This window comes from Salmo trutta, chromosome 3 (assembly GCF_901001165.1).
Source record: "Salmo trutta chromosome 3, fSalTru1.1, whole genome shotgun sequence".
NCBI classification, from domain to species: Eukaryota; Metazoa; Chordata; class Actinopteri; order Salmoniformes; family Salmonidae; genus Salmo; species Salmo trutta.
In genome coordinates this window covers 56525489-56588035 of record NC_042959.1, presented here as the reverse complement: position 1 = coordinate 56588035, position 62547 = coordinate 56525489, and the positions used below count along the sequence as shown (strand labels likewise).

Sequence of the window (62547 nt, the reverse complement as noted above, 5' to 3'; positions counted from 1 at the left end):
TTTACCTCGGCTCCCATGCTGGCTCATCCGGATCCCCCTTTGGCGTTCATCGGTGGATTTCCTCACGGATCTTCCTCCCTCAAAGGGTAACACCACGATCCTGGTCTCGTTACCTGTATAAAAGACACCTGGGAGCCAGAAATCTCTCTGATTGAGAGGGGTCAAATACTTATTTCCCTCATTAAAATGCAAATCAATTTATAACATTTTTGACATGCGTTTTTCTGGATTGTTTTGTTGTTATTCTGTCTCTCACTGTTCATATAAACCTACCATTAAAATTATAGACTGATCATTTCTTTGTAAGTGGGCAAACGTACAAAATCAGCAGGGGATCAAATACTTTTTTCCCCCACTGTAGCTTATTCAAGACCATTTAAAAATACAACACATCCCTTTAAGACATAAAAAAGCTCTTTACCTGACTAGCTTTTCAAAGATGGCTACTGCAGCTCTGATTGGTTAAGGCGCACCGGTCTGAGTAGAGTACAGGCCTGAGTTGTGCCTGTCAATGCAATAGAAACCTTCTCCAATGCGCTCTGCCTACAAGAAAATCACACCCCATACCTCCTCCTCTTTCTTCTTCTTCTTCTTCTGTGGGTTTTATGGTAGACTACAACCCAAAAAGGTGTATTGGACGAATTGAAAAACGTGATATGGAAAACTAACTTAATCACCCCAAATAAAAATAGTACATTGAAAAATCCAAACAAAACTCCCACTCCTTCCTTCCTTCCTTCCTTCCTTCCTTCCTTCCTTCCTTCCTTCCTTCCTTCCTTCCTTCCTTCCTTCCTTCAAATCTCCATATCTCCCTTCTCAGGCTCTAGGCCCCGAGAGGGTGGTATGGCTTGTGACAATAATCTATGCAACTCCTTCACTGAGAAATCTTTCAGTCCCAAGAACCGTTCCGCTGCATCCACAATGAAATACATTTTCCTGTACCTCCTCTCCATCTTGGCAGTGCCATTAATCACCATAGCTACACTACATGACCAAAAGTATGTGGGCAGCTGCTCATCGAACATCTCATTCCAAAATCATGGGCATTAATATGGAGTTGGTCCCCCCTTTACTGCTACAACAACCTTGAAACTTTGTTGTCTGGTTTCTACAACCACAGTTTGGGAATGCTTTCACAGTTTGGGAAGGCTTTCCACTAGATGTTGAAACATTGCTGTGGGGCCTTGCTTCTATTCAGCCACAAGGGCATTAGTAAGGTTGAGCACTGATGTTGGGTGATTAGGCCTGACTCGCAGTTGGTGTTCCATTTCATCCCAAAGGTGTTCGATGGGCTTGAGGTCAGGGCTTTGTGCAGGCCAGTCAAGTTCTTCCTCACCAATCTTGACAAACCATTTCTGTATGGACTTCGCTTTGTGCACGGGGGCATTGTCATGCTGAAACAGGAAAGGGCCTTCCCCAAACTGTTGCTACAAAGTTAGAAGCACAGAATTGTCTAGAATATCATTGTATGCTGTAGCTTTAAGATTTCCCTACACTGGAACTAAGGGGCCTGGCCCGAACCATGAAAAACAGACCCAGACCTTTTTTCCTCCTCCACCAAACTTTTACAGTTGGCACTATGCATTGGGACAGGAAGTATTCTCTTGGCATCCGTCAAACCCAGATTCTTCCGTCAGACTGTCAGATGGTGAAGCATGATTCATCACTCCAGAGAACACATTTCCACTGCTCCAGAGTCCAATGGCGACAAGCTTTACACCACTCCAGCCAACACTTGGCATTACAAATGGTGATCTTAGGTTTGTGTATGGCTGCTCAGCCATGGAAACCCATTTCATTAAGCTCTCAATGACAGTTCTTGTGCTTTTGCTTCGAGATTCAGTTTGGAACTTGGTAGTAAGTGTTGCAAATTATTTTCTTCGCACTACACACTTCAGCACTTGGTGGTCCCATTCTGAGAGCTTGTGTGGCCTACCACTTCGCGGCTGACGCGTTGTTGCTCCTAGATGTTTCCACTTCACAATAACAGCGTTTACAGTTGACCGGGGCAGCTCTAGCAGGGCAGAAATTTGACAAACTGACTTGTTGGAAAGGTGGCCTCCTATGACAGTGCCACGTTGAAAGTCACTGAGCTCTACAGTAAGGCCATTCTACTGCCAATGTTTGTCTATGGAGATTGTTTATGATAGCTCTCCCCAGGTTCTGAAAAATGTCTAAGACATCCTGTAACTCATATAGCCTCCCCAGTCCTCCTTGCGTGACTTTCCCTGGCAACAACATTTTAATCAATCTAACCTCCCCCTGACAGCAGCAACCACCTAGTCAGCAAATAAAAGTTCAGAAGTGGGTTTGACCGAAACTTGACCTTTCATCACAAGTTTTGGGTCATAACAAGGTGAACGAGTCTAAGCATCTTCTGACAGGTGGCTGTTTTCAACAGGCCTGAGGCAGCCTTGTGTTCTCAGAAAACCAGTCGTATTCTCAGAACCTCAGATAGCCAGGTGGGGCCCAGACAGGAGGAGTATGAACTATAAGGGCACAAGGCGAGACCCAGATGCAGATGGTTTGAGTCTTTGATATTTATTATAACCAAAAGGGGTAGGCAAGAGAATGGTCGAGGACAGGCAAAAAGTCAAAACAGGTTCAGTGTCCAGGAGGTAGTGTGGCAGGCAGGCTCGAGGTCAGGGCAGGCAGAATGGTCAGGCAGGTGGGTAAAGTCCAGAAAACAGGCAAGGGTCAAAACCAGGAGGACTAGTAAAAGAGAATAGAAAAGGCAGGCGCACGGGAAAAACACGCTGGTTGACTTGGAACATACAAGACATACTAGCACAGAGAGACAGGAAACACAGGGATATATATATACACCAGGGATAACAAGCAACACCTGGAGCGGGTGGAGACAATAACAAGGACAGGTAGAACTGATCAGGGTGTGACAATGAACGTAGGCGGTTTCCACCTTCTGATAGTGTCTGAAGGGCACAGCACTCAAAACAGGTGTTAACACACACAGAGGTCTCCTGAAGAGGACACCTTACAGTTTATCATAAAACAATTTATTAACCCTTTAAAAGGTATGAGGCCTTGGTTTAACCCCTTCACATTCCAAAGACGTGGCTTCATGATTCCCACCACAATTGCAACATGTCACATTTTTATTACTTTTAAAACACATGATCTTTTCCACAACTTGGACATATTGGCTTCTCCCTTCTACAAACACTTGAAACATGTCCAAAAGCTTTACAGTGATCATTGGTCTTGGGATAAATGCTCTGACTCTAGTTTAAATACCCCAACTGCTCTTGAGTAGCGAGAGACTCCATATCAAAAACAAAAGCACAGATAGGCTCTTCACTTTTTCATAAATCACCACACAATTTATCCGACGTGCATCAATCACTCCAGGAATATTTTTAATCTGTTCAACATCGACTTCCCTCGTGATGGCAGATATTACCCCCTTGAGGGATGCCCTTTTCCGAAGAGACACACACTGCCAAACTTCTCAAATCGGGTGAAACGCAACACACGTTCCTTCTGATCCTCAGAAGTACAAAAAATCTAAACAAGCCTGCCTCTCTCACAGCCTTAACTTTACCCAGTACTCTCTCCACCAGTTTGGATATCTCAAATGGATTCTTCAAGATTGGTAATTCGATCAGCTGCTCCTCATTAACTTCAAGCACAATATGCAACATGAAAATATTGGGCATATCATGACAAACAACAGCCTCTTGTGGTGTAATATAGTTCTAAGGCCTGTGACTGAAGCAGCACCAGTCATCTGTGTAATTTAAGAAGGTGTCACATACATAGATCAGTGGTAAACTCCTTTTTCATATCCTAAAAAGGTCCATATAGCATGCACAATTGATTTTGTATTTCCACTCGTTCAATTTGCACGGAATCTGTGAAAATCTAACCCTAAACGTTGTTTCAACCAGTCAAATCACGTTCGTATGTATTCCTCAGAGATCCTAGAAGGTAACCAGACTTCACTATATCATTAGGTGTGTAGTATATCCTATAGGACACCAAATTTGGTCAGAAAGCGGCGCCTTCATGGCACGCCGATGACGCGCGTGGGCGGTCATCACTTGATCGACTCTAATTTTGTCAAATAAGTACCAATCGGGGTCAAACAAAGCTAGCTAGATAGCCAATGAGCTGGGCTTTACGGGAGTATCCGGAAACCCTGTATCTGTTGCAAAATGTAGCTGCTAACCTTGTGTGACAGCATACCTTTTGGACAAAAAGTATAAGAATATTCAGAGTTATGAAGTTATGAAAACTGGTTGTTTTGCAAATGTTGAACTTATAATATGGCTATTAATACTGGAAAAGCTGAATCAAAGTCCAAGTATACAGATTTGACGATATTCTTGTAGAAAAGTGTAATATGAATGCAAATGTCTCCTTCACGATTTGCCCAAACTAAATGTCATGTAGTTCCCTCATACTTCAAGTTACCTGTCTGAAACGTTGCACATACACTGCTGCCATCTTGTGGACACCATCGGAATTACAACCAGAGTGATGGCTGGAACTGGGACCTTTCTGTTGCATTTCAAAGATGGTGGTAGAAGAAAACTGGTTGTTTTTTTCTTTCTATTTTTTTCTAACAGATCTATTGTGTTATATTCTCCTACATTCAATTCTCATTTCCACAAAATGCAAAGTGTTTCCTTTCAAATGATACCAAGAGTATTCATATCCTTTCTTCAGGGCCTGAGCTACAGGCAGTTAGATTTGGGTATGTCATTTTAAGCAAAAATTGAAAAAAAGGGAGCTATCCCTAAGATTTATTAATGTAGCTCAGTTATGAGGAGTGTGTGAGTGTGTGTACATGCTTACATGCCTGTGTGCGCGCATGCCTCCATGCATGTGTGTCAAGATTCTGGTGATGTAAAGTTGTTTTAAAAAAATTGCTGCAAACACTGGAGTATAACTTTTTATTTGCACGTTGAATGACTGTTAATGAAACCAACACACAAGTTAGCATCTGCGTAATATACTCAGCATATAGGAAAATGAACGTTTTAGACACTGTTTGCATTACTGGCAAGTATTTCTTTACATACTGTAGTTTAACTCCATGTTTATGGACAGAGGATACCTTGAAATAATAATTTGTACCAATCCACGATCAGTCATTATTACAGTTTGTTTTCATTACGTTTCATATTTTATTCCAAATTAGTTAACAAGGATATTTCAACAAAGGAAATAGCTACACTGAAGGTCAAAGTTGGGGAGACGAGGTGAAGTAAGCCCCATTTATACCTTGTTCTAACTTGCGTCCTTTGTCCTGATCTTGTCCACATTCTGATTGTGCCCACATTTTTAGACAAGTGTTTACAATCAAAAAACACATTGTGATCTGATTGTGATCTTATTGTGTCTGGACATCTTACAAGTGCAGACAGATCTGGACAGAGAAACCATTTAAATCATCATTATTCTGGCCTCTAAACCAGTGACAGGTGGCTGATTACATCAATATGTGTCTTACAGTAAATACATATATAAATATTATAGCTGTGAAATGATTTGCATAAAGGAAGGGACCAGGAACTCTGGTCAAATTGCAGACACAGTGGACAGATAACAGACTCATTTTAATACCATGTGTAGACACACTTCTGGAATTGTGGGCACAATCAGAATGTAGACAAGATCAGGACAAAGGACCCACGTTAGCACCAGGTATAAATGGGGATATAGACAGTCAAAATGGTGGGGGTTCTGATTGCAGGAGTTTGCTGTCAAAAACAAAACAAGGTAGCTCATATGTATTGCAACACAAATTTCTGCCTTCCCCTTGCCTTGTCGACACAAACCTGCAGTCTTAAGTATTTTCACCTTGGCTTCACTGATTTCCCACATTCAATTTTACAGACTGCACTGCAGTAAATGTTACACGGTGTGATGTAAAGCCATTGCTGCTAGGCTTACAGCTCCCCATGTCTCCACTGAGTAGGCCTACAGCACAGGTGTCAAACTCATTCCACGGAGGGCTGAGTGTCTGCGGGTTTTCGCTCCTCCCTTGTACTTGATTGAATTATGACCATGAATTATGGTCACTAATTAGTAAGGAACTCCCCACAACTTGTTGTCTAGGGCTTCATTGAAAGGGAAAAACAAAAACCTGCAGACACTAGGCCCTCCATGGAATGAGTTTGGCACCCCTTGCCTACAGGGTACAATGATGACAGAGCATAACAATCATACAGCCAAATCCTCACAGGGTGTGATAGGTGTTATGATGGGTTCACTAATCTGTCAAATACTGTGACTTCTCTCATTATGAGGAATGAAGCATTAAAAAGAATTGGAGATATTAGTGATCCAAATAAAATGACAAGGAAAGAAGGTGCGAGGAAAGAGTTAGAGAGAGGAGACAGGGGAGAACGAAGGAGATTGAGGGAATAAGGGACTGTAAAGAGAGAGCTAGAAAGAAAGAGTGCGAAGGAGGGTGAAAGAGAGTGAGAGAGCGAGAGAAAAAGAGAAGGAAGAGAGGATGGAGCGGTTAGTGATAGTGGAGGAGTGGGGGTTTGCCCACCTGTGTCTCGTCCTTCTGGTCAAAAGCCTAGCCAAGCCAGAAGCTAGCAGTTGCCACCCCACTGCCATGTCCTGCTCTGAACCCCATCACCACTTACATTGTTCTAAACAGTGCACCTGGGCTCTGCAGTCTCCACACACACACACAGAGTATCACCAACAACATACAGGAGCTTCAACCTGTGAGGCTATTCACTATAGAAAATTGTTGCCTTCAAGATATAAAGTACTGTTCTTTTATACAATATATTCTTGAAATTAGCCAAATGAAAGAGAACAAAAATACACGAATGGCTCGATTCAATCCGTATCGCTCAAGATCATCGCTATTGAAATGTAAAGGCAATGTTCCAAGTTCGCAAAGACTGAATTCACGGTAAACGCTGCATATGTCAGCTGCATATGTCAGCTCAATAGAAAATGACGTTTATATTTCAAGTGTGCTATAGTGCAGAACTGGTGATTCGGATTGAATCGAGCCTTAAAAGATGATCATGTCAGCATAGGCCAAAATAGTGGAACATACTGTATAAACCTTTTGGAAACCACACAGCAAAACATGACCCTTTACAACTCTTCATGTCAAAACCATTTTTCACAATAATATCAGTGACTTTCAAAGAACATCTTCTGGCACTACAAGCTGCTAACTAGCATGTGTTATTACCTGGTTATTACAGTACTAAGACTAACCTGCTGCAGTGATATTTCAGTAATTCGCTTATACTGTGGTGAATGCTTTTTTAATGCCACAGTATGAGAAGTTGTCATATTTCTTGTGATCACATGTATCCATGTAATAATGTTGTGGTTGTTATTACATTCATATTTTCAGCCCGAATTAGTTCTAAAAATGGACTCAAAATACATATTTTTGCAGTGAAATCACATTTGTCTTTACAACACAGCATTAATTGGTTTGAAACCTTGATGGTTTAAATTTTAGATACAGAGCTTGTCATCAAATATGGTAATGCCACTAAACGACAATAGCTAGGCCCCAAAACATTCTAGAATTTTTTCAATATTTAATGGGAAGAAAATTCTAGCTGTCCTACTTGGTGGTCCTACCATTAGAGAAACTGCAACAGAGAGTTGGTTGCATGAGGTCTTCTCATTTTAAGAGAGAGAGGAAATAAATCTCACTATCAATACAAGCAATACTTCTGTTTCCTTAGTACATTTGATTTGATGATATTTCTGTTTAATTCAGACATGCGATGAATTGAAGTACAATAATGGCAAGGGGAGGATTTTGAAGCCTGACAATTCGTTTTTTTTAGCATTTGCATGTATCCTCCCGTCGCCTAAACTTCATACAACATGGCCAGACAATAATTCATAACAGCCTTGAATGTGTGATCATGGTCATATTCTGGTTAATTAACAAACAACTTTTTTATTTTCATTACTCTTAACCTAATGCTGAGACTGAGTGTCTCTATAATTCTGCAGTGGTGTGGGTTATATATGTGTATGTTTATCTGTATGCATGTTTGTTACTTTGATTCGATTCTGTAATTGAACCTTAACCACTGTAAAGTCCACTGTACAAGTCCCACCAGGAATGTTGTTCATTTTTTGTTGGTATTATTCACAAGAGAAAGTATGGCATGAGGAAAAGCCACTCTCTCGGCAAGAAGTCTCTCTCTTCCCCTCCTCCACCTTCCCCTATACACACAAGTAGAACTATATGCATTAGGCGGTGGGGGGAGCTAATATTCACTGAGGTTGTGCCACTTTGAGATCTGCCGACGGGGGTTTTCACAGACCTCCCGCCAGTGGGCGGCGCCAGAGGGACAGGGGCTGTGCAGGCCGAGGGGCAGACACCCCACCACCTCGTTCTTAGTGGTACGGTCAAAGTCGACCACCACAAACTCCACAGAGATCTCAGGGAGCAGCTCGGGGGGCACGTCGTAGATGAAGGACTCGTTGAAGACGGGGTTGAGCGTGCACTTCTTCACGTGCGTCTTTTTCTTGGCGATGCGCTTGCGTCCGTAGAACACATTGACCTTCACATATGGGTCTAAGGGAGAGAAGGAGATTTTGGAATGTTGTCATATGTAAAGGGAACATCTACACAAGCTCCGCCTTTTTTAATTGTCCACAGGCACACACAGGCAAACACAGTGGTTGAACTCACTTCCAGACAGGCCAGAGATGTCCATCTTGGGCAGGTGTTTGGCCTTCAGCACCACCACACTGAGGCGGTGGGAGACAGGCTGGTAGGACAGAGACACCAACAGCTCCCCACGGCTCTCGCACTGCAGGAAGAGACAGACACATAGAGGATTTAACTATTGACTCATTCAAAAGGAACAATTATCAAACACACCTACTCAGCCTTTAAGATACAATGCAACAATCAAACAGCCATAATAGTATAGTCATAGATTAAAACAGTAATGGGGCACCAATTGCCAAGACAAAAAAACTCAGCAGTCTTTGGAATTATTTATTTGTCAACCTTGTTCTACATGCACAATTATAAACTGGGTGGTTCAAGCCCTGAATGCTGATTGGCTGTATGACAAAACCTTTATTTTTACTGCTCTAATTACATTGTTAACCAGTTTATAATAGCAATAAGGCACCTCTGGGGTTTGTGGTATATGGCCAATATACCACAGCTAAGGGCTGTATCGAGGCACTCCACATTGCGTCTTGCTAAGAACAGCCCTTAGCTGTGGTATATTGGCCATATACCACACCCACTCTGGCCTTATTGCTTAAATATACCATACATATCTGTGTGTGGAAACAGACTAGTGTGATTATTTTAGTGTTTCTGTTAGAAACATCACAATGTATACAGTATAGCGGTTTGTATAATCTAGGTGTTCTGCATAGAAAGAGCAAGGATCAGATAAACTGTGGAAAAAATCTGTCATGTCTGGCCTTTACACTGTATATCCATATAAATGTAAATCAGATATTGGTACTCTATACATTAATACAGATGACAGTAGGTAGACATGATGTATGATGCTACAGACCAACACACACATGCACTTTCTCATATTCACTGACTTGCAATTGATTTCATATTATTACAATCCATCACTAAAAGGGCATTTTCTAATCTAATGATTATAAAATGAGGATTTGCTGAGAAAAATCCATAGGTGAGTGTCCTGGTGATGTGTATGCTTATAATGGATTATTTGGATTATTGTTTTGAAGACATTGACATTGCTTTGATGAAGGTTGTTTGACCGAAAGGTTAGCCACACAAATGTGCCCTGACGCCACTTCAGTGAGCCAAAGTTCTCTTCTCATTCTAGTGTAGTTTTAATACACCTGCAACTTAGCATCCTAGTCAGGTATGAGGTTGATTCCCATGCATGGTGTATCGACTTCCCGCATGATACTGCAATAGGTTGCCCTCCACAATGAGTACTGAGGAACACTACCCGTTTTTACGATCAGACATTTTATTCAATGAGGAAGTAATAACCCCTGCAATGCATCCATACGAAACATATCCAGCCCTTCTTATATTGAACAGCAGATGGGTTATACATAATGGCCACACAGTGAGGACTAGTGCCACAGGTACATGTGGGAACAAAAAACAAAACAAGTCCTTGGTGAGTCAGAGTTGGGTACACATGTGTGGCTGTGATGTGTGGCTGTGATGATGAAGGGAGCCTGATGGATGGCTGGCTGCATTGAGAGATTACATGGAGGCGTTGTTTCTGTCTCCTCAGTCTGGCTGCAGTTAAGACTTGAATGGGGACCGAATCAAGAGACACATTGACCTTCCTGTCAGACAATCCCCTCTGTGTACTGCACTGCGCTCAATTCCATGTGTGTGTGTGTGTGTGTGTGTGTGTGTGTGTGTGTGTGTGTGTGTGTGTGTGTGTGTGTGTGTGTGTGTGTGTGTGTGTGTGTGTGTGTGTGTGTGTGTGTGTGTGTGTGTGTGTGTGTATGTGTATGTGTGAGCCAGCCCCTACCTCCAAGAATGATTGTAATGTCGGAAATGTCTGTTCATGCTTTGAAACGTGTGTAGGTCGCTCCCCCCCTCCTCACCTGCATGTTCCTCTTGCTGATTTGCTGGGTGATGTGCACCCGCCCCGTGCTGGGTTCCAACTCTGTCAGTGGGACCACCACCTCCCCTATGACATCATCGCGGGCAAAGCGGTCGAAGCTGAGCACCAGGAAGTGCAGCGTGAGCTCGGGCAGCGAGCTGTAGGCCACGCCGTAGAACGTGAACGTCTCGTCAAACACCGGCTCCAGCGTCTTCCTTAGGACCCTGGTCTTCACCCGGTGCTTCTTCTCAGGGAGGATGGTCATCTTCACGTAGGGGTCGGAGCTGTTCCCTTGTTCGTCTACTGCAGGCAGGCCATGGGCTCCAACGATGGTCACCACCAAGGCCTTCTTAGGGAAGTTGTAGTCTAAAGCCAGGCTGAGGGAGCCCAGGCTGGTTTCAGGCTCTGATTCTGGGTTGGAGGATGCGGGGGTGAAAGGTGAAACGGTCTTGCTGCTGTTCTCGCTACTGGTAGCTGAGCTATCCAGGCAGCAGTAGTCGGCCCTGACGGGCAGTTCCCGCTCCACCCTGGGCTGGCCAGCAGGGGGCACCAGGTGGCTCATCTGGAGATGGGCAGGTGCATCCAGGATGTTGTTCTCAGCATCCACCAGGACCATCCCGCGGCCGCCACCCCTCTCTCTGTCTCTTTCCCCCTGCCACCCAGCACGCCTGGCCACCCGTACTATCCTCTTGCTGCTGCTGAGGGACTCTGGGTAGATACTGATGCCCTTCAGCATGTGGATGAACTTGTAGGGCGGGTCTTCAGCCGAGTCACAGTACTGATCGCCATGGAGCTTGTATCGGCCCGTCACCCGGCGGTGTCGACGCTGGCAGAAGGACCACAGGAGAACCAGGATCACCACAGCAACCACCAGAGCCGCCGCACCGATAAAACCGGCCAGCACCGGTGACATGTCTAAAAGAGAGGGGAACATAGAATGAGTTAACACCTTTGCACAGTCTAGATTGGGATGTGTTTGCAATGTCTGGTGTAGGAAATATTCATACTGGCGTCTCTAAATAAAGTAGATAATCAAACTGTCAGTTGCATTTAGTTCAGCCAGGAACTGGAACTGACTCAGATGAAAGAAATTCAACTCTTTCAGCTGCACCAAGTGATGCAGCACTGAACATCAAATAGGATATCATGTAACTGCCCTTCAGTGGCTTATTACTGTCAGGTAGGCTAAATAATGTAAGTCGTGTGACCACACCACCCAGGGTGACTCCACTCCACTGTGACTCAACACTGTGACTCAACACTGTGACTCAACACTGTGACTGTGCCATACAGCAGTAGTGACTTCACAACAGCATCACAGAGCACGAGGCACGGTGTGAGTGGGAAAGACATGAGCAATATGGACGTCATTCAACCAGGTGTCACCAGGTTGCTTAAATGTCAGCCCCCCACACCACACACAAACACACACACACACACACGCACCTCATGCAAGTGCAACTATGTCTGTCTGACTCTGGAGGGTAAAAAGGAGCATGAGGAGCAGTCAGTGGAAACACACACAGCCAGGTCAGGCTGCATACACACAGAGACACACAGACACACAGACACACAGCCTTGTACAACTAACCTTGTGGGGACACACAATTCAGTCCCATTCAAAATCCTATTTTCCCTAACCAGAACACTTACCCTAACCCTAAAACCTAACCTTATCCCTAACCCTAGCTCCTAACCCTAAAACTAACCCTAGCTCCTAACCCTAACCCTAAACCTAATTCTAACCCTAACACTAATTCTAACCTTAACCCAAAACCCCCTAGAAATAGCATTTGACCTTGTGGGGACCAACAAAATGTCCCCAGTTGGTAAAATATGTTTTACTGTTCATGTACTACAGTTAAACACGTCCACGCCCACACACGCACGCACGAACGCATGCACGCACACACACACACACACACACACACACACACACACACACACACACACACACACACACACACACACACACACACACACACTGTACACTGTCCACCTCTCTCTTAAAGTCATTAGTCATTTGCCTCCCTTAATTGATCCCAGTGACGGTGTGCTTTATCTAGCAGACAGACCGTGTTCCAGGGCTGGTCATTACACCAGACTAGGGCGTGTTTTGTCTGACTCAATGTGTCAGGGAGCTATAGCCCCATACCCTGTCTCTGTGTGTGTGTGTCTCTGTGTGTGTGTGTATGTGCGAGGGGTGGGGGTCTAAGTGTCTGTGCACATGCAGGTACGCATGCATCTATGTGTGACTGTGTGTGCGAGCCCCCACCCACTCATTTGAGTGAGAGACTGTGACTATGTGCTGTGCGCACATGGTAAGGCTGACTGTGCTGATCCCAGCTATAATGGGACTCAGTGGACAGAGCCTGCTGCAGCGGGGCGGGCGGGCCGGGTGAGGACCCTTTGTTTGGCCAAGCCCCTGAAAAGAGACGCATTGTTGCCTTTCTCGCCCCCCCCCCCGTAAACTTGTCAGTCTATACACTACATGTGCATGAGCATGAACATATGTTAAGCACGCAGGTAAACACGTATGCACACACACAAGCGCACACACACACTATCTTTCCCCCTCTTTACCTCAGCTTTCTAACTATATTTATATTACGTCTGTTTTTCTCTATCTCTCTCCCGTCTCCATTTTCATCTGTCTTTGTCTGTCTCTCCTCTCCCTCCTTCAACTGTCTGTCTTTCAACAAAATACCTTGCCCTTCCTTCCTGTTGTTGTTCATTGGCATTCTGGGTAGGGATACCAGGAGGATGATGTCAGATTTTGGAAGGAGCTTAATGCCAGCTGAGCCTGTTGCCCTGGAAACATACCCCAGGGGGATGGCAGTAGTGAGCTCTCAAATCTATCGCTTCAGTGGGTCCAGGCATTGTCCACAAAATGTGTTAAGTAAAAACATAAATTGAGTGTGCTGACTAACAGAACCAAAAATACACCCTACATTTTTTATTTAATTAGACACAATGCCAATCTCCTCAGTTCAGTTTTATTCTGTGGGTAACTTTAAAGAGCTTTTTTTCTGTGGGTTCCATCTCTATGCCTTCTGCATAACCCATCTCAGATCCTTCATCAAGAAAAAGAGCTCAGGTTGATTTGCAAGGAATTATGCAATTATATCTAACCATAGATTACAGATCAGACCACACTACTGTATAGGTAGTTTGCCATTCCAAATATGAACAACACACACATGCCGAGTTCAAGACAACCTTGAACTTAAATGAGCACAGTACAATTTCTATAAATATGCACAGCTACTGTCAGTGGCATCATGCCTATAGGGGACACAAAGGCATGTGCCCCCTAAGATTTGTCATGTTTTAAAATTAATTTGATCATAATTATTAATAAAAATATCTGTCAGCGTTACTTTGCGCAGGGGGCACACTGACTGGACCAGGCAAAGTGTACCCCCCCCCCCCCCCCCCACCTATTCTCCCCTAGTAAGTGGTTCCTTCCAGAGAGTACTGTGCATCTCTTTGCACAGAGCAAAGAGAGGCCTCGGCAGGACGCTAGATACTCTAGTGCGTGAGGTATCGTGAGTGGAGGAGAGAGTGTAGAGTGACACACACAGCGTTTGATTTGATTTTAGCCATTTCCAGTGCCTGACCCTTCCACTTTGTTTGATAAACTGAGTAATGAGGCTGGGGAAATGTAACCACTGTTCATAGACAGAGCTATGCATGCAAATATTGACAGACATTTTGATTGTTATTTTCAAAACTCAAATGACAATAAATAGATACATAATTTACTAAAATTGCTTTAATTATTGGGTTATTATACTATATACCAGTGTGGCAGTTGTACTAAACTTCTAAGGAAAAAAGGTTCTTAAAGAATCAATGTGCATCCTTAACTAAAATGACAATTGAACAGGTAAATTGATATGCTTAGATAATTTATTCAGAAAAAAAGATACAGTTTTGACATAGAATTAGTCATTATGATTATGGCTCTAGATTGCAGGAAATATCTGTTTCAGGTGTTTGAAGAATGCAAAATTCTCCAACTTCTGACAAACTGCCTGTCTTTCTTCCTGCCTGGCACCGGTTGGTACAGCATAAACCCCATCATCCACCAGCCTGGGAAACAGTGCTGAGTGACCATGGAGCACTGAGAGACAATCTGTCTGCATTGGCAACATGTCTTATTGTATGCTGCTTGTGAGCATAAGATTCAGTTGATTTGCAGAACTCAGATTGTGATATGGACCAGATGTGTCTTAATCCTGATGAGTGACCCAGATTAGATCACTGGCTGTAATCTGGGTTTCCGGAGTCTGTTGGGCTGAATTGCAGATATCCAACTCCAGTACTCTCATGTTTCTTTGCTGCCATGAAATGTTCTGCTGCATCCAGCAGGCTCAGGGCCAACATTATGTTTGCAATAACACATCTCTAACACTCGAAAGGCCAACTGCTTGTTGTAATGAGGTTTTTCAAGCAGTTCAATATTTAGATGCTCTTGAGGTTTAACCTTAAATCAACCAAGAAATGTGACAGTGCATTTATTAACAAAAGCCTCCTCTTCTGCATGGAACTTAATCAACTCCAATAGGTTACAGGCCCATTCCTGACACAGTGTTAATATGCTTCTGGTTTATATTTCCTTGGTTTTTAGGGTTTAGAACAATCCGTTTTGTTTCTGCACTTGGGTTATTATTATTATTATTGGGCTATTCTTCTGATGATATAATATCCATAACCCTCCCCATTCCCCATCACCTATTCATGTCACTTGCTGAGAGGGTTTGGCACTTTTTGGGTCACCAACACCCCCTGCCTTCAGAGCACTACACTTCTTATTACTACACTTCTTATTATGGCAATGTGGCATTAAACTACTGTTTAGGGATCTTCATTTAAAGCTCGAGGTCTGATCAAATGAAAATATGTCCATTTGGCCAAGCTCCTAGTTCCGGGGATGCGTGCTTTAACAAAAACAAAGGAACGGGGGCTGGCGATGCTTATACTGGAATAGACATCACGTCATCCTATCCACCCCATCGTACGCGCACATTGAAGATCACGGGGAGAAGTGACAATGTTGCGAATGGGTCGCAGTACTCAATATATTTTGATAGAATAGGACTACAATTATTATGCTGTGGACCAAATTATTCACTCATTGAAAACAAATACTTTCATAATAGCAAATACTGTAATAATAGGCTCCCACTGAGCACACACTGGTTGAATCAACGTTGTTTCCACGTCATTTCAATTAAATTAAGTTGAACCAACGTGGAATAAACCTTGAATTGATTGACGTCTGTACCTAGTGATGCTACTATCTCTGTTGAATAGGCCTGTGTAATCAGTTTCGTTCAATTTCCAAATTACTTTTCGACGCTATTTACATTAACATAGGCCATGGTAATGAATAGATGTCAAATTGACATTTGGCAATCTTTGATGATAGCAATAAAGTTAATCATGCTATTTGGGTGTGTTCAATCTCATATGGCCTCATTTCTAAAACGAATGGGCATTATTTTAACATTTCACGCAATGTAAATATAAGACATCATATAACGTTAACATCTGACGACACAATAAACAAAATGCCAAATAAATCAGAAAAAGGCCTGCTACTTACCGTATGCAGGTCGTAATTCTGTAATCTCAGCCATTTTGAGAATTAACGCAGGATGCTTTACTGGCCGCCCAGATAAAAAGGGTAAATGAAAGAATATAAAGCTGGTTTGTCCCTATTTTATATCCATAGAGAATGAGTAACGATACTTCAACAAAATATTCCAGTAAATGAGCTCACAGGTTAATAAATAATGATTGTCTTGCTCTTTGATATGGTCTATTCGCTCTCTATACGCCAAACTCAATGATGCTATTATTTATCGGATGCGGAGGCTGCGTGGGGCTCGAGACTGGTACTCTTCGACTCGCAGGACCCGCCCCCGTGTGACGTCAGAATGTCATTTTTTTTAATGTATGATACAGTGTATGTATGTAAATGACCAATTACTGGTGGATGGTTAGCACACTTTCATTCAAATAGTTGCTTGGCAACATTACACAATAGGACTAAGGACCATACAGATTTTATAAAAACAGTTTAATTCTTAGTAAACTTTACAATAGTTATAACCTGCATACATCATAATTTACATTAAAAAACACTAAAACAAAGCTATGTTCAAGACGAATGCAAAAATAGTATATTTTGGTCAATTCTAACTCAATACTAAATCCTATTCATATCTACCAAAGAGGCAGAATCAAGCTGACTACAGACAGCTGAAAGTATACTGTAAAAAACAATGACTGCTGCTAATATTAAGATTTACAAGAAAAATACATAACAAATAATTTACGATTATAGATATGTTCTCATCGTTGACCCTCACATGGTTATCATTAGGAGCTTAAAGAGAAGCAGAGACCCTCATGTGTTTTATAAGTGTCCCAAATTAGACATAAATATACATATAAAACAATACATTTGTTTTACAAACTACTATATTCTGGATATATCATTTGGTGAAGTAAACCAGTCACAGGCCCTACATCAACATGGAAGGACTGCGAATGCACGTAGTACCCAGAAAGTTCACTAGGTGTCCTACTGGACAAATGTAATACAGCCAATGAAGTCATACTGTACGACATATGCAACATGAGGTTATTTGTGTTCTCACTTCACTAACACACAATCTTTAGTTGCAGTAGATACATCACTTTGGCTGACAAGAGGAGCATTGAAGCAGGAATGTACTAAGAAAACCAACAAATGAAGGCCGTTTTTTTCTGTGGGGTTTGTAATATTTTGTCAGTACTTCAAAATGAAGGCACCAAATTAATGAATTAATAACCTTGTCTTTAATTAGGCCTAGCGGTACTTTAGTTAAAGGCATATTTTGGCATACATCAACACAAATACATGCTTTGGTTGAACAAAGGCAGGACACAAAACGAAGATAGGCACATTCAGCAAATGTTTTTTGGCCATAAAATAGCAGTGAAAAATCGTTCACTTTCTGACAACTTTGGTCTGTTATTCTGAATGAACAAAACGTTACAAATCCTGTGTAGAAACTTCCATCAATAAATATAATCAATGAGATTCTTGATATTCCATTTCTTGTTTTTGGTAACTATACTGAACACAAATATAAATGCAACATGCAACAATTTCAAAGATTTTGCTGAGCTACAGTTCATATAAGGAAATCAGTCAATTGGAATAAATTCATTAGGCCCTAATCGATGGATTCCACATGACTGGGCAGAGCAGCAACCATGGGTGGGCCTGGGAAGACATAGGCCCATCCACTTGGGAGCCAGGCCCAAGCAATGGGAAGCCAGACCAAGGCAATCAGAATGAGCCCCCCCCCCCCCCCCCGAATATCCCACAGGTGAAGAAGCCGGATGTTGAGGTCCTGGGCTGGCGTGGTTACATGTGGTCTGCGGTTGTGAGGCTGGTTGGACGTACTGCCAAATTCTAGTTTATGGTAGAGAAATGAACATTTAATTCTCTGGCAACAGCTTTGGTGGACATTCCTGCAGTTATAATGACATTTGTACGCTTCCTCAAAACTTGAGACATCTGTGGCATTGTGTTGTGACAAAACTGCACATTTTAGAGTGTCCTTTCATTGTTCCCAGCACAAGGTGCACCTGTGTAATGATCATGCTGTTCAATCAGCTTCTTGATATGCCACACCTCTTAGGTGGTTGGATTATCTTGACACAGGATAAAATGCCCATTAACAGGAATGTAAACAAATGTGTGCACAACATTTGATAAAAATAAGCTTTTGTGCGTATGGACAATTTCTGGGATGTTTTATTTCAGCTCATGAAACATGGGACCAACACTTTACATGTTGCGTTTATATTTTTGTTCAGTATAAATATAACTGAGTCACATGATGCAGGTTGATGAAAAAGACTGATAAGAGCAAAGTTTGATGGAGATTGTGGTGACTATTATTTCAATTTCTCCCTGAAGAACAGACCCTACTGAAGGCAGTTAAAGGACAGCAGCATTCTCCAGATGCAATATACCTGTCTGAGTCTGCTGCCCTGTAATCAAGGCATCATTCCAACACTGCTTAAGTGAGAATCCACTGCAGCACATGTGCTATCATTCTGACTTTCTGAACAATTCCCAAAGTGTTTTATCCAGGCAGGTTACCAGGTCATTGGCGGTACGAGGCCAGTTTCCATTGTTGTGACACAGTCCATCCCTTATAGTCTCTACCACTACTAGAAAACATTGATGCCTTTAGTGCAAGTTCCAGTCTCTGTGAAAAGATTGTCTGTTGAGCAAGTACATTTTGCAGTCTAAACTGCTTCAGGAAAATCAGGCAATTCAAACAGGAAAATATATAAAAGCATGAAAATACCTTTTCGATAGAAGTTTGATACAAGTTTCTATTAAAGCCTACAGTCGTGTTTCAGGTGGTGGGGAAAAAGGTATCCAATCCAAAACGTACTCTAGTGTTCATGAAGGGCAGTTATCATCCAAACCAAGCAACTGAGACACCGCCACCTCTCTCTCACACACACACCCACACACACACTGCTTAGTTGACATGTCCGTGACCTCCTAGGTCAGCCAGAGGCATGGTGTGCAGCACCTCATCCAGCAGCTGCAGGGCGCGGTGCAGGTGGACCTCCACCCAGCAGGGGGTGTGCTTGATGCTCTGCCGGGGGTAGTCGGGCCCCCAGCCCTTCACAAAGCTGAGCCGCAGGATACACAGCCGCCGCAGGTCGTCCACACCTATCCCGGCTGCCGCCGACAGACCTGAGAGAATTGAGATTTACTGAGTGATTAAGAGAGCGAGAGAGAGAGAAAGAAAGAAAGAAAGAGAGCGCGAGAGAAGGACAGAAGCACTCACTGACTGCCGGGGCGATTCCCCCCACACTGCCAGGCCCTGGGATGTTGCCTGCCACTGCTGCAGCCTGTGCTGCTGCTGCAGCCTGGGCAGTGGCTGCCTGCTGCTGCATCTGCCTGTGGCACTGACGCAGGTCAAACACCTTCATGTAGGCCCCAGGGTAGATCTTGTGAACTGCGTCTCCCGGGGCTCGCCCCGCCTCCCGGTCCAGGTAGTAGCTCTGTACGAACACTGCATGGTCGCTAAGGCAACGCATCCACACATCCCCCTCACCACGACACTCCAACTGCACCCCCTTCCCAATGTGCAACCTGTGAAATGGAGATAGGAGTTCACACTGGCGAAGAGAACATCACAGACACTGGGGATTGTATTTACTTCTATACAGGCGATAAAAACATATTTGCCCTGTGTATTCTGCAACCCAACAAAGTTCTCCAATAGCTAGCGGTTAGGCAAGGTGGGTATATTAGGGGCATGCTGATAGACCTGGCTCTCTCGCTGGCGTCGGTGCGGTGCACGTTGCTGAGCTGGCCCAGACAGAAGCGGTCGCCGCCCGAGGGGTCCACGTATCCGTCCACTGTCACCACGGGGCAGTTAGCCAGGACCTTGAACATCTCCCCAACCTGGATGTCCATCTCAAAGTAGGAGATGGAGCACCAGAACTCTGGACCTGGCAACACACAGCACACACACAACATGAAATATAATATGAAACACTGCAAAATGGCTGCTATGTGTCCCTCATGTGGGTACTGTACATTGGTGGTGGATGGGTTGAGATGCCTAACACCATGTGTGTGGGTGAGTGTGTATGAGTGTGTGTACGCTGTGTGTGTACCTGGATGGTTGGAGACTGGCTGAGGAAAGGCGGGTGCGCTGTGATGTTGCTGAGACCCTTTTAAGAGAAATTAATTAGCAAATATGACAACGCTACCATATACATATAGTAACAGTCCTGCATTTCTGACAGAAAGATTGATTGACAGGTGATTGACATACAGAAGTGGTTGGGGTGGTGCAGTGGTGGTTGCTGGTGGCCACGCCCATTCTGCTGGGCTCCTACAGGGGTATAGGAGGCCGTGCTGGTGCCTGTCCAGGTCGCTGGAAGATTGTGAAGGAAGAGAACAAACAGAGTTGAAACTGACACCATGGAATTGACACCATCTCTGTGAAACTGCCAACCTGGTTCGTTAGTAACTCACTGTGATAGGAGCTCTGTGTCTGTGTGTGTTTGGAGCTGCTGCTGTAGTCACTCTGGCTGTGAGGGGTAGGGGGCTGGGGGGGTGGTCCGTGTGTGGGGGTGGTGGGGGGCGGCGTCTGGGGCATGCCCTGGCTCTGGGGAGAGGCGATCTGGAGCAGGCCCTCGCCGTGGCCCCCAGACATGGGCCCCATCATGGAGCTGCTCACTGGAGGAGGGAGATGGGGGAATGGGAATAAAGGATGGAAATTGTAAGGGATAGAGTTAGATATGAAAGCAAAAGAGTCTAGTTCTTCTCAGCTGAATTGCTTGTACGGTAGTACTTGTTATTACCAGGTTCAGTTTTAGTCTATCTCACCTGGCGGAGAGAGGGGCATGCTGGGGTAAAGGTTGACGGAGGATGGGGCGCAGGGCGGCTCGGGGGGCATCTGCAGTGGGGGGAGGGGCTGGTTGTAGCGCTCGGGCTGGGGGGCAATCCTGGAGGGGAGGTCCATCTCAAAACAGTCATGGATGTACTCCTCTTTGATCAGCCGACCTGGATGACCTTGTAATGAAGGGAGGGGGGAGAGAGAGAGAGAGACAGAGTGGGAGGGAGAGAGAGGGAGGGAGAGAAACAGAGAGAGAGAAACAAAGAGAGAGAGAAACAGAGAGAGAGACAAGCAGGCAGAAATCAGGCATGAGTCATGTCATATTATTATGTTTTCGATTCATGAATGGATACATTTTGAATAAATTCCGGAATTTACTGTAATTTAGATCAAATTGATGGATGGCATTTATTGTTGCCTCCAAGTGGGAGTAATTTTTGCCCTGTCATGCAGCCTGTGACACCTTCTTGCAATTTGATTGAGGTGTTCTTCTTGTAGTGTAGACTAGCTCAGACAGGTATGAATCTGGCTGGTTTGGAAGCTCTGCATTCCATATTTTTCGTCAGATTGCCAAGAGCACATCTACAGTATATCTGTATCAAAACAGTAGTATTGCCTGTGCACTTCGGGAAATGCGATAAAAACAGATTGGTTAGAATGACTCGCTATTGCTTATTACCATTTTGATGATGTTTGATGATGCTGAAAATAGTGTTTTCCTCCTCACCTGCATTTTGAATGCTGAGACCAACTTGAGGAGAGGGACAGAAAGGGAAACAAAGTTAGAAACAGCATGGTAGCTCTGAAAAAGCCTGTGACCCAAAGAGCCAACATCATATTCTCCTTCCTCATTTGTGCTTCTGTTTCATTAGAGGAAGTGAAATTGTGAACAGACGCACCGATGCCTGGCGATACCACTCGCTCGTAGTGGTAGGGGTTGACACACACGTTGTCATACTTGAGGTCAAAGGCGAACTGGCAGAACTTGACGTGCTTCAGTTCATTCTTGTGGAGGTCTGGCCAGCGCCAGAGCCTAGCATAGATCACATGGGGGAACCCTTTCCTCCCAGCTACCTGGAGGGACAGAGGAGAGAGAATGGAGAATCAGGGCATGGAGGTACTACTTTCCAACATCCATCCAGGGCTTTTAAGGTGATTATTTACAGTGGGACGGTGAGTCTCAGAAAGGGAATGGGGACAGTATGGAGGCCATGATGGGGTTGGAATTTGAGCATGGAGGGAGTGGAACTGCGTGGAATCTAAGTGCAGGGAAAAGGGGAAAGAAACGGAGAGAAAAGATGGGAGAGGGAGAATGAGAATGAGGAGAGCAAGAGGGAGCTGGTAGACTGGGAGTGGTCGAGGAAACGGGTCATGAATGGAAATCAATGTTAAACACACTCTCCCCAGGCACACACTCTGGGTGGGGAGGAATAGCCTTGGAGCCATTAAAACATCTCAGACAGAGCTGAATAGCACAAATAGTGACTGAGTCATCAATGGTGTTTCAGGCTTATTCTCATGTTCTTGAGGAACCAATGTTACTCTGTCCTTGTATTGTGCTGCATGTACTCAAGTGTGTCAGAGTTGGTCTGAGTATTTGCTATTGAGGAAGAGTGTGAGTGTGACAAAAGAGAGAGCTGGTGTAGGGTTAACTCAACAAGCTGAGCTGGAGAGGAATGACATTGTCTCACCTTTGCTGTGTGTGTGTGTGTGTGTGTGTGTGTGTGTGTGTGTGTGTGTGTGTGTGTGTGTGTGTGTGTGTGTGTGTGTGTGTGCGTGTGTGCGCGTGTGTGTGTGTGTGTGTGTGTGTGTGTGGGGCAGAGAAAGAGATCAGTATTTTGGGATCAACATACCCTTTCTGCACTAACAGCAAGAGAAAGCCAGAATGGACTCTGTAAACTTTTACATTTTCTTTTTTATTATTCTTTCTTCCTGAAAACCAAAGTGACCTTCCTCAGACAAAGAGTCAGCGCTGGCAGAGTGCCAGCCCAATTACAGCCAGCAGACTGACAAACACACACACAGCCTACAGTCCTGAACAGAGAATAATGCAGTACATTCTCATATCTAGTTCTCACACATCACATTAATAAGTGTCACTAACATCCGCATATCCACAGGCAATCTCAAATGTAGAAACTGTTGATGTAAGTCAAAACTTACATTCAATAATGAACACTTTTCTCTCTCTCTCTCTGTCTCACTCTCTCTGTCTCACTCTCTCTCACACACACACAGAGAGAAAATACTGTGGTATGTCTGAGATTACAAATATACTTCCACAAACTTTAACACTGGAAAAACTCCAGACACAAACACACACGCACGTACGCACACACACACCAGAGACAGACAGGCTTAACTTAACCCTGCCCCTTTCCTGTGTCTCAGACAAAACAACCCACGCTACCCCTCCAGTACTCCCTCCCTCTCTCTCTCCCTCACAAGAGCTGGGGGAGGGGAACTCCCTCTGTCTCCTTCTCTCTCATTCCCTCGCTCTCCCTTGTAAGCAACTCGTGGGTTACACTTCTACGTATTCGATGCTACGTTCATTCTCTAGAAGTTAGCCTATAGGGAGACCTAAACCCCTTCACTTCCTTCTCCTGTTTCTCCTCCCTGAAGTGTGTAAGTAACCCCCATGTGTTGAATGATTCACTTGTTGAGTTCGAATCTCATCACGGACAACTTAGCTAATTAGCAACTTTTCAACTACTTCCTACTTTTTTGCTACTTTGCAACTACTTAGCATATTAGCTAACCATTCCTCTAACCCTAACCCTTTTAGCTAACTCTTCCCCTAAACTTAACCCTAACATTAACCCTAACCCCTAGCCAAGCTAACATTAGGCCAGCTAGCTAACGTTAGCCACGTAGCTAGAATTCGAAACGTATAAGTTAAGCAAGTTCCTAACATATTGTACGGTTAGCAAATTCGTAACATATAATAAGAATTGTAATTCGTAACATATCATACGGAATGGGTGATAGACATCCACAAATTAACACATACCATATTATACTAAATGGAGTGTCTCGGATTTACGTACAGAATAATATGAAATGCTCTGACACCAGGTTGCACACACATGGTATGGGCTTAAAAAAAAAGTACAACACCTGTACCAAGTCAGATATAGAGTTGAAATGTATTCAGTTTTGATTTTGCATCACAATATTACACTTTATACACATCATAGAAGACTGAAATATGACAAAACCGTTTGACATAGAAACACCGGATTTTTGCACAAACAAGTGTGTCTCTGTGAAATGTCAACGGAGCACTGAGCGTATAACAAGCTTTTTATTTTCAAAGCCTTTTACATTTAATTCATCTTGTGTCATGATAACTTTGCTTTTTGCGACCAGCAGAAACAAATTTGAAGACGACGACCTCAAAATGTAAAATCCTCAAAAGTTGTTTCGAGAAACAAGCTAGCAACAAAACAAAACATTGTCAGAAAGTTGCTTTTAGTTGCCTGGCTTGCTAGATTTACATATTCTAAATACATTTTTTAACTAATAGGTTTTTTGGAGCAAAAAATAAGAGCAGGTAACGTTGCTGCATGCAGACTGACATTTTGTTTATACTTTTTCTTTATGACAAGGACAAGTTTGATGTCTGAGAACAACAATAGAATGTTCATGATTTAATGTGTTCCAAAACCGGTAAAATGATTAGGGATGTTTACTGAGGTGTTGGTGGGAGTTTTAAACATACACTATGTATACAAAAGTATGTGGACACCCCTTCAAATTAGTGTTTGGCTATTTCAGCCACACCGTTGCTTACAGGTGTATAAAATCCCACAGCCATAGACAAACATTGGCAGTGGAATGGCCTTACTGAAGAGCTCAGTGACTTTCAACATGGTCAGTTTGTCAAATGTCTTCCCAGCTAGAGCTGCCCCGGTCAACTGTAAGTGCTGTTATTGTGAAGTGGAAACGTCTAGGAGCAACAGGGCTCAGCTGTTGCATAGTACAACTGTAAAGTTTGGTGGAGGAGGAATAATGGTCTGGGGCTGTTTTTCATGGTTCAGGCTAGGCCCCTTAGTTCCAGTGAAGGATAATCTAAATGCTACAGCATACAATGACATTCTAGACAGTTCTGTGCTTCCAACTTTGTGGCAACAGTTTGGGGAAGGCCCTTTCCTGTTTCAGCATGACAATGCCCGCGTGCACAAAGCAAGGTCCATACAGAAATTATTTGCTGAGATTGGTGTGGAAGAACATCACTGGCCTGCACAGAGCCCTGACCATAAACCCCGTCGAACACCTTTGGGATGAATTGGAACGCCGACTGCGAGCCAGGCCTAATCGCCCAACATCAGTGCCTGACCTCACTAATGCTCTTGTGGCTGAATGGAAGCAAGTCCCCGCAGCAATGTTCCAGTGGGAAAGCCTTCCCAGAAGAGTAAAGGCTGTTATAGCAGCAAAGGGGGAACCAACTCCATTTTAATGTCCATGATTTTGGAATGAGATGTTCGACAAGCAGATGTACACCCACTTCTGATCATGTAGTGTATTACCGCAATCATGACTGGCTGAAATAAAAGTATAGGCTTTGTTGCTGGCAGTACCTGAAAGGTGTATTAGTCAGTCATCAAAAGCAACCAGCTATTGGTCACTGAGTTGACAGAGTCTTTGTGCCATACCACCAATAACAATTCATCAGTGAATAATTAATTAATGAGATCCACTGATTTCATAAACAGTCTCTTTATAGTCCCTCTACAGTCCCTCTATAATCAGTGATAACATACCTGCCTAGGCCTCATTCAACCCAACATAACAGTAGCCAACCTGCAGGCGTCCATCAAGCGTCCTCTGGATGGTGACACACTTGCTGGGGTGAACTCCGTTGGTGGTGATGGCGGTGATGAGCGAGTCCAGCTCATCCTTCTTCTCCTTCAGCTTCTTTACCAGGCTCTCTATGGCACGCTTGGCAAAGCCCTCGTTCTCACCGCCCTGTCGGTGGCACATGAGGCTGTGCACGATGCTCAGGCAGGCATCGTTGCTGTTGGGGGGGTTCACTGACATCTCCCTGGGTTGAGGGGGGTTGGAGAGGAGGAGGTGAGAGACCACTATGATGAAGCAACCAAATGCAATTGATTTATTCATTGATTTGATTGTTGTTTGATCACTGACACAACACTGAAGTCTGGACCTGATATGGTACTTTAGGTCAAGGTTCAAGTCATAGGCTATCAGCAACCAAGGTCCCTATAACAATCCAATAACAACTTTACCAGTATTAACAATACACAATGTACGGGGCTTTTACAGAGCAGAAGATACAAAGCAGGCCATGTAAACACAGAATTGAGTAGGCCAAAATTACTTTATCCTTAAATAGGTATATACTACTTATCTGAAAATACATTACATTAACCTAAAGAAAATGGACATTCTTATGATGCATGTGAAGTGTAGGGCGGCAGGTAGCCTTGCAGTTAAGAGCGTTGGGCTAGTAACCAAACAGGTCACTGGATTGAATCCACAAGCCGACCAGGTGAAAAATCTGCCGATGTGCCCTTGAGCATGGCACTTAACCCTAATTGCTCTTGTAAGTGAGCGTCTGCTAAGTTATGTAAATGTAGGTGACTGAGGGTGACCTATGTTGTTTACAAACATCCTTCCATGTGTGTCATACTAGTGATGAAGTTGAGCTTGTTTTGCTTTGCACAACTAGTCAGAAAAAAACAATAATGCTGAAAATGTGTGATTTCTTAAAGTAGACTATATTACAATCCACTTTGATAACAATAATACAACTGTAATAAACGATAATAAACATACATGCTCCACTCAATAAATTCTAAGAGCATTTAGGAGGTCAAAAGTAATTTGTTTACATGTTTACAAAAGCATGTAGGCCTACTGGGGGAAAAATATAATCACCTCTACAAGCAAAGCAACGTTATGTGTAGGCTACAGTGTACACAGTACTTTGACAGAGGAAAGACACATTGACTTGAGAGTAGTTGGATGGGGGGGGGGGGGGGGGGGGGGGTTTGTCTGGCTGTCTGTCTCACTATGCTGACCTAACTGTAGGCTATAGGTCTGTCACAATCCAAGTGACTCAGACTGGTTTGGTCAGCTAAAAAATCCCTATGAGAATAATCAATACCAAAATGTAGTTTACTTACAAATCAACAGGAGAACTGGACAAATAAGTAGAGGGAGATCTGAAGCAGTATTCCAAATATATTTTCCCCTTTACCCCTCTCTCTGTGGAGCTGTCTGTCTCGACTGTTATCAGTCTATCGCCCTCTCTCGCTCCCTTCGTTCATCCTGCTGCTCCCTCGGCTCTTCTCCAGTTTGCTTGCAATAACAAAAGGGGGAGAGAGAGTGAGTTGTCGAGGGCAAAAAGTAAAGCCAATCGCTGAGCCCGTTTCATTCCAGACGGTGGGGCTCTCGGCCAACTATGACGCTGCTCTCTTACAGCTCACAGCCAGCCACCGGGGGCTAATGTCTGTCTGCTTGTTGATTGACAGGTCTGTGCGGCTGCTTTTTTTTTATTAAGGTGGCGCCGGTGAGATTACCCCGCCCATTCTCGCTCCCTCGTCCCACCAACTCCAGTGGATCTCCTCTCTGTGTAGAAAAAGCTGAGTGCCTGTGTGACCAAACTCTGGACGCCGTTTCCCGATAGCTAAACAACCGTGTGTCTGTAGAATGAAGTTTTTAACAAACACTACGGATTGCAGTACAGAACAAATTAAGTGTTTAACTAAAAACACAGATTGCAGCACCAAAATAAAAAAACGCAGTTACACTGGACAAACATGCGTACAAGGTAAGCATTAACTAATGGACATTTTTAAAGTATCGGCTGATTGACTCGATGGTACACTCCGCCAACACTCATCGCAGTTAACATAAATTAACGCAAGACATTAACGCAAGATTAACATAATTTTATCGGCAAATTATGCAATTTAAATTTGACTTCCGCTTGAAACCCAACCCCTCCAAAACGACACACATAAAGGTTTCAAATTTTTCCAGTTGCTGGCTCGCCTCTAACCGCTAGGCTACCTGCCACCCTGTATGCCCAACAAATCCGTATGGTTTTCTTAGCTAACCAGAGGTGGTAAAGGAACAATACTCTTGTGAATTTCAATAATGTGTTGTCTGTCCATCAAATCGTGCGGTGTTGTCCTGAATCCTCTACCTGATTCCAGGTTACAAAGACTTGTCATTGATTGCCATTTCCGCTGTAGGGCAACTGTCCGATAGCAGTATAGACAGATGTCGTAAGTATGAACCCATCACCTGTATGTGTTTGTTTTTTGTATATCAAAGACTCTGTATCTTATGGTCTGTTGCTGCTCTCTAGTGGCTAGTCCTGGCACTATCACGGAGATCGCGCGTGTGTTTTCAGATCAAATTGCCATAAAATGTGTATGTTTCTTAGGACTGAATCACATTTGTATCTAATGGAAAGACTGAAAACCAGCAGACACTCAAACCTAGAGTAGTTGACTTTGCTAACAGCCTGTTTAGCTGCTTGGGGCAGACTGCACTAACAGCTGAGTGAGGTAGTGTGAGTGTCATGAGGTGTGGCCTTATGCTTGTAGATTACTTGGCAACGGTTTCATGGGGGGTGATAAGTGCCAGAATTAAGCCGTACCACCATGTGGCTGTCGACTACCATTGAACGTCTGACTGACACCAACGCCTTACTAACGTCTACATATTAATGAAATTCATAAGGTGCATATTTTATATTTATATTAATTAAATCTCAGCCATAAATGTTAGAAATGTACAATTTTTCCCGTGCAAGCCGACATTCTGATGTAGCCACCTTGAAGTATAGTGTAGCCTACGGCTTGTGTGTTTCCTATTATCGCTAATGGCCTAGAAAAGATTATGTCCAATCTATAGGTAATCTGTCTTTCCCTCAACACCTCATGGAATGGTATGTTATCTTATCTTGCTGTATATAGATCTAAATGTTGTTAGCCAATCACAGACTGTGTTGTTACCAGTTCCCAGTATCAGTCAACCAATAAGAGTTGTGTCTGTGGCTTTCAGTTGAATAGAGGAGTTCATAGGCTTTCCCAGAGGGTCCGTGCTATTCGGGTTCCTTGGGATGTCCCTACCTCAATCAAGTATAAATGTAAAATAGTTACGTTTAGTGTTAGTGAAGGGTTATAGTTTAGGGTTCAAGGTATGGATGTAACAAGGAATCCAGATAGCTGTGACCATTCATAGAGTGAGAGACGGGCACAATATTTGAGAGTTCGGCGGCGACACAGACGTACATTTGTTTTTACAAGCGGCAGACGTGATTTTCGATAGTTTCCTTAGAGATGATGAAAATAATTTCCAAAATGTCCTTGATCTGATTTGAGGAGTAAGTAGGCAATATTTAAGTTGTGATATTGTTAGGAAATATTTAGTCCTACTGTGTTAAGGTAAATTTGGTTTATTTGAAAATAACTTTTTGTTGATAACGAGTTGTACGAAAGACTATTGAGAGTAAATATTAGTTCATCATAGGAGAGCTGTAGCTCCGCCCACCTGTGATGTGGAGCAGAGCATGCTGGGCGATCTCTAACTAAGGAGAAGGAAGTAACTAGAGAAATTACACAAGCCAAGTGATAAGTTACAGCCATCTTCTGTGATTACTTTTAGTTGGCATTCTTTGTTTTAGCCAAGGCTAGTGTGCGTCTTTCAGAAATGTGTGTTCATATTTCTTACTATTCATGTATTGTGGACGCACTCCACTTAATGCTAATTAGCATTTTTGCCGCGAGCTATCAACTGTAAGCTTGCTAACCCTGTTGTTTCTGTTATCTCATTTCAGACATTTAGCATTTCAATGTATAGTATAATGTCCACCTGTGTCTAGTCTTATATGCGCTGTGGTTGTATGGATGTATACTGTATATATTATGTGGGTATTTTGTTAGCAATGAGCCTTGTGGATGTAGCTATATACATTCAAGTTCATGCAGTTGTGTGAGGATGATGGTGCTGCTCGTTAGTGCTGTGTAGTTGCACTCCTCTGATCATTCATTAATGAAGTCACAGCCATGTTGTTAGGCTGTATTTCCCCGTGCAGCAGATAAGCTATAAATAATATGGCTACAATAGGTTATGTAATTGGAGGTTGTATTAAGTAGAGGTCGACCGATTAATCGGAATCTGCGATTAATTAGGGACGATTTCAAGTTTTCATAACAATCGGCATTTTTGGACACCGATTATGGACGATTACATTGCACTTCATGAGGAGACTGCGTGGCAGGCTGACTACCTGTTATGCGAGTGCAGCAAGGAGCCAAGGTAAGGCGCTAGCTAGCATTAAACTGATCTTATAAAAAACAATCAATCTTCACATAATCACTAGTTAACTACACATGGTTGATGATATTACTAGTTTATCTAGCTTGTCCTGCGTTGCATATAATCGATGCAGTGCCTGTTAATTTATCATTGAATCACAGCCTACTTCGCCAAACGGGTGATTTAACAAGCGCATTCGTGAAAAAAGTACTGTCGTTGCACCAATGTGTACCTAACCATGAACATCAACGCCTTTCTTAAAATCAATACACAAGTGTATATTTTTAAACCTGCATATTTACTTAATATTTGGCCTGCTAACATGAATTTCTTTTAACTAGGATAAATTGTGTCACTTCTCTTGCGTTCTGTGCAACAGAGTCAGGGTATATGCAGCAGTTTGGGCCGCCTGGCTCGTTGCGAACTGTGTGAAGACCATTTCTTCCTAACAAAGACAGCCAACTTCGCCAAACGGGGTATGATTTAACAAAAGCGCATTTGCGAAAAAAGCACAATCGTTGCATGAATGTACCTAACCATAAACATCAATGCCTTTCTTAAAATCTATACACAGAAGTATATATTTTTTAAACCTGCATATTTAGTTCAAAGAAATTCATGTTAGCAGGCAATATTAACTAGGCAAATTGTATCACTTCTCTTGCGTTCATTGCACGCAGAGTCAGGGTATATGCAACAGTTTGGGCCGCCTGGCTCGTTGCGAACTAATTTGACAGAATTTTACATAATTATAACATTGAAGGTTGTGCAATGTAACAGCAATATTTAGACTTATGGATGCCACCCGTTAGATAAAATACGTATTGACCATATTGATGACCTAAGGCTCGTATTTCTGTGTGTTATTATATTATAATTAAGTCTATGATTTGATAGTGCAGTCTGACTGAGCGGTGGTAGGCAGCAGCCGGCTCGTAAGCATTCATTCAAACAGCACTTTCCTGCGTTTGCCAGCAGCTCTTCGCAATGCTTCAAGCATTGCGAAGAGCTGATACGTTTCGAAAACAAAACGTATCAACTCCCGAGATTAGGCTGGCAATACTAAAGTACGTATTAGAACATCCAATAGTCAAAGGTATATGAAATACAAATTGGATAGAGAGAAATAGTCCTATAATAACTACAACCTAGAACTTCTTACCTGGGAATATTGAAGACTCATGTTAAAAGGAACCACCAGCTTTCATATGTTCTCATGGTCTGAGCAAGGAACTTAAATGTTAGCTTTTTTACATGGCACATATTGCACTTTTACTTTCTTCTCCAACACTTTGTTTTTGCGTTATTTAAACCAAATGGAACATGTTTCATTATTTATTTGAGACTAAATTGATTTTATTGATGTATTATATTAAGTTAAAATAAGTGTTCATTGTTCATTCAGTATTGTTGTAATTGTCATTTGTGTGTGTGTGTGTGCAAATAAAATCGGCCGATTTAATCGGTATCGGCTTTTTTTGGTCCTCCAATAATCGGTATCGGTATTGAAAAATCAAAATTCGTCGACCTTTAGTATTAAGTTTATACATGCCATTTACTATTGTATTTAATTTCCCCCTTTTCAGAACCATACACTCTCTTGGTTAACACAATTGTCAAGCCATGCACTGTGCTGTTCCTGCCTGCTCTTTGAATCAGCATCATTAAACTACCTCAACTGGAATTGTGTGTATTGTTGTGAATTGTTAAATACTACTGCACTGTTGAAGCTAGGAACACAAGCATTTCGCTACACCCGCAATAACATCTGCTAAATATGTGTATGTGACCAATAAAATTGGATTTGATTTGAATCCTACCTGGCTGTCAGCTGTGCCATTACAAGCACCTGGGAGAGAACACATACAGGCCCAACAGGTCCACAACTACACAAGTTGATAACGTATTGTCGAAAGCGCGTAGGCAATATTATTTACTGTGTCGATAGGGGAGTAGGCTAGTGTACAATAATAACGTAATTGGATGTGCTAGTATTTATTTCATGGATGAATTAAATTGTAAATGAAAATATACATGTGGTGCTATAGGATATATACATATTTTACATTGTAATACACTGCCCCTACATGCCATTGTGTGCTGGAGCTATGGGTTTATTTTTCCACTGTCACTAGGCCTACACATTCACACTCAAACTACTTTTCACTGAAGAGAAACGAGGTACAACATACAACACTGATCGAAGACCTAAAATCATGCCTGACAAGACCAATGCAATCATAACAGTATCATAATATAGTGTGGAAACAGGAGTAGCCTATTCTACAAGAATGTAACTGTATTATCTAATTTACAAATGAAATTGTAAATGTGGATGGGTACACTACTTCATTCATTGATTATGGTATTGTACAAATTAGATACAGGAGTAGCCTGAAGTCTACAATAATAATGTCATTGAATGGGCAATAGTGTCATTTAATTGATGAATTAAATTGTAAATGGGGATGTTAAGGCTACTTCATTCAGTGAATACTGAATGTCTTGCTATCTCTGGGAGTATGTTAATGAAGGCTTCAGCTGTTGAATTATGGTAATGTCAAACAAATTTCTAAATCTTATCTTTCTTTTAGTCAAGAAGTGATGAGCGAGAGCAACCAATCAGCATCTCTGCAGCTGTTCTACCCACCACCCACACTGCTCTCCCTCCACAAGCAACCACATCCTCTTCTCCTGTTCAACTCATTTGCCACCACACTGAAAAGGACTGTACATGCATACCTCTTTGCCCATCTCAATGCAACATGATCCATCCAAGGCCTCAGCTGGACACCTAAAATGTGAGAAATGTAAACAAGATGCTACAGTTGTGTGTGTGTGTGTGTGTGTGTGTGTGTGTGTGTGTGGATGGAGTTCCAAGAAAATACATGAGAAGATGGCAGAAATAGTGAATTGGATACTACAGTCACCCCTGGTGGAGGTTCTTGGAACACTGCTACTTAAGTCTGAGCAGAGGTTGATGAAAACCTTTGAAGGTGGTGGTGCTATGTTGAGCGTTATCTTGAATACCAGGCAGATGTTTGAGTATAGAATTAAATGGTGTAAACTTAACAGGATAAACTTGTTGAGTATACTCTTTGAGAAAGGGGTTCCAACAGGGTTCTTTGGCTGTCACCAAAGGAGAACCCTTTTTGGTTCCATGTAGAACCCTCTGTGGAATGGAGCCCAAAAGGGTTCTACCTAGGCACAGAAGGTGTTCTACCTGGAACCAAAAAGGGTTTTCCTATGGGGACAGCAGAATAATCCTTTAGGTTGTAGGTAGTGTAGGCCTATATTGCAGTGGTGGTTCTGTGGTTTTCTGTTAAAAAAAACGAAAAAAAAAATTTTTTTTTAAATAGTTCACTGGTGGTGGGGTGTTTTGAGTTTCAGGGACAGTGCAAATTAATCAATGTTTGAGTAAAAGTGCCGGTTTTTGCCAGTCGGCTAATTTTCAACCACAGTCCCTGGGCAGGTTATTAAAAACAGTTACAATAACAATACAGACAATGACTGAGCAGTGAGCACATGCAGAGCAACATAAGACAAGCAACACGTAGCATGCAGACAGAGCAATAGCACAAAAAGCAACAAAACAAAATACTTAAAATCAACCGTGTTTCCACACCTCACAAGCTACAGACAACATGGAAAGCAACAATTCACAGCTAGGGATTATGTTCACAAGTCTGATTGGCCTTTATCCATGTCTTCATGTTTTTTGTGAAGGTGTGATAGGTGGTGCAGTTGTATGTGTCAGATGGCTGTGTGTTCCAGATATGGGAAGCTCTCACAGAGAAAGCGGATTGAGTAAAAGTGTTTTTCCTTAAGGGAACTATACAGTCACCTCTCATGGCAGACCTTGTGGATCTGCTGCCATGGGTTTGGGTTTTCTGTTTACTAGAAGTACTGAGTGGAGGGAGCCAGGCCATTTAGGATCTTGAATACAAGACGTGTTGGTGTATTGCACAAGATTTTTCCAATTTAGGAGCTCAATGCTTTCTGAGGATGTAACAGTGATGATGGCTATTGGGCTTCCTATCAAGCACTTTGAGAGCCTGCTTGTAGACAGACTGAATGGGTTTTAATGTTGTACAGGAAGCTTGGGCCCAACTAGTCAAGCAGTATGTTAAGTGGGGGAGAATCATAGATTTGAAGTACAGTTTTGCTACCTCTGTAGTCAAACATTTTCATATAAATCGAAAATTAGCTAGGTTGAATTTGATTATTTGAGTTACCTTTTTCACCTGCTTTTTAAGAGGTTGGAATCCAGTATGATGCCAAGGTACTTAAAATCGGATACCACCTGGAGCTTCTACCCTGACACATAGACATCTGGCTCAGTAGCATCAGTTTCCCTCTGTGAAGAACATGCAGACTGATTTTTTTTCACATTGAGATGCAAACATGAGTCACTGAGCCACTATGCAACCTTGACCATTACAGTAGTGAGTTCTTGTGTAGCTTGTTTGCTCTTTGCATGCAAATATATCACTGTATCATCTGCATGCATTTGAACTTCAAATGCATCTGATACACTGGGTTCTGCCTTCAAGGTATGATTTAAAGGCATGAAGGTATGATCTCAAGGCATCGGGGGAAAAGTTGAACATAGACAATTTTGTGATAAGAACCTCATGGTTAACAGTATCAAAAGTAGAGGTCGACCGATTAATCGGCACAGCCGATTAATTAGGGCCGATTTCAAGTTTTCAAAACAATCGGTAATCTGCATTTTTGGATGCCAATTATGGCCGATTACATTGCATTCCACGAGGAAACTGCGTGGCAGGCTGACTACCTGTTATGCGAGTGCAGCAAGGAGCCAAGGTAAGTTGCTAGCTAGCATTAAACTTATCTTATAAAAAGCAATCAATCTTCACATAACCACTAGTTAACTACACATGGTTGATGATATTACTAGGTTAACTAGCTTGTCCTGCGTTGCATATAATCAATGCGGTGTTTTTTAATTTATCATCGAATCACAGCCTACTTCGCCAAAAGGGGATGATTTTTTTTAAAAAAAGCTAATTCGCGAAAAAAACACAATCGTTGCACGAATGTACCTAACCATAAACATCAATGCCTTTCTTAAAATCAATACACAGAAGTATATATTTTTTAAACCTGCATATTTAGTTAAAAGAAATTAATGTTAGCAGGCAATATTAACTATGGAAATTGTGCCACTTCTCTTGCGCTCATTGCACACAGTCAGGGTATATGCAACAGCTTGGGCCGCCTGGCTCATTGCAAACTAATTTGCCACAATTACAATACTAAAGTGCCTATTACAGCATCCAATAGTCAAAGGTATATGAAATACAAATGGTATAGAGAGAAATAGTCGATGCGTCATAATTCCTATAATAACTACAACCTAAAACTTTTTAACTGGGAATATTGAATCACCAGCTTTCATATGATCTGAGCAAGGAACATAAACGTTAGATTTTTGACATTGCACATATTGCACTTTTACTTTCTTCTCCAACACTGTGTTTTTGCATTATTTAAACCAAATTGAGACTAAATTGATTTTATTTATGTATTATATTAAGTTAAAATAAGTGTTCATTCAGTATTGTAATTGTCATTATTACAAATATATATACAGTTGAAGTCGGAAGTTTCCATACACTTAGGTTTGAGTTATTGAAACTCGTTTTTCAACCACTCCACAAATTTCTTGTAAAAAAACTATAGTTTTGTGCATGACACAAGTCATTTTTCAAACAATTGTTTACAGACAGATTATTTCTGGCAAAATGGCTTAAGGACAACAAAGTCATGGTATTGGAGTGGCCATGAAAATTTGGGCAGAACTGAAAAAGCGTGTGTGAGCAAGGAGGCATACAAACCTGACTCAGTTACACCAGCTCTGTCAGGCGGAATGGGCCAAAATTCCCCCAACTTATTGTGGGAAGCTTGTGGAAAGCTACCTGAAACGTTTGACCGAAGTTCAACAATTTAAATACAATGCTACCAAATACTAATGGAGTGTAGGTAAACTTCTGACACACTGGGAATGTGATGAAAGAAATAAAAGCTGAAATAAATCATTCTCTCTTCTATTATTCTGACATTTCACATTCTTAAAATAAAGTGGTGATCCTAACTGACCTAAAACAGGGAATTTTTACTAGGATTAAATGTCAGGAATTGTGAAAAACGTTTAAATGTATTTGGCTAAGGTGTATGTAAACTTCTGACTTCAACTGTGTGTGTGTGTGTATATTAATCGGTATCGGCTTTTTTTGGTTCTTCAATAATCGGTCGACCTCTAATCAAAAGCTTTGCTTAGGTCTTGAAATACTACCCCAACAACGCCCCCTCTGTCCATCTTGGCCCTCACATCTTCCAGAAGAAAGCAGTTGGCTGTTTCTGTGGAGTATTTTGCTCTGAAGCCAAACTGCATGGAGTGTAATGTGAAGGGGCTGTTGTTGAGGTGGGCTATCAGTTGCTCTGCTACATACTTTTCAGCAACCTTCACCACAGGTAGTATACTAATGGGCCAGTAGTTATATATATGGGCCAGTAGTTATATATATATATATATATATATATATGTATGTATGTATGTATGTATGTATGTATGTATGTATGTATGTATGTATGTATGTATGTGTGTGTGTGTGTGTGTGTGTGTGTGTGTGTGTGTGTGTGTGTGTGTGTATATGTATATATATATGTATACAAATGTGTGTGTATATATATATGTATGTGTGTGTGTGTGTATGTATATGTGTGTGTGTGTGTGTATATATATATATATATATATATATATATATATATATATATATATATATATATATTCATATTCATATTCATATTCAACCACAAGGGTGTACTAATGAGCTATTAATGAAAAATAAATCATAATAGAGGACTACTGAAATATTATTTCAGTGTAGATAAAGGAAGGACAGTTTTAAATGAAAACATGTCAGACAGACAAGCCAGTGTACGAATCAAATGTATATGCATATGAATGTAGTGGAAATTAGCCGACTTTGTGATCTGTAAGGTAACAATGTGTGGGTGGGCATAGAAATTATATATTTTTTAACCTAATGCCTGTTTATTCATAAAAAGTGGAAGATGGTAAATAACATTAACCGCAATGGTTAGCCTATGCAAATTAATAGGAAAACATTAAAAGCTTATTAATAGAACTACATTTAGCATAATTGGGAACAAATATAACGTGGGGGAAAAGTCAGGATCCTAGTCAGGCTATTGTTTGTCAAATCCAGGTTAAATATAGGTCTTCATGTGTATCAAATCTGTAGGCGGTTGTGGGCTAAATCAATGACAAACAGCTGAAATGTTCAGGCTTTATGATCTGTGATCAAAACAGGCTGGGGTGTTTTCGGTTCCGTTTAGGCTAAGGTTATGCGAAAGAATGCAACTGCACTGAAATGAATAGCCTGATTCAATGCGATTCTCCTGAATAGAAAAGTGTTTATCTGTTTGGTCTAGGGATAGACTCATACCAATTCTATCTTTTAGGTCTTTTGTGGTAGGCATAGCTTACGGCTAATATTCTGAATTGTGAAGCTTTTAATAAAGCAACCACATTTTCCTGTGATGTTGAGGCTGAGCAAGACCTTTGATAGGCTAGTAGACTGCAGAAATAATCGTGGAGTTAATCATTGTTATAGCATAGATCGCTTTATATAATCTGGACTGTTGTTTTTCTAAGGCTAAGCAAACAAGGGGTAGCATATGCTTTTTGCCCATCTCTATAACAAGGGTTAGGCCTATATCCTCAATTCAAGCCCTGCTTTTAACCATAAAACATCTCCACAGAAATGTATAGCCTAAGGATTGCATGGTGACAGTGATTGTGTCTGTTAAATTGGTAAACTGGGAACTCTGGGGAGGAAAACGAGGTTGAATCATGACATCAGTGATTTTTATAGGTCAGAGAAAGAGTTTCTGAATTGGAATTCCGAGTTGGATGACTGTTCAAAAAAAAAATCCCAGTTTGAGCTCGTTTTTTCCAGAGTTCCCAGTTGTCTTGAATGCACTGATGTCGAAAGTCAGAGATTGACAAGTTCTGAGTTGTTTTGAATGCATCACTAGAGACCTAGGCTACCTCCAACAAAGAAGCCCTTCTGTCCATATTGATTTGAGAAATAGGCATATCTACACAGTAATGGTGTCTGGCTGCAAATCAACTAGCCTAATAATTTTTGTATTGAGGTGATATGCCTATTTTAGCTAAATCGACAAATGAAATTGATTAGTTACTCTGGCAATGAAAACTATTTTTTATCAAATCATGTACATGTAGACGTTTGTAAGGCGTTCATGGTGAGATCTTTTAATAATAAACTAAACAAACTAACACGTGTCACATGTACATGATGTGAAAGCATGATGTACACGTAGATGTCATGTAGATGTTTTTAAGGCATTCATGGTGAGTTTATAGTAAACTTACAAGCAAACTGACATGTCACGTGTCAGTGCCACATTACGCGACGTGAACATGACGTGTATGTGTCATGTGACATGAACGTGATGGCAGTTTGACGCCGTAGAAAAAAACTTGTCTCCATTGACAATGCATGTTAATTCATGGCAGTATTTTCTGGCGCTATGAAGACATTAGGTGACTTGGTGAGAGGTATCAGTAGCTTCAAGATGCTTAATTCTGGCCTGAATCACCCCCCATAAGTCTAATTCCTGCCCAACTAAATGCGCAGGCATTGCATCAACCCGTCTGCATCAACCATTGGCTAGTCACGTCATCGACTGTGCAGGGCAGCGCCTAAAAGAGAAGAAGGGTTAGAACACTGGTCTTAATCAGGGTTTGGAAGTTCAATTATCACTGGGGCCTTCCTTGATGGGGTTACACGTTTTGGCCCAGCTGATGTGTGTGACCCAGGCAACACCCTTCATGGTCAGAGTCTCTGATGTCACCAATCAAATTTGTTTGAATATTTATTGCTTTTCACCGGTATTACACCAACGAACATGTATGTGTACAAAATGTCTATGCAGTGGACATGAGTCAGGCTCATGGTCTCGTTATGAGGTAGCCCTGCCTGCGACTTCAAAATCAGTGTCACCCTCAGCCCAAAGGGAATCTCCTCTTGGTCTAATGGTCAAGATGTTGGTTTCTCCCATGGGAGACCAGGGTTTAGATCCGGCCCGCTACAATGGCACCCAACGTGGGACAGTCTCTCGTGGGGGAGGAGGTACAAGGGGGGTGAATGTAGTGGACATGAATCGGTGTTATAGGCTCATGATGAGGATGCCTTGCCCTAGGAGGTCTATTTTTAGGACTGATAGCCGAAGTAATAGTATTTGAATCTAAATTTATTCTGAACAATATTAGATTTAAAAAATAACTGCTGTAGATGCACAGACAGTTGTGGTAATTGTGTGGCTGCTTTAACTGACAAGTCAAGCTCTGAACTTTCATTCTGAACACCAAACCATAATTAATCTAACCATTAGATGGGGCCATACTGTAACAAGCCCATTTCCTCTACCTCAGCAGTCACTCATCAAAGTTACTTGGTCTGACTAATGCTATGCAGCAGACACAAGTGGTGTCAGAACATTATACATCCATAGAAACCACCACTCTCCAGTAGTCTACTCTCAAAATCCATAGAAAGGACTGGACCATAGTCAGCCACTGGCAAGTTTTGATTGAATTGGCAAAAATTTGCACAGGTGCCATCCCACTAGGCACAAACTGGTTAAATCAATGTTGTTTCCACTTCTTTTCAACCCCCAGAAATGTATGTGATGACATTGATTCATGTGAAACTGATTGCATTTGCTTGGGGTCTGCTCAGGAAGGAGACACATTCTGTCTCCTAGAGATGAATGTACTTTGGTGCGAAAAGTGCAAAATTAATCCAGAACAACAGCAAAGGACCTTGTGAAGATGCTGGAGGAAACGGGTACAAAATTATCTATATCCACAGTAAAACGAGTCCTATATTGACATATCCTGAAAGGCTGCTCAGCAAGGAAGAAGCCACTGCTCCAAAACCGCCATAAAAAAAGCCAGACTACGGTTTGCAACTCCACATGGGGACAAAGATTGTACTTTTTGGAGAAATGTCCTCTGGTCTGATGAAACAAAAATATAACTGTTTGGCCATAATGACCATCATTATGTTTGGAGGAAAAAGGGGAAGGCTTGCAAGCCGAAGAACACCATCCCAACCGTGAAGCACGGGCGTGGCAGCATCATGTTGTGGGGGTGCTTTGCTGCAGGAGGGACTGGTTCACTTCAAAAAATAGATGGCATCATGAGAAAGGAAAATTATGTGGATATATCTCAAGACATCAGTCAGGAAGTTAAAGGTTGGTCGCAAATGGGTCTTCCAAATGGACAATGACCCCAAGCATACTTCCAAAGTTGTGGCAAAATGGCTTAAAGACAGCAAAGTCAAGGTATTGGAGTGGCCATCACAAAGCCCTGACCTCAATCCTATAGAAAATTTGTAGGCAGAACTGAAAAAGCGTGTGCGAGCAAGGAGGCCTTACAAACCTAACTCAGTTACACCAGCTCTGTCAGGTGAAATGGGCCAAAATTCACCCAACTTATTGTGGGAAGCTTGTGGAAGGCTACCCGAAACGTTTGACCCAAGTTAAACAATTTAAAGGCAATGCTACCAAATACTAATTGAGTGTGTGTAAACTTCTGACCCAGTGGGAATGTGATGAAAGCAATAAAAGCTGAAATAAATCAAATTAATCTACTATTAATTATTCTGACATTTCACATTATTAAAATAAAGTGGTGATCCTATCTGACCTAAGACAGGGAATTTTTACTAGGATTAAACATCAGGAAAAACTGAGTTTAAATGTACTTGGCTGAGGTGCATGTAAACTTCCAACTTCAACTGTATTGTTATTTTACTGCTGCTGTTTAATTATTTTTTACTTTTATTTTCTATATTTTTTACTTATCTATTTTTTTTTACTTAACATGGTTCTCTTCTTAAATTCTTAAAGCATTGTTGGTTAAGAGCTTGTAAGTAAGCATTTCACTGTCTACATCTGTTGTATTCGGCACATTTGACAAATAACATTTGATTTTATTTTTCATTTGACCGTGGTATTTTGGACCTAGTAATTGCAGAATAACTACAGTTATACTGCAAAATTACTGCAGTTAAAAAAACGTATTTTGAAGCATACATATAGGTATACTGCAATCCGACTGCAATCTTTTTTCGTAAAGGGATTCAGGGGAAAATGTCGGTAGTCGGAGGCTTACCAACGTTTTAGGCAAGGCAGACCGTCATTCAGTGCGATGTGTTTTCTCCTTAACAAATCTAGGTAGGTGTCTGACTGCCGACATTTTCAGCCCGTTTCTAAATATACAATGGGTTTGCGCTTGGTTTGCAAAATACAGCCTGCACTCTGTTCAAAAGGTGCCAAGTAGACAACTCTCTGCCAAGTACACTCTGCCGGCAAATGCTACAGGTGTGACCGTGCCTTTTGAAGGTTGTTACTTGTTACCTCAGCGCTGTGAAATGATTATGCCTATGTTTAACCTTTGATTTGTGTAGTGAAAATAGTCTGTCACTGTTCCAGATAGCAACCAGGCTTTATGACCATGCCTTGCAAATGGAACCACAGGAGCTTTAAGAATGCGTTAAAATATTTAAATCAGCAACAACCCCCTCATTATCCAGACTGGTCTTATAGACTAGACGTTACATAGTAAATGTAAATCCGGGACACTCAAATTAGTATGACATACGTATGGTTACATAAGATAGAAAGTTACTTAAAGCAAAAACAAAAGGAGGGTGGTTGGTCGGGGTGACATATAACAACAAGTCTAGCAACCTAAAGGTTATTTGTTCGAATCTCATCACGGACAATTTGAGCTAATTTGCAACTACTGTCTACTTTTTAGCTACTTTGCAACTACTTAGCATGTTAGATAACCCATAACTATTTTAGCTAACCCTTCCCCTAACCCAAACCGTTTTAGCTAACCCAAACACTAGCCTTAACCTTTTTAACCTTAACTCCTAACCCCTAGACTCTAGAGCTAGCAAACGTTTGCGTTAGCCACCTAACTAATGTTTGCCAGAACAATTTGGAATTCCTAAATTGTTTTGCAAATTCGTAACATATTGTACATTTTGCAAATATGTAACATATTGTACAAAATGCAATTTGTAGCATATCATACGAATTGTAATTCGTAACATATCATAAGAAATGGATGATTGACATCCAGAATTTAATACATACCATACGAAACATAACATATCATAATAAATGGAGTGTCTCAGATACATTTACAGAATAAAACTGTAATGACCTGGCAAGATCATAAACAAACAAATGTCCAGACGAATTCCAGGTTTATTAACCCAACTCAACACAGGCTACTGTTTGGCCGTAGCCCGCGCCAAATAAATCAAGGATCACAGTATAAAACAACCGTGACCCTCTTTTGTTAAGACAAAACGTAAGAGAACAATGGCTATGCATGGTCTTAAATTTACGGTGCTCCACCCCCCGGCCGCTTCACCAACCACAAGGATGCCCGGCACCGGAACATTCCAGGCATTCCTGTGGTTGGCAGATAGCAGGTTGACTGGCATGTCGGACCCAGCGAACACTAGGTACTGGTAAATATAACACAACAAACGAACAGCATAACTCATAACACACAGCTGTCTGTGCGGGTCGCTACAATACGAAATGCTCTGAGACCATGTTGCAACATCCTGTCACATCCCACCAGATCTTCCTGTCAGATTTGGGATTTGAACCTGACTCTCAACCCTATAGCCTACCTACACTTTTTTGAGTGTTGACAGTCAGCAAGCATAGCCTACCATCAGAGACAGATTTGGCTACCTATCCAAATGTAAGGTGTTTGTTGGAAGTAACAAACTTGTTCATGCTTGCGTTCAATCAACATTTTATTATTAGAGATTGACAGAACATATTCTGTTAACAGGTGTATGTTGGGTATAATGATTGGTTGACTCATTTTGGGGATCTAGATGGATCTAACCCCTGAACCACGCCTACACATGCGATAGATATACTCCTCTTCGTTACTTCACCATGAGGTGTCCACGCGGTCTTTCTGTGTGCTGATTGGCAAGGAGGTGCACAAGCAAGATATGTTTTACCAATGAGAGGGCTGTACATGCAGCAGTTCAGACGGTGCATTCACCGACAGCATGCACAGTCCCGTAACGGGATAGTGAGTATGCGGCTGGCGAGACTGGGTTGGGATGTATACTCGCCATCCATATAAAACCAATGCGGAGACTTGCTGTTTACAGTCAGCTCCGAATTGTACGTTTGATGACAATAAGTAGCTAACATTGTGACAGTATAGTGATTGGATTGCAATCAAACTGTTGGACATTTGTTCATCAGTGGAATTCAATAGGCTTAACTAGCTAATAATAGCGGTCGGCTATTTTCCACTTAAATTTTCTTAACCACTGGGACACTGAACAAATATTAAAATGGTCATCATTACAAAGAAATTGAAGACCTTTGAGGTCGTTTTCCATGATCCTACTAAGGCTTTCTACTCCAGTGGTGACAAGGTAGCCGGGAATATTGTGGTTGAGGTGTCCGAGGTGACCAAGGTGTCCGCTATGAGAGTGTTTGGAATTGGATGCGCAAAAGTGGAGTACGCGAAAGGAAAGCACAGATACCGTGAAGACATTGAATATCTGAAATACGAAGATACCGTTTATCTGGAGCACCAGCCTAGAGGTAACATTACAAACTAAAATATACAAAAAGTAAATGGCTTTGTCTCGAATGTGAATATAGCCATTCAATGCAGTCGGCAGGCTACACCCGGTGTCATCCAGTTTTTATGCACTGTCACTAGTTGGCTACTGCAGTCTGCGAGTACAGTGCACTGCGCAAAGATGGAGCATGAGAAATTATGCTTTATAGACTAGCTATATGTTTTATTTCCATACGTATATGTTTATGGATGATCAAATGCGCCAGTGGTGGTTGTTATTGGCCCATAAGCACTAGAAGATCAAGTGTGTCCTGTGGTCTACAGTGGATTGCACAAATAGACCAAAATATATTAACCTAAGAGAGATTGGCCAAATTCATGGTTTAATGAATGGACCATAATGTATTTCTCTCGTCCTCAGATTCCATTGGCTCGGTCACTCTCAGACCAGGGAACAGATATGAGTACATGTTTGGCTTTGAGCTGCCACATCCTGGGTATGCATCAAGGACTGTAAAAACCTTGTTGTTTGTTACCTGTAAAGGCATAGCATTATGTGGTAATGACAGTATCCCACAATTAAAATTCCTCCTGCTTTTGTCACAGGCAACTGGTGTCGTCCTACAAGGGGAAGTTTGGCTGTGTCCAGTATTATGTCAGGGCCGTGATGGAGAGGCCTTCCCAGCCTGCCTTGCAGTGCGAGAAACCCTTTGAGGTGGAGGAGCCCTTGGACATCAACACCCCTGACCTCCTGGTACATAACAGCTCATTCACATCATCATAATTATCACCACAAGGAATAATGCCACTTGATAGTTATTACATTATACACATTGCTACTTGACAGTGATTGTATTATACACCTGGTTCTCCTGAATGAGCCATGTAATGATGATGCATGGCTTAATAATGTTCATGACAATTGTATAACTTTGCCATAACTAGCTTTACATGAGAGATTATAAGGTGTGGGTGGATGGTGTTAGGCTTGATGGTTGACTTGCAATCAACATACTTGGTGATTTATGTTTAACTCATGTTAATGTTTCTCATTGTTTCTCATCCAGGCTCCAGCTGCAGGTACGAAGGAGAAGAAGCTCACCTGCATGTTCATCCCAGATGGACATGTGTCCATCAGTGCCAAGATCGACCGCAAGGGCTTCTGCGAGGGCGAGGACATCTGCATCAATGCAAAGTTTGAAAACACCTGCTCGCGTATCGTGGTGCCCAAGGCAGCCATCATGGTCAAGCACACCTACCAGGCCAATGGCCGGACCAAGGTCCTGGGGCAGAAGCTTTCAGTCGTGAGGGGCAACCATATCATCTCGGGCATGTGTGACATGTGGCAGAGCAAGACCATCCGAGTGCCTAGGCTCAAGCCCTCACTCCTGGGGTGCGACATCATTCACGTGGACTATGCCCTCAGGGTGAGTCATTAACTTGAGACAACTTGTTGCTTGATATAAGCTAATACCATAAACCTCACATTGAAAATAATTGAAAGGACTTGTGACCTATGAATGACATCTATCTATCCATCAGATCTATGTCCACATTCCCGGCAGTGACAAGGTGGTCCTAGAGTTGCCACTGGTCATCGGGACCATCCCCTTCAATGGCTTTGGCAGCCGCACCAACAGCATGAGCAGCCAGGCGGAGTCCCTGAACACCCCCTCCAGTAGCTTTGGGTCGCTGCGCCTCCCGTCACAACCCCCCAGCTACAGCAACATCTCCCGCGACTGCCGTATTGACTCCCCCCTCACACCGCTGCTGGTCGACTACGACGCAGATGAGGATGAAGGACTGTTCATGCGCGCCCCTGAGCTTTGGTACCCTCCTCCCCCTGCCTACTCCGAGGTAAGGAGATGGAGAATAGGAGATGGACATTTAACAGATATAGTCAGTTACTAGTGAAAAGTGAAGCAGATGGCACTGAGTTTGCACCGTTGCAAATGTGGTCTAATTGTTTTCTTTCCAACTGTTTCTCTCTTTCTTTCGAACTTTCTCTCAGGTCGACGAGGATCTCAAACAGCAAGGGCCATGTTCTTCGGGTCAGCTGAACCACGAGTAAGAGTTGCAATTAATCCCTGTTGTAGTCTAAGCACTGGTGGTTAGCCTTAGTGAGATCGGGGAACGGACTGGTGACTGGTTAAAGAGCAATACAGCTGTGAAGCAGAAAGAGTGGGGACCCTAGCCCTGAAGACTCTTTCAAGGAACAGAACTGAGATGTGTACTTGAGAGTCAAGTTGAAGTGAAATTATTCAGGTTGAATGAGTATTGATTGTAGATGTGGGTGTCCACATTCACTATCACCATTGCGGTCTTCAGAAACTGATCGTTCTACAGTTGGAAGTCGGAAGTTTACATACACTTAGGTTGGAGTCATTAAGAGTTGTTTTTTAACCACTCCACAAATTTCTTTTTAACAAACTATAGTTTTGGCAAGTCGGTTAAGACATCTACTTTGTGCATGACACAAGTCATTTTTCCAACAATTGTTTACAGACAGATTATTTCACTTATCATTCACTGTATCACAATTCCAGTGGGTCAGAAGTTTACATACACTAAGTTGACTGTGCCTTTAAACAGCTTGGAAAATTCCTGAAAATTATGTCATGGCTTTAGAAGCTTCTGATATGCTAATTGACATAATTTGAGTCAATAGAAGGTGTACCTGTGGATGTATTTCAAGGCCTACCTTCAAACTCCGTGCCTCTTTGCTTGGCATCATGGGAAAATCAAAATAAATCATCCAAGACCTCAGAAAATAAATTGTAGACCTCCACAAGTCTGGTTTATCCTTGGGAGCAATTTCCAAATGCCTGAAAGTACCACGTTCATCTGTACAAACAATAGTACGCAAGTATAAACACCATGGGACCACGCAGCCATCATACCGCTCAGGAAGGAGACGCGTTCTGTCTCCTAGAGATGAACGTACTTTGGTGCGAAAAGTGCAAATCAATTCCAGAACAACAGCAAAGGACCTTGTGAAGATGCTGGAGGAAACGGGTACAAAAGTATCTATATCCACAGTAAAACGAGTCTTATATCGACATAACCTGAAAGGCCGCTTAGCAAGGAAGAAGCCACTGCTTCAAAACCGCCATAAAAAGCCAGACTACGATTTGCAACTGCACATGGGGACAAATATCATACTTTTTGGAGGAATATCCTCTGGTCTGACAAAAATAGAACTGTTTGGCCATAATGACCATCGTGATGTTTGGAGGAAAAAGGGGAGGCTTGCAAGCCGAAGAACAACATCCCAACCGTGAAGCACAGGGGTGGCAGCATCATGTTGTGGAGGTGCTTTGCTGCTGCAGGAGGGACTGGTACACTTCACAAATAGATGGCATCATGAGGGGGGGAAATTATGTGGAAATTTATGAGGCAACATTTCAAGACATCAGTCAGGAAGTTAAAGCTTGGTCACAAATGGGTCTTCCAAATGGACAATGAACCCAAGCATACTTCCAAAGTTGTGGCAAAATGGCTTAAGGACAACAAAGTCAAGGTATTGGAGTGGCCATCACAAAGCCCAGACCTCAATCCTATAGAAAATGTGTGGGCAGAACTGAAAAAGCATGTGCGAGCAAGGAGGCCTACAAACCTGACTCAGTTACACCAGCTCTGTCAGGAGGAATGGGCCAACATTCACCCAACTTATTGTGGGAAGCTTGTGGAAGGCTACCCGAAACGTGTGACCCAAATAAAACAATTTAAAGGCAATGCTACCAAATACTAATTGAGTGTATGTCAACTTCTGACCCACTGGGAATGTGATGAAATAAATAAAAGTTGAAATAAATCATTCTCTACTATTATTCAGACATTTAACATTCTTAAAATAAAGTGGTGATCCTAACTGACCTAAGACAGGGAATTTTTACTAGGATTAAATGTCAGGAATTGTGAAAAACTGAGTTTAAATGTATTTGGCTGAGGTGTATGTTAACTTCCAACTTCAACTGTATGTCTGTCTGTAACCCTCTAGTCATTCCACAGTAGTTCTGTACTTCAGTGTGTTCAAACATTTTGACAGTTGACATATTCTCTCAGAGGAATGAAACAATGTTAGAATTCACATCCATACATTGAGTGTGCACAGCTATCATTTTAGGTCAGACAGATACAATGCTGTGACCATGCAAAAGTAGTGAAGGAATAGAAAGTTTCAATTTTATATTCTGTTGCACTTTATGTTAATATCATTGGCTCTTAATTAGATAATTAAAAATGACATATTTTTGTATTCATAATAGTCTTCCAGATTATACTAGGTCATTTTACAATAATGTTAACTCAGTGGTTTATGGTAGAAGAGAGTGACTTTTCATGGTAATGATCAAGCTTGCCGAATGGGAATGACTAAATGGGAGATCTACTATGTTTTGAATTTGGGTATGTGAAAATGCGAGTATTTTATATGAGGAGAACCTATGGGTATGTTTTCTATGCAACGAAAAAATATTAAATTCTGAATTGTTTCCCTGTCTCTTTGCCTTTCTTATATTTTCTTATTTTCAAGATCTGAAAAATATTTGTCTCCAAAGACTCTAGATTTGACCTTAGGTAAATGAACAAATTGGAATGTGTTCTGGTTCTATTCCAGCAAGGTTGTCAATGCATTTGACCAGAAAGTAAGCCTTGTCCAAGCCAGAACAGCAGGAGCCTATCTCCTGTTTCTGTAGCATGAGGCAGCTTGATGAAGAAGTACATCTTGGACAGGACACAAGTCTGTTACAGGGCCATACCCCAAATCCATCTCCTTAACACTGAGTACCAAGCAGGGAGGCATCAGTTCCCATTTTTGGTGTCTTTGGTAAGACTCAAACCCCCAACCTTCCAATATCAGGGTCGACACTAACCACAAGGCTACTGCAGTTTACCAATGGCCCTTCATAAATTACCTCTCAGCAGAGGGGGGCTGCATATTGACACTGTCATTGTCACGCCCTGATCTGTTTCACCTGTCTTTGTGCTTGTCTCCACCCCCCTCCAGGTGTCACCCATCTCCCCCGTTATCCCCTGTATATTTATACCTGTCTTCTCTGTTTGTGTGTTGCCAGTTCGTTTTGTTTCATCAAGCCTACCAGTGGTTTTCCCTCTGTTCCTGTCTCTTTGTTTTTCCCAGTTTTGACCTTTTCTGCCCGCCATGACCCTGAGCATGCCTTCTGTCCTGTACCTTTGCCCCACTACTCTGGATTATCGACCCCTGCCTGCCTTGACCTGTCGTTTGCCTGCCCTTGTAAATATTGTTACTTCGATACAGTCTGCATTTGGGTCTTACCTAAAATGTGATAGTATGAACTGGCCATGACTGACCCAACAGACTTGGATCCCCTCCGCAACACCATCTCCTCCCAAGGAGCCACCATTGGTAAGCACGAGGAGTTGCTTCGCGGTCTGATGGAAGGGTTCCTGGCCGTGGCCGAACGGCACAACCTAGCATTAGACACATTGCTGGAGCAATTCCGTGGGTTGTCTACTAGGCAGCCTACCACGACGGTAACCTCCCAGCCCCTTAGTAACCCGGCAGGTAGGAGCGCCGTCACCCCGGTTTCCCGGGAACCCCACTTACCTCCCCCGGAGCGCTTCGATGGAGACTCGGGCACCTGTCGGGCGTTTCTTGCTCAGTGTTCCCTCGTCATGGAGCTTCAGCCTTCCTCCTTCCCCTCGGACCGCTCTAAGATAGCCTGGGAGGGCCCTCGCCTGGGCTATGACCATTTGGGAACAACAGTCAGCCGTATGCTTCAGTCTGGAGGGATTTGTGGTGGAGGTGAAAAAAGTCTCCGGTGTCCGGGAGAGAGGCTGCCCGGAAGCTACTCCAGCTTCAGCAGGACTCCCTCGGTGTGGCAGACAATGTGCCTGGAACCCGGAAGCGCTGTTCGACACGTTCCTGGACAGATTATCGGAGGAAGTAAAAAACGAATCCGGGAACAACCGAAGGATCTCGACTCACTCACTGCCTTAACCATCCGGATCGATGGACGGCTACGGGAACGTAGGAGGGAGAAGAGATCTAATTGTGGTCCCAATCGCTCACTCAAGGATCCCACCTTGCATCTGATGAACTCCGAAAGTCCCCGGCGTCCTTGTCCCCGAGAGGATCCGAGCTTACCCAAGTTCCTCCGAAGACTGCCGATTCACCTCTTCCCGAGCCAATGCAGGGCTATGCTGTCTCCAGCCGAACGCATACACAGACTTGACACCCAGAGTTGTCTGTATTGTGGTACTGCCGGTCATTATGTGTCTACCTGTCCCTTCAAGAGACCTAGCTCATTCGTTGGAGTGAGTACTCTAGTGGGTCTTAAAGATAATTTTTCTTCTCCCCTTACTCGCCCCCTCTCCATGCCGTCCAAGTCTCTTCAGGTACTCATTGACTTAGGGGCCGATGTGAGTCTTATGGACGTTTACCCTGGCGTCCGAGCTGGGCATCCCCACTCAACCCCTCTCCATTCCCATGGATGTTAGAGCGCTGGACAGGCGCTCTTTAGGCTGGGTCACCCACCATACTATCCCGATCAACTTACGAGTGTCAGGGAACCACAGCGAGACGATCCAATTCCTGCTAGTTGAGTCTCCGCAGGTTCCCGTGGTATTGGGATTCTCTTGGCTCCAGCAACACAATCCCTCTATTGACTGGGCTACTGGTGCCATCGTGGGCTGGAGCCCACCCTGCCACACTCATTGCCTGAAGTCAGCTCTGCCTGCCCCGGGACGTCTTCCTGGGGGCTTGGAAATTGCCCCAGACCTCTCCGCCAGCCCTGCAGAGTCCCAGGACCTCCGGGAGAGGTTCAGTAAGGTCCCGGGCCACTTTACTTCTGCAGCACCAACCGGTATCCAAGAAGGTCAAGCCAGATGCGCTGGCACGCGGCTATAGACCCGCGGCTACACCCCCGGAAGCTGAGACCTTTCCCTCCTGCCTCCAAGAACATTAGCCCCTCTGCTGTTTGTCCTCTGTTGCCCCATACTCTCCATACACTTCCTACCTTTCCTTTGTCTGGAATTAATACCAGGTCTCGCAGCCCTTTGTTTCCAGGCCCACCCCTCTCCCCCGTCTCTTCGATGGCCAACCGGCGTACAGGGTGAGATGTCTCCTGAAGGTTCGACCTCGGGGCAGGGGATTCCGGTACCTGGTTGACTGGGAAGGTTATGGCTCAGAGGAGAGGTGCTGGGTCTCCGCTAGGGACATCCTGGAACCAGGCCTTATCTCAGAGTTCCAACGCCGGCACTCCGCTCAACCAGGTATGCGCCCAGGTGGCATCCCTAGAGAGGAGGGGGGGGTACGGTCACGCCCTGATCTGTTTCACCTGTCTTTGTGCTTGTCTTCACCCCCCTCCAGGTGTCACCCATCTTCCCTGTTATCCCCTGTGTATTTATACCTGTGTTCTCTGTTTCTGTTACCAGTTCGTCTTCTTTCATCAAGCCTACCAGCATTTTCCCCCTCTGTTCCTGTGTCTTTATTGTTCCTGTTTTGACCTTTTCTTCCTGCCCTGAGTCTGCCTGCCGTCCTGTACCTTTGCCCCATTACTCTGGATTACCGACCTCTGCCTGACCTGAGCCTACCTGTCGTCCTGTACCTTTGCCCCACTACTCTGGATTATCGACATTGGGAAGCAGAGAGCAACACTTTTTAGTAATTAAGTCACTTATTCATCCTTACTAAACAGTAACTCATGGAAAATTATATAATTATTGAGCTGACAGCAGGGAATCTGATGATACAAACATACCTGCTGTGAATGACCTGTTAGGTTAGGTGAACCACAGTTCATCAGCAGAATGAAATGTTGACGAGATGTTATTGTTGACGTTCACTGACCATGAACTGTAACTCATGACCAAATTACATACATTGATACCAATGAAATGTCATAAATTCAAACTGCTTAGATGTTTTTCACATGGAAAACAAACATAGCTTTATTATTGACTACATAGAAAAATGTTCAAATGATAGAACACTTTTTTATTCCCATAAAGTTGTTAACACAGTTTCTGTAAATATCAAAGAGCTAGAGAATATAAATTACGCTTATTCAAATACCCCAGAATATATTAAGGAAGTATAAGTGCACTACATGACCAAAAATATGTGGAAACCAGTTTGTCGAACATCTCATTCCAAAATCACAGGCATTAATAAGGAGTTGGTCTCTCTTTTGCTGCTATAACAGCCTACACTCTTCTGAGAAGGCTTTCTACTAGATGTGGGAACATTACTGCGGGGACTTACATCCATTCAGCCGCAAGAGCGTTAGTGAGGTTGGTCACTGATGTTGGGCGATTAGGCCTGGCTCGCAGTCGGCATTCCAATTCATCCCAAAGGTGTTCGATGGGGTTGAGTTCAGGGCTCTGTGCAGGCCAGTCAAGTTCTTCCACACCGATCTTGACAAACCATTTCTGTATGGACGTCGCTTTGTGCACAGGGGCATTGTCATGCTGAAACAGGAACGGGCCTTTCCCAAACTGTTGCCACAAGTTGGAAGCACAGAATCGTCTATAATGTCATTGTATTTTTATTTATTTATTTATTTGTTTCACCTTTATTTAACCAGGTAAGCTAGTTGAGAACAAGTTCTCATTTGCAACTGCGACCTGGCCAAGATAAAGCATAGCAATTCGACACATACAACAACACAGAGTTACACATGGAATAAACAAAACATACAGTCAATAATACAGTAGAACAAAAGAAAACAAAAAGTCTATATACAGTGAGTGCAAATGAGGTAAGTTAAGGCAATAAATAGGCCATGGTGGCGAAGTAATTACATTATAGCAATTAAACACTGGAATGGTAGATGTGCAGAAGATGAATGTGCAAGAGAGATACTGGGGTGCAAAGGAGCAAGATAAATAAATAAATACAGTATGGGGATGAGGTAGGTAGATAGATGGGCTGTTTACAGATTTGGCTATGTACAGGTGCAGTGATCTGTGAGCTGGTGCTAAAAGCTAGTGAGGGAGATATGAGTCTCCAGCTTCCAGTATGCTGTAGCATTAAGATTTCCCTTCACTGGAACTAAGGGGCCTGGCCCAAACCATGAAAAACAGCCCCAGACCATTTTGGAACTTGGAAGTTTGGAACTTGGAAGTGAGTGTTGCAACTGAGGACAGACAATTTTTACACGCTGTGCGCTTCAGCACTTGATGGTCCTGTTCTGTGAGCTTGTGTGGCCTACCACTTCGCGGCTGAACCGTTTTTGCTCCTAGACGTTTCCACTTCACAATAACAGCACTTACAGTTGACCAGGGCAGCTCTAGCAGGGCAGAAATTTGACAAACTGACTTGTTGGAAAGGTGGCATCCTATGACTGTGCCACATTGAAAGTCACTGAGCTCTTCAGTAAGGCCATTCTACTGCCAATGTTTGTCTATGGAGATTGCATGGCGGTGTGCTCGATTTTATACACCTGTCAGCAATGGGTGTGGCTGAAATACTTTTGTATGTATAGTGTTTGAAAATAAAGATCTCAAGAAGAATTAGGGGAAAGGTTGATCAGCAGATACTGTATATAAAGGAGAGTGATGGAAATGAACAGATAGCCTGACCAAAATAACCCAGTGCATCAATCTGTCTCTCTCACTCTCGCTCTTACTCACACAGACACACACACAGTTTCTGATTAGCTGGAAACAATTTGGGACCAACCCTATGTGAGTTGACTTCATGTGGCACAGAAGATCCCGTGTTACTCTTATGTATTAGCTAGGTTGTGGATGGCGGATGGCATTGAGGTGATGTAACACACTCTAACTGGACAGGACAAATGTGACAGGCTCTGTACACTATAAACCAGGGTTATGATAAGCAGGGAAAACATATGGATACTTATGGGTCATCTGGAAACAACACTCAGTAGTCCTAACATAGTTTATTAGTCCACATGAGATGGACATTTGTCTTCTGCTTTTATCCAACCCCCGATACACACATTAGGTTGGAGAGGCTTGAGGAGAGGACAGCCGCAGTGCAGTTCCCAATGAGCAGTTTAGGGGGTTCCTTGCTCAAGGGAATATCAGCATTAGGTTCCCCGGCTCACTCCCCCCTCCAATTGAGGCTACCGCTGCTCCCATTACATACAGGATTGTAAAGTGGCATTCATGTAGCACTCTATGCATGCGTTAGACTGCAGAGCAGGGGGCTGGGGTGGTGGTTAATGACAACCACACCAAGTTGGGTAGCTGGCAGCAAGCCACAAGAAACCCTATGCTGTTGTTTACTTACTTCTACAGCTGTCCGCAAAGAGCAACCCCTCTCAAAAAAGCATCTGTGTCACTCTCTCTCTCTCTCTCTATTTCCTAGGTGCCCTGCTATCTGTCTGTTGAGGGCCCACCAACTCAATGCTATCCCAAAGGATCTTGCCAAGTAGGTTGTTGTCACAACCCCCATCTACTTCTAGAGCATGGCTGATGCCAACCTAAACCCTACCCAACTAGGATTTTTTATTTTTTTATTTAACTAGGCAAGTCAGTTAAGAACAAATTCTTATTTACAATGACGGCCTGCCAAAAGGCCTCCTGCGGGGACGGGGGCCTGGGATTCAATTTTTTTTTTTTTAATACAATATAAATATAGGACAGAACACACATCACAACAAGAGAGACACAACACTACATAAAGAGAGACCTAAGACAACAACATCACAAGGCAGCAAAACATGACAAAACAGCATGGTAGCAACACAACATGGTAGAAGCACAAAAACATGGTACAAACATTATTGGGCAAAGTCAACAGCACAAAGAAGGTAGAGACAACAATACATCATACAAAGCAGCCACAACAGTCAGTAAGGGTGACCATGATTGAGTCTTTGAATGAAGAGATTGAGATAAAACTGTCCAGTTTGAGTGTTTGTGTTTGAATCGCAACGCATGATTTGGCACCAGCCGCCTTTTGACCAAATATGGAACTACATTATTTTTGGAAACCTGATTGCATCACAACAATTATATTACACACAGAGAGACACACATACGTACTAAAAAATGTAATTAAATTTCCCTTGAACTGTTAGTATGAGTTGCAGAATAATGACACACTTCTCATATCAACAAGTACGTCCCACTGTGATAAAATGATAAGCTGACACCTCTCGATATAGCACAAGCACAGAAGATCAAACTTAGTTGGGGTCTAATAATATCTAACTAACTTTTGCTCCCATGGTGAAAAAGTCTTCTGGGGTCCGTTGGACAGTGTGTTTATATAACCAGCTAAGCTTTGAACAGCACCCTAACTTGCCTCATAATTGTGACAGGTCTCCCGGCTCGTCCATGTTGCCCACTTGAACCACTGCTCAATCATAGCTGTACTGTGCAACACAATGAAAATGAGTTGCTCTGACAAAGACAATTTGTTGAAATGCTTTAGTTCGTGTGCTTTTAATCTCACATATATCTTGTATCAATTGTCATTCAGTACTGTTGCAGTCTATATGGCCGAAAATCAACCTTCCATCCATTTTGTATTTTAAGTGGGTTTGACTTATTCACTCACACTTAACATCTGCCCTATATGATTTAAAGGTTTTGGCTTGTTACAGATATAGGACAGTATGCATGCACTCTAGCGTACTTCTATTTCAGCTACCCTGAAAGCAAAGAGAAAGAGATGGTCAACAAACCCGCTAAATATAGGCTAACTTCTGCAGCTTCGTCCAAAGGTTTAACATGAACTTCGAGAAAAGCAACAGCTCTTCAAAGGCCAACCATTTCATTCAGGGTCCCTTTGAGAGAGCTGGGTTGATTTTCTTTGACCTGGTTTTGCCTCCGTACAATGCCCCTCCCCACTCTTTTCAAGTGCACTCTATTTCCCCCTCACCCATGATATCACCTTTCTATCACCTTTCAGCCATTAGTTCCAGTCACGTAGTCTATGACTGATGGATGTCTAATTTACATTAATTCAGTGTGGGATGATGATGACATGCGTGGGATGATGATGATGACATGTGTGCTAGAGGTCATGAAATGTTATCACAAGTATGTGGTAACATTTCACAACTCAAAGTACAAAACTCAAAACAGATCATCAAAAAGGCTGTTTTTTTTCTAAACTTTAAGCACATCAATTGACTAAGTACAACACACAATCACACAGTAACTTTTTCACCAAACCTGAATCAGTGTTTCATCCACGCCGAAATACTTTTCATATAAGGTAATTGCCTTTCACAATGCAATGCTCACAATACTTCTCATATGATTCTCTTCTCATTTGTTTAAATACATTTGACCATCACTTAATCCAACTGCGTTTAATGGCTAATCACTTAACCGTTTGGTAAACCTATAGACTTTAAACTGGTTTGTCTACTATATATGGATTTTGAGAACTACAGAAAAAAAATGTGTGTTTGTAATGTATAAAGATCTAAATGATATGTATGATGCATGATAACGATACATAATGACTACTCGTTATTGCTAATTGATTTCACATAGTGGTAACCACAGTTGGTCACCATATAAAAGGGTGTGAAAACATGCCATTTCTTTCAACATAGAGCATGATAGACAGGAAGGGAGAGGAAGAAATCAAAGAGCACGTGGACTAGGGGCCCATCAGAGAGGTCAAAGAGGTGGACATGGGTCCCGTCATAGAGGTGGACATCAGAGAGAAGGAGGCAGCCGGCTGGGAACTGTTGTGTCTAATGAAGTCCGGGCCATCGTTGTTGACCATGTGGTAAACAGAGGCCTTACCATGGCAGAGGCTGCCAGATTAGTTCACCACAATCTGAAAAGATCAACTGTCAATTTGATTATGAGAACATTTAGCCAAGAAAACTGTTAAGTCTGCAGGATATGCACTATGCTTTACCATTATTCACAGTAAATTACATATTGTAATGCATGTGAATTCACAAAACATGTTACTCTGTTCTACCGTCAGAATTGACAGAAGACCCCATGGTGGTGGCCGTGTGCTGCCCGACCAGCAGGAGTGGGCAGTGGTGGAAATGGTGAGGACCAGGAATGACATACGGCTGTCTGAAATAAAGCAGGCCACTGAGAAGAACGGTGACACCTTTGCCAATGTGGCATCCATCAGCCTACCGACAATCGCCTGCCTCTTGAAGAGACACCAGGTCTTTATGAAACACATTTACCTGGTGCCTCTTGAGAGAAACAACGACCGGGGGAAACAACTGCGGGCCGAGTATGTTCAGGTACAGCACTATATACTGTATTACTGTTATTATTTGATGCACATGCTACTTAACAATATCATATTGAAACTATACTGTAAAAATAACTAACCAAAATATATTTTTACAGGGTGATGGTGCTTGATGCTGCTGTGAACCATCACAAGTATATCTTTATTGATGAAGTGGGCTTCAACCTGGCCAAAACTCGACGACGTGGGCGGAACCTCATCGGCCAACTGGCGACCGTCCAAGTACCTTGACAACATGTGCGCAGTTATCTCTGAAGATGGTGTGGTAGGACGTAGGTCATTACTTGGATCCTACAACGCTGCACACATCATTGAGTTTTCACTGAAATTGAGCAGGCCTGTCAAGGTGAAGGGGTCACCTATGTCATTGTGTGGGACAATGTCAGATTCCACCATGCAGAGGTGGTTCAGGCATGGTTTTGGGCCCATCCCCGATTCATGACCCTATATCTGCCCCATACTCTCCTTTCCTCAACCCTATTGAGGATTATTTTCAGCATAGAGGTGGAAGGTGTACGATCGCTTTCCCCATGAGAGTGTCACCCTCCTTCTGGCCATGGATGAGACATATTGTGGGAAGCTTGTTGGAAGGCTACCCGAAAGGTTTGACACAAGTTAAACAATTTAAAGGCAATGCTACCAAATACTAATTGAGTGTATGTAAACTTCTGACCCACTGGGAATGTGATGGAAGAAATAAAAGCTGAAATAAATCATTCTCTCTACTATTATTCTGCCATTTAACATTCTTAAAGTAAAGTGGTGATCCTAACTGACCTAAAACAGGGAATCTTTACTAGGATTAAATGTCAGGAATTGTGAAAAACTGAGTTTAAATGTATTTGGTGTATGTAAACTTCCGACTTCAACGATATATATATATATATATATATATATACACTGCTCAAAAAAATAAAGGGAACACTTAAACAACACAATGTAACTCCAAGTCAATCACACTTCTGTGAAATCAAACTGTCCACTTAGAAAGCAACACTGATTGACAATAAATTTCACATGCTGTTGTGCAAATGGAATAGACAACAGGTGGAAATTATAGGTAATTAGCAAGACACCCCCAATAAAGGAGTGGTTCTGCAGGTGGGGACCACAGACCACTTCTCAGTTCCTATGCTTCCTGGCTGATGTTTTGGTCACTTTTGAATGCTGGCAGTGCTTTCACTCTAGTGGTAGCATGAGACGGAGTCTACAACCCACACAAGTGGCTCAGGTAGTGCAGCTCATCCAGGATGGCACATCAATGCGGGCTGTGGCAAGAAGGTTTGCTGTGTCTGTCAGCGTAGTGTCCAGAGCATGGAGGCGCTACCAGGAGACAGGCCAGTACATCAGGAGATGTGGAGGAGGCCGTAGGAGGGCAACAACCCAGCAGCAGGACCGCTACCTCCGCCTTTGTGCAAGGAGGAGCAGGAGGAGCACTGCCAGAGCCCTGCAAAATGACCTCCAGCAAGTCACAAATGTGCATGTGTCTGCTCAAACGGTCTGAAACAGACTCCATGAGGGTGGTATGAGGGCCCGACGTCCACAGGTGGGGGTTGTGCTTACAGCCCAACACCGTGCAGGACGTTTGGCATTTGCCAGAGAACACCAAGATTGGTAAATTTGCCACTGGCACCCTGTGCTCTTCACAGATGAAAGCAGGTTCACACTGAGCACGTGACAGACGTGACAGAGTCTGGAGACGCCGTGGAGAACGTTCTGCTGCCTGCAACATCCTCCAGCATGAGCGGTTTGGCGGTGGGTCAGTCATGGTGTGGGGTGACATTTCTTTGGGGGGCCGCACAGCCCTCCATGTGCTCGCCAGAGGTAGCCTGACTGCCATTAGGTACCGAGATGAGATCCTCAGACCCCTTGTGAGACCATATGCTGGTGCGGTTGGCCCTTGGTTCCTCCTAATGCAAGACAATGCTAGACCTCATGTGGCTGGAGTGTGTCAGCAGTTCCTGCAAGAGGAAGGCATTGATGCTATGGACTGGCCCGCCCGTTCCCCAGACCTGAATCCAATTGAGCACATCTGGGACATCATGTCTTGCTCCATCCACCAACGCCACGTTGCACCACAGACTGTCCAGGAGTTGTGGCCCGCCACCTCATCAGGAGCATGCCCAGGCGTTGTAGGGAGGTCATACAGGCACGTGGAGGCCACACACACTACTGAACCTCATTTTGACTTGTTTTAAGGACATTACATCAAAGTTGGATCAGCCTGTAGTGTGGTTTTCCACTTTAATTTTGATACGAGCAAGATATGTATGTACCATTAGCAAATATTACACAGCCCCGGGTTTCTCTTTAGAAAATTTGACATTGAAATAATTAAACAGAATGGAAAATGAAACAACCACTTACCACAATCATTGCAAGTCACAACATAATCAATGGAGCTATATACTGTCAACTATAATAGATTTGCAATATCACTTATAATGAAGTGACGCAATCACCACTGAATGACATAATACTGAATTGCAAAGCAAGAGTGACTATCTACCTATCCATGTTGGGGGTCGCTGACTATCCCGCACCACCAGTCCTTCCTGAGCCCAGGTTTACTCAGCTTGAATTCAACACCAGAGGAAAAACATGTCGTATGATGATTGTTGGTACCTCAGAATGGCTATGACCTAGGTGATATTTGTGAACAGCACTGAAATATGTCATAATACTGAGTTCAGTAAAACAATAACCGTACCTAGTAATAGTGATAAAGGATACAAAGCTACTCAACTAGGGATAAACACCCCCCCCCCCCCCCCCCCCCGCCTGTCTTCAAGTTGGCACACTTTTCATTTTCACCCATGAACTGAACATGCACTCATTTCATGTTTTCAGGAATATTACAACCACTCACAGTCAAGATTCTTCACAAGTTGACCCCTACTGCCATTGGATGTGCCATAGTGTTCATTAGTACAGTCATTGGGACATGTGTGTTGATTTTTGTATGGTTGAGGGTGTATTCCCTACATTCTCTACATCCTGGCTACTCTTCACACTGCTGCATGCTGTACACATTTGACAGTGACAGATGGCAGTGACCCTCTCTGCTGTATACTCCTTTTAGAACATTTTATGAGACAAAGTTTATAACCAACCCCCCCCCCCCCCCTGAAATTACAACACATTGCAAGAAACTAACTGGTTTTGTACAATCTCAGTCAAAACAGGATATCAAGAATGACACACATAACACACTGAGGACATCAGGGAAGCCTTGAAGTCTGGAATAAACACTGAATTGTGAGTGCCAAGACCAGAACAAATTGCAGACTTGCAAGGTCAGGATAGACAGAATGCAAGATGTGCTCAATCTACGTGTACACATTTACAAGGTTGTTACTTGACTATGTGAACATTTATTGCAATTTACACCATCCACAACTTTATGTCCTCATAAAGTTAGTCTAGTTTAATTAAAATCCATGACAAAAAAAACTATTTGTTAAACATACTCTTCAGCTTATCGAGTTGTACATGGTATTTCTATTATCCTGCTAATGTCAACAGGGTTATTATGTCAACAGCAGTTTTGCTGATAGTGGTGAAATGATATTGGGCAGTTGGTAAGTCAGAGATATCAGGAAATAGTGGAGTTTTTGTCCTTTGTGGGGTTGTTGAGAAGTGACTTTGTCTGGAAAACCCAAACGGTGAAAACAATACTTGAGTCTGACCTCTTATATGAGTGTTTTGCTTTTTCATATAGCTCAAATCAACTTCATAACAACCACCACAGGCTGACGGGGTTTGCCGTGACATACCGACCTGTGGGTGTTGGCATAACCATCTACAAATACTGCCATAGCTTGCAAGGGTCTAAACATATTGTAGTTGATCATCGGATGCCCGTAAATTTTTTTTATTTCTTGACAAGGATAATCTCACTCCACTCAAGCAAGCAAGAACTGCATGCTGAGGAGATTCAATAACCGTACCTATCATTCAAATGTTATGAGCGGAATACTTTATTTGTCACTATCAGTCTGTACCAATGTTGTGTTGTAATTACTGAGCTACAGCATTTGGGGCAGGATCATGACCCCAAGCAGTGAAACTGAGACACTCAGTCTATATGCCATATTTAAGTCCCAAATGTACTAGTCATGAGTTCATATAACACACAGTTCGTGCCATGGAACTGGGGCTCTAGCGTCTGTCTCATATGGGCAACACGTTCTTAACACGGCACATTCACCATCACCACTAAGGATTGAAAGAATACCTCAAAAGACAAGTGAGGTGTTTGATAATAGTGCCAGAAGAGATGGCTGCCGTTTACAGTCCCCTAACCAATTGTGCTATTGCATTTGTTTTTTCTAACTTATTTTGTACATAATGTTTTTGCCACTGTCTCTTATGACGGAAAAGAGCTTCTAGATATTAGGACAGTGATTACTCACCCCGTACTGGAAGAAGATTTACTCCAGACACACGACAAGGCCCTCATCCCCGTTATTCGCAGGAGAAAGAGACAGAGATATCGGGATGTAGGTCTGGGTGCCTTGTAAGGATCCGACTGCGAGTGCCTTTACCATCGGTCCTATTAGCCAATGGACAATCATTGGATAATACAATAGACGAACTATGAGCACGTATATCCTACCAACGGGACATTAAAAACTGTAATATTATGTCGTGGCTGAACGACGACATGAATAACAGGAACACATGGAGTGTGCGACTTTCTTTATTTTGATAATTTATAGTTTATTCGCCGTTAGTCAGCACCTCCACACTAACTATTATTCTGGGTGTGCGCCAGCTCATGTTATTTTATCTGCAAATGTTTATTGAAAAAGAAAAAGCCCAATTAAGCCCGTTTGTTTTTCAAATACATTGTTACAGTTGTTAGTTATCTAGCTAACCCTAGCCCTATTAGCATAGATGTGACAAGCGTCAAAACACGTCAAACCAGAGATGGTATCAAGAAGAAAATACAACTAACTGAAACAAGCCATCTACATTCACTGGACAGCAGCTTCTAGTCATTGTTGCTAGCTATCTGACCTACGAAAATGACAACACAAAGCCTTTTGCCTCAGGGTTGAGCGCAACTTTTGTCGGGACGTTGTCAAACCCATCTGTCTATTGTTATCAGCTCTAAGTTTTAAAAAGTTGTAGTGCCTTTTTTCTTCCTAGTAAAGAAACATTTGTTTGGTTTCTAAAAAGGATGATGCTAGCCATGAAATATGTTAAATGGACTAGGCATCACCTATCATCTAGTTTGACTTGACTCATGATGATACTATGGTCAGGTTTAAAAAATATGAGAATGATTGAGTAAAATGTCAGTTCACTTTCCAGGAAGAGCCA

General features: G+C 42.7%; 3 protein-coding genes across 9 annotated transcripts; 1 reads left to right on the top strand and 2 right to left on the bottom strand.

Moving 5' to 3' along the window:
- Window positions 1–4902: 4902 nt before the first annotated feature.
- Window positions 4903–16432, bottom strand: LOC115180046 (synaptotagmin-11). The gene is made up of 4 exons (XM_029741942.1): window positions 16168–16432; window positions 10558–11471; window positions 8669–8789; window positions 4903–8551 (listed from the first exon to the last, which is right to left on the bottom strand). Exons 1-4 carry the CDS (start codon window positions 16199–16201, stop codon window positions 8241–8243), a joined length of 1380 nt encoding a protein of 459 aa, XP_029597802.1. The 5' UTR covers window positions 16202–16432; the 3' UTR covers window positions 4903–8240.
- A 1925-nt stretch (window positions 16433–18357) lies between these two features.
- On the bottom strand, window positions 18358–27345 carry LOC115180008 (mothers against decapentaplegic homolog 4-like). 4 transcript variants are annotated; one of them, XM_029741865.1, is made up of 11 exons: window positions 27148–27345; window positions 25802–26042; window positions 21898–22072; window positions 21678–21749; window positions 20989–21174; window positions 20635–20838; window positions 20432–20533; window positions 20271–20327; window positions 19919–20102; window positions 19433–19740; window positions 18358–19338 (listed from the first exon to the last, which is right to left on the bottom strand). In XM_029741865.1, exons 2-11 carry the CDS (start codon window positions 26036–26038, stop codon window positions 19118–19120), a joined length of 1746 nt encoding a protein of 581 aa, XP_029597725.1. In that variant the 5' UTR covers window positions 26039–26042; window positions 27148–27345; the 3' UTR covers window positions 18358–19117. The 4 variants fall into 4 exon arrangements, with proteins under 4 accessions (XP_029597725.1, XP_029597732.1, XP_029597741.1 ...); XM_029741872.1 differs by having other exon boundaries at window positions 20989–21165; window positions 27148–27344; XM_029741881.1 differs by having other exon boundaries at window positions 21726–21749; window positions 27148–27342.
- Window positions 27346–27572: 227 nt separating this feature from the next.
- On the top strand, window positions 27573–46364 carry LOC115180026 (thioredoxin-interacting protein). 4 transcript variants are annotated; one of them, XM_029741924.1, is made up of 8 exons: window positions 27580–27794; window positions 28183–28254; window positions 32890–33096; window positions 44443–44518; window positions 44628–44775; window positions 45089–45448; window positions 45564–45878; window positions 46033–46364. In XM_029741924.1, exons 3-8 carry the CDS (start codon window positions 33030–33032, stop codon window positions 46090–46092), a joined length of 1026 nt encoding a protein of 341 aa, XP_029597784.1. In that variant the 5' UTR covers window positions 27580–27794; window positions 28183–28254; window positions 32890–33029; the 3' UTR covers window positions 46093–46364. The 4 variants fall into 4 exon arrangements, with proteins under 4 accessions (XP_029597774.1, XP_029597784.1, XP_029597791.1 ...); XM_029741914.1 differs by lacking the exon at window positions 32890–33096 and having other exon boundaries at window positions 27573–27794; XM_029741931.1 differs by lacking the exon at window positions 28183–28254 and having other exon boundaries at window positions 27777–27794.
- Window positions 46365–62547: the final 16183 nt, after the last annotated feature.

Bases quoted from the DNA above. Each gene is read 5' to 3' on its own strand.
- LOC115180046 (XM_029741942.1), bottom strand. From the start codon at position 16,201: ATGGCTGAGATTACAGAATTACGACCTGCATACG. The intron at 11,472-16,167 runs GTAAGTAGCAGG...CCTCTCTTTTAG, and splicing joins AGAATTACGACCTGCATACG to ACATGTCACCGGTGCTGGCC. The intron at 8,552-8,668 runs GTGAGTTCAACC...TCTCTCCCTTAG, and splicing joins CATCTCTGGCCTGTCTGGAA to ACCCATATGTGAAGGTCAAT.
- LOC115180008 (XM_029741865.1), bottom strand. From the start codon at position 26,038: ATGTCAGTGAACCCCCCCAACAGCAACGATGCCTGCCTGAGCATCGTG. The intron at 22,073-25,801 runs GTTGGCTACTGT...CTGTCCCTCCAG, and splicing joins CGCTTGATGGACGCCTGCAG to GTAGCTGGGAGGAAAGGGTT. The intron at 20,103-20,270 runs GTACACACACAG...GTGTGTTGCCAG, and splicing joins GCCAGTCTCCAACCATCCAG to GTCCAGAGTTCTGGTGCTCC.
- LOC115180026 (XM_029741903.1), top strand. From the start codon at position 43,786: ATGGTCATCATTACAAAGAAATTGAAGACCTTTGAGGTCGTTTTCCAT. The intron at 44,776-45,088 runs GTACATAACAGC...TTTCTCATCCAG, and splicing joins TCAACACCCCTGACCTCCTG to GCTCCAGCTGCAGGTACGAA. The intron at 45,449-45,563 runs GTGAGTCATTAA...TCTATCCATCAG, and splicing joins ACGTGGACTATGCCCTCAGG to ATCTATGTCCACATTCCCGG.